This window comes from Solanum tuberosum, unplaced genomic scaffold (genome assembly GCF_000226075.1).
Source record: "Solanum tuberosum cultivar DM 1-3 516 R44 unplaced genomic scaffold, SolTub_3.0 scf00102, whole genome shotgun sequence".
Lineage (NCBI taxonomy): Eukaryota > Viridiplantae > Streptophyta > Magnoliopsida > Solanales > Solanaceae > Solanum > Solanum tuberosum.
This window is the reverse complement of record NW_006239028.1, coordinates 22,562-93,641: the sequence shown is the minus strand read 5'-3', so window position 1 is coordinate 93,641 and position 71,080 is coordinate 22,562. Positions and strand designations below refer to the sequence as shown.

At 31.9% G+C, this 71,080-nt stretch overlaps 8 protein-coding genes across 14 annotated transcripts in view; 4 read left to right on the top strand and 4 right to left on the bottom strand.

The window, feature by feature from the left end:
• Positions 1–2,243: 2,243 nt before the first annotated feature.
• LOC102587495 (dnaJ homolog subfamily B member 1) lies at positions 2,244–5,326 on the bottom strand. Its single transcript, XM_006348766.2, has 3 exons — positions 4,954–5,326; positions 4,072–4,499; positions 2,244–2,982 (listed from the first exon to the last, which is right to left on the bottom strand). Exons 1-3 carry the CDS (start codon positions 5,116–5,118, stop codon positions 2,547–2,549), a joined length of 1,029 nt encoding a protein of 342 aa, XP_006348828.1. The 5' UTR covers positions 5,119–5,326; the 3' UTR covers positions 2,244–2,546.
• Positions 5,327–13,040: 7,714 nt separating this feature from the next.
• Positions 13,041–17,157, bottom strand: LOC102587163 (transcription activator GLK1). Its single transcript, XM_006348765.2, has 6 exons — positions 16,316–17,157; positions 16,029–16,169; positions 15,151–15,531; positions 14,441–14,497; positions 13,921–14,070; positions 13,041–13,533 (listed from the first exon to the last, which is right to left on the bottom strand). The coding sequence occupies exons 1-6, from the start codon at positions 16,838–16,840 to the stop codon at positions 13,384–13,386; spliced, it is 1,404 nt and encodes a 467-aa protein (XP_006348827.1). The 5' UTR covers positions 16,841–17,157; the 3' UTR covers positions 13,041–13,383.
• A 21,392-nt stretch (positions 17,158–38,549) lies between these two features.
• Positions 38,550–40,450, top strand: LOC102586822 (TBC1 domain family member 5 homolog A-like). The gene is made up of 3 exons (XM_006348764.2): positions 38,550–39,231; positions 39,589–39,613; positions 39,725–40,450. Exons 1-3 carry the CDS (start codon positions 38,602–38,604, stop codon positions 40,246–40,248), a joined length of 1,179 nt encoding a protein of 392 aa, XP_006348826.1. The 5' UTR covers positions 38,550–38,601; the 3' UTR covers positions 40,249–40,450.
• A 990-nt stretch (positions 40,451–41,440) lies between these two features.
• On the top strand, positions 41,441–53,063 carry LOC102586490 (26S proteasome non-ATPase regulatory subunit 2 homolog A). Its single transcript, XM_006348763.2, has 26 exons — positions 41,441–41,547; positions 41,641–41,780; positions 41,955–42,055; positions 42,900–43,020; positions 43,096–43,155; positions 43,283–43,350; positions 44,170–44,212; positions 46,355–46,420; positions 46,577–46,615; positions 46,702–46,784; positions 48,207–48,321; positions 48,523–48,597; positions 48,843–49,001; positions 49,439–49,546; positions 49,637–49,741; positions 49,825–49,965; positions 50,049–50,153; positions 50,308–50,529; positions 50,716–50,829; positions 50,901–51,116; positions 51,312–51,371; positions 51,463–51,576; positions 51,664–51,749; positions 52,014–52,122; positions 52,233–52,411; positions 52,517–53,063. The coding sequence occupies exons 2-26, from the start codon at positions 41,655–41,657 to the stop codon at positions 52,590–52,592; spliced, it is 2,691 nt and encodes an 896-aa protein (XP_006348825.1). The 5' UTR covers positions 41,441–41,547; positions 41,641–41,654; the 3' UTR covers positions 52,593–53,063.
• Positions 53,064–54,112: 1,049 nt separating this feature from the next.
• On the top strand, positions 54,113–61,494 carry LOC102585720 (DDB1- and CUL4-associated factor 13). Of its 4 annotated transcripts, none has more exons than XM_006348762.2 (18): positions 54,113–54,277; positions 54,542–54,615; positions 54,711–54,800; positions 54,879–54,990; positions 55,255–55,282; positions 55,899–55,997; positions 56,102–56,171; positions 56,259–56,293; positions 56,414–56,488; positions 56,570–56,665; positions 57,440–57,503; positions 58,007–58,060; positions 58,953–59,038; positions 59,127–59,187; positions 59,258–59,322; positions 59,461–59,566; positions 60,549–60,637; positions 60,982–61,494. In XM_006348762.2, exons 2-18 carry the CDS (start codon positions 54,550–54,552, stop codon positions 61,142–61,144), a joined length of 1,359 nt encoding a protein of 452 aa, XP_006348824.1. In that variant the 5' UTR covers positions 54,113–54,277; positions 54,542–54,549; the 3' UTR covers positions 61,145–61,494. The 4 variants fall into 4 exon arrangements, with proteins under 4 accessions (XP_006348824.1, XP_006348822.1, XP_006348823.1 ...); XM_006348760.2 differs by having other exon boundaries at positions 54,536–54,615; XM_006348761.2 differs by having other exon boundaries at positions 54,511–54,615.
• A 497-nt stretch (positions 61,495–61,991) lies between these two features.
• Positions 61,992–64,809, top strand: LOC102585154 (protein NUCLEAR FUSION DEFECTIVE 6, chloroplastic/mitochondrial-like). 4 transcript variants are annotated; one of them, XR_367394.2, is made up of 4 exons: positions 61,994–62,293; positions 62,377–62,498; positions 63,756–63,813; positions 64,503–64,809. XR_367394.2 is itself a non-coding variant. In XM_006348759.2 (3 exons), exons 1-3 carry the CDS (start codon positions 62,154–62,156, stop codon positions 64,122–64,124), a joined length of 282 nt encoding a protein of 93 aa, XP_006348821.1. In that variant the 5' UTR covers positions 61,992–62,153; the 3' UTR covers positions 64,125–64,403. The 4 variants fall into 4 exon arrangements, 2 of the variants coding, with proteins under 2 accessions (XP_006348821.1, XP_015164851.1); XR_367393.2 differs by lacking the exon at positions 64,503–64,809 and adding an exon at positions 64,105–64,403; XM_006348759.2 differs by lacking the exons at positions 63,756–63,813; positions 64,503–64,809 and adding an exon at positions 64,105–64,403 and having other exon boundaries at positions 61,992–62,293.
• Positions 64,810–65,095: 286 nt separating this feature from the next.
• LOC102606428 (NAC domain-containing protein 78-like) lies at positions 65,096–65,779 on the bottom strand. The gene has a single exon (XM_006348907.1). It carries the CDS (start codon positions 65,777–65,779, stop codon positions 65,096–65,098), a length of 684 nt encoding a protein of 227 aa, XP_006348969.1.
• Positions 65,780–70,943: 5,164 nt separating this feature from the next.
• The window catches only part of LOC102606089 (NAC domain-containing protein 78-like), a 666-nt gene continuing 529 nt past the window's right edge, over positions 70,944–71,080 (bottom strand). The window contains exon 1 of the mRNA XM_006348906.1: positions 70,944–71,080. This exon is cut by the window's right edge and continues 529 nt beyond it. Coding sequence (XP_006348968.1) covers positions 70,944–71,080 — 137 coding nt within the window.

Below are 71,080 nucleotides of genomic sequence, written 5' to 3'. Positions count from 1 at the left end.
TTTAGAAGGGGTATCAATGTTATTCTACTGAACTTGGTAAATATTTAGTATCAACTGATGTGGTATTTTCAGAGACTACACCATTCTTTTATGCACCTCCAAATTCTACAAGTCAGGAGGAGGAAGATGAGTGGTTATCCTATCAGGTTACTCGTGTTGTAACCGAATAATCAGCTGATATTGTTCCTCTATCTCCTAGTTCTTTTATTAAGCATCAATCGACCATTGTGTCGTCACAACCTACTCAATCTGCACCAACAAGACCACCAATTGTTCAAGTTTACTCAAGGAGGCAAGAGATTAACGATACATACCCTACATCAACTCCATCATCAGATCCTTCTCCATTTGATCCTTCAGAAAATTTGGACCTTCCTATTGTTCTTCGGAAAGGTACACGCCAGTGCAAATCTGCATATTCCATAGCTAATTTTGTTTTTTATGATCACTTATCTCTTGCATCTAGTTGTTTGGTTGGCTCTCTAGACTCTGTGACTATCCCTAAAACAATAAAAAAAGCCTTGAATCATTCTGGATGGCATAATGCAATGCTTGAAGAGATACATGCTCTAGATGAAAATCATACTTTGGATTTGGTGAATTTACCCAAGGGAAAGAAAGCAGTAGGATGCAAATGGGTTTTTACCGTCAAAGTCAATCCTGATGGTTCTATTGCAAGACTTAAGGCTAGACTTGTGGCTAAAGGCTATGCTCAGACTTATGTGGTAGATTATTCTGACACTTTCTCCCCTATAGCTAAGCTCACCTCTGTTCGTTTGTTTATTTCCTTGTCTACTTCTCAACATTGGTCTTTACATCGACTAGATATCAAGAATGCTTTCCTTCATGGTGATCTGCATGAAGAGGTGTATATGGAGCAACCACCTAGGTTTGTTGCTCAGGGGGAGTATGGAAAAGTTTGTCATCTAAGAAAATTTCTATATGGTCTAAAGCAGGGTCCTCGTGCATGATTTGGAAAATTTAAAGATGTAGTTCAAGAATTTAGGTTAAAGAAGAGCAAGTGTGATCACTCAGTCTTTTACATACAATCAATGACTGGTATTATTCTTCTAGTTGTCTATGTTGATGATATTGTGATTACAGAAGATGATTGTACTAAAATTTCTTCTCTCAAGCAGTTTTTACATGTCAAGTTTCATACCAAAGATTTGAGACAGCTGAAATACTTCTTAGGTGTAGAAGTAGTCAGAAGCAAGAATGGGATTTTCTTATCTCAAAGAAAGTATGTACTTGACCTACTTGCAGAAACTTGTAAGTTGGGAGCGAAACCGTGTGGCACACCAATGGCTCCTAATGCATATCTTACTAAGGATAATGTTGAACCTTTTATGATCCAGAAAGATACAGAAGGTTGGTTGGGAAACTAAACTACCTTACTGTGACTCGTCCAGATATTGCCTATGCAGTCAGTATTGTTAGTCAATTTATGTCTATACCAACAGTCAAACATTGGGCTGCCTTGGAACAAATTCTATGTTATTTGAAAGGATCCCCTGGCCTTGGCATATTGTATAGCGATCACAGACATACTTGTGTTGAATGTTTTGCAGATGCAGATTGGGCAGAATCAAGAATTGATAAAAGATCGACTATTGGCTATTGTGTCTTTGTTGGTGAAAATCTAGTATCTTGGAGGAGTAAGAAATAAAATGTTGTATCTCGATCTAGTGCAGAGTTTGAATATAGAGCTATGGCTCAGTACACATGTGAAATACTATGGATACAACACCTTTTAGCTGAGGTTGGTTTGAATTCTTCTTTTCCAACAAAACTTTGGTGTGATAATCAGACTGCTCTATACATTGCCTCAAATACAGTGTATCATGAACGGACAAAACATATTGAGGTCGATTGTCACTTTGTCCGTAAGAAGATTGAAGAGAACGTGATTTATACTGGCTATGTGAAGATAGGAGAGCAATTAGGTGATATATTCACGAAGGGTTTGAATGAAACTCGGGTGGAATATCTTTATAACAAGTTGGGCATGATTAATATCTATGCTCCAACTTGAGGGGGATCAAGTTGGAGTGTTACAAAATGTACATAGCCATATCTACTCATAGCATAATTATAGGTAGAGATTTTTAGGGATCTTAGAGATATTTAGGAATATTTTCTGAATTTATTTCCTTAGATAGATTTATATGTACACCTACAAAGTAATGAAGGGTGGAACACTTGCGAATTCAATTTCATCTTAAAATAATTCACACATGCAGTTAACTTAAACCCAACCTCTCTATTTCTGAAAACATTCATAACAGACAATGCAAGAAAACACTAATGATTCAACAGCTGCGAGGCCTGTGAATTTTGAAGACTTATTCCAAAAAAAGAAGAGGTATTGCCTGTTGTTGAATGGATACATTGAACAATATCCATAAAAAACAAGAACAAAATTCTACTTTGCTAAGGAAGAGACTCGTCTACGAGCCTAAACCAACGCCCCACTCCATAGCTTCAAATGGTTTTACGAAAATATTTACACAGAACAAAACCAGCACCAAAGCTGTGCATAAAGCTCAAGAACCCAACAGCTCTTTGATACCAGATTTCTGAGCCATAGTGAGACGAGCAGGGAACTTGATGTCAAATTTGATCCTCAAATTCCCTTTCTTTGACGGGTCTTTTGGAAGCGGCATGCCTTCACCTTGGACGACATGTTCATAATTTGGTTGAATCACGTTGTTGATTGGAATTGTTAAGTTCCTTCCATCCAGAGTAGTGAGATGGACCGTAGTACCAGTTAACGCTTCAGCCAAAGAAATCTTTTGAGAGACAATCAAGTCATTTCCATCACGCGAGAATACCTTATGAGGTTTCTCATCTATTATGAAGACCAGATCAGCTGGTATAACACCTGGCTGCTCATTCCCTTTTTCTTGGAAGGTGATCTTTGTACCTTTCTTCCAACCAGGTTTAATTTCGATTGTCAGAATCTCTTGCACAATTCTCTTGCTGCACCCAACACAAGGAAACGGTATAAGTTCAGTAGACAAATAGATATCAAAAGCACAATGGGAGTAAATCTAGTAAAGGCACTGGCGAAACAACCACTTGAAATGAGGGCCTCAAATGGAATTCAGAGCGCAAATGATTAAATCGGAAATGCATCCTGATACGACAAATAACTAGTGCAAAGACACAGGAAATAAGTTAACTTAGCTTAATGACACTGACAAACAACAATGTGTATTCAGACTCTCAAGAAATAGACCTCAAAATTTTCCTTACAAAGATTTCATATTCACTTACAGCTTTCAATATAAATGAGTTTGAAGGACCCAACTCGACCTAAAATGCAATATCACTACAGCTAGGCTTAATAGATCATAGCTCAAACTGAAATCATACATGATAGTTCTCTTATTTCAACTAGACAAGATTTGACAGTCTAAATAGTCACAAAATGGCATAACACAAGGTTAGTAATTTATCAATAACTTCACGTTCTAAAAGAATAAATCACCGCAATTTGCAATTAACAAGGTAATAATTGACAGGTTTATCCTCGGCAGCCCAGCACACAAAGCCTCCTGCATCCATGCAGAGTCTGGAGAAGGGCCGCACCTCAAGGGTGTGATGCAGACAGCCTACCCAAATGCAAGCATTAGCGGCTGCCTATCCTAATCTTTCAAATTGCTCAAAAATTAATGACGTAAGAAAACTACTACCCCAACCACTCCATTATCCTCAATAATTCCCACACACTTGCTGAAGAAATTGAAAGGGCACCCAAGGGTGTGGACTAGTGGTCAATGAAGTGGTTGAGAGCCATGAGATCTCATGTTCAAATCCCAGTAATTCGAAATGATCATTCATCCAACAGTGCAACATTGCCGGCAGACAATTGAAGTTCCACATTTAATGAACAAGCAAGGCAAGACACTAACCAGACTGTATGAACACCAAGGCAAGACACTAACCAGACTGTATGAACACCCCCATTACTTGCCCAATCCAATTTCATACGTAGAAAATTGAAGTTCAACATCAAAAGTGATTAACCTTGACCAGTAAAACGAAGTGTAAGAACCTGATACTTACCCACTCGAATCGGCAATTTCTCTAGAAATTTTCATCTTTTTGGTGGTACCCTTGTAGAGATCCTCAAGATTACAAGGCAAGTTCTGTTGTACCGGAGCCTCTTTCCTTGGGACTGATGGATGCATGGGAACACCACCACCACCTCCTCCTTCAGCAAAGGATGCTGCGAATATATCATCAGTGAACATATTACCAAACCTTGAACCCCTACCCCCTCCAGGTCCATATGGAGTAGAAAAGCCGAAAAATTCAGCAAATATGTCATCAGCATTTCTACTGTTGAATCTGAACGAAGTAGGGCCATCCCCAGTAGAAAAGTAGGTTGAACCGGCACCGGGACCACCAGCTCCAGGCGGTGGCACCCCACCCTTCAGCCCTTCTTCACCATACTGGTCATACACAGCTTTTTTCTGGGAGTCGCTAAGCACCTAGTAAATTTAATGCAGAAAAACATTAGTCATCTATCAGTAATAATTGATAGTTACACAATTCAAACACATTGAATGTACACCAAGTTAAAAATCAATAAACCCTTAATTCGATTCAAACCTCAATAAAACTTCCAAATTATGAAAATTGGTTCGGATCTAAAAGAATGAGATCATTTGCTTGGTGAATTCAGAATTCAAACCAGTGATTGATTAAGAACAAAGCATTCCAACAATTAGTTTACCCTATACAAGTTCATTTCAACAAAAATACACAAATTAGGTTTCAAGAAAACACAAAACCCATCATTCTTTTTGCAAGATTATAAACACTAGACGTTTTAAAACCTCAATTTTATCAACATTTAGACAAAGATTTAGAACCCCATTAGACTATAAACGAAAAAAGATTGAAACTTTAAGCAAAACCCACAAGGAAAATTGGAAAACATACATCATAAGCTTCAGAGATCTGTTTGAACTTAGCTTCAGCTTCTTTTTTGTTTTGTGGGTTCTTATCAGGATGCCATTTCATGGCAAGTTTTCTATAAGCTTTCTTCAAATCATCATCTGTAGCGTTCTTATCAACACCCAATACTTTGTAATAATCAACCCCCATCTTCTCTTCTACTGCTTCGTTTCTCTTCCTTTTCTTCACTTTGAGAAATTTGGATTTTTCAAAAGAAGAAGAAAAATGGTTCTTGAAGATTGCTTCAGTATATGATTTTGTGGAGAAAAAAAGAAATTGAAAGAGAGAAGGAAAGTGCAGGAGAAGACCGGAAAATGCAAAACTAACAGAGTCGAGAAAACTGTAGAAGATTCCAGAAGCAGTTCATAATTAGAACTAGGGTTAGTGGACACTATTTTAGCCACGTCATTATAAGTTCAGGTTTTTCAAAATCGAATTCATATCGATAATTTTTATTAAAAAATGTTAGTATTAATTTATTGATAATGAATTATTGATTTATGTTTGTTATAACTTATAGGATATACTGTGTACTGTTAATAATTCTAAATGGGTAGCATCTAATTTAATGGAATTTGATTTTTAAACCTAAATTACTCGATGATTTTAGAAATATTTCATTAGATTTTGTTTGTCGCGTTGTTTGTAAGTGATTTTTAAGGGTTGGGGAAATCATGTGAATTTTTAATGGTTAATTCATAATTGATCAATTAATATTTTAATTATTCATTAAATATTTAACATATCTATAAACCTACAATCTTCAAAATCAAAATGAAAAGATTGTTAACCCTACTTTCATTTATTTTTAAAAAAATTGAGAAAGGATCAAGAATATTTTTAAACTATGCAAAATTGAATAAAAATACTTTCAGTTAATAGCTTGATCTAAAAATATTTTTATTGTCCATAGTTTGGTTCAAAAAATCACCCTTTCACTCATAATTTGATTTTAAAATATCTATTGTTATAGGTCAAAGATATCATTGTTCTAATAAATGTATTGTTTCTTTACTTTTAAACACATTTTATTCCTAATAAAAAAATAGCTAAATTTAAAAGACTACTCTCCAAAAGAATTTTAGTTTTAATTTTTTTAGAAAAAATAGAGCTATTTACAACACACAATTTTCAAAATAAACAATTATTAGAAAGTTTGATCGAACAATATTTATTAAACTCTCTTTTCTCTCTGCTCGAGGATCCAACTTCAGCCCTTGATTCGTCCTTCGGTTACTTGAGACTATGATCTATGGTGCGCGGTTAATAGGAAAATATCAAAAATTACAGCTCAATATGAGTAATATTTTGCACCACAATCATATTTTTCAATTATAACAACATAATTAATACCTAATAACAATATTTATAAAACCTTATTGATTGTTATATAATATTTATCTATTTCGTATAAAATACAGTATATGTTATCTTATATAAATGTGTATAACACATCTCTAACAACACAAAAGAAACTTTTATGTGATTTTCAGTTGCAAATCTTGTTTAAAATTAACTTAATTCTTCGTTTAATAATTTCAAATTTTGTCAACGATCTTCTTTAAGACTATTTCCAGTACGTATAAACAACATTTATTCCCAATTCAAATCGATAACGTCTATGAATATTGTTTATTTATAGAGATATTGACATTTATAAATTTTAAAAAAATAAACAAATAACCTAACTTCCTCTTATTGACTTTGTTGGATAATTTAAACTCAAAAAATTTACTTTTTATTGACAATAACAGATTTGCTACTCAAAATTCATTAACTGAGATTTAAATTTATTTTCTCTTGTTAAACTCTCAAATATTTAACCAACAAGTTAATGTTGCCAATTCGTATTTAAATTCCTTTTTTTTATTTAATAACGATAGTGCCTGAGCTGGCTTACACGTATCTTGACTAATAACTATCACCTTCCACTAACAACATGTATTAGGTAACTTTATCTACTAAGGTTAAACATATGAGAATAAATCACCTAGTGTTGATTTTTTTTCATGCCAACTTGCAACTAAATGAACAAATATGTGATGAAAGAAATGTACTTGGAAAAAATGAACTTAAAGAAGGACCTTAAATGTACCAGCAAAAATGCTTAAATGATCAGAAAACACTACTCCATTCGTCCAACAATAGTTGTCTACTATACTATTTTGGGATGTCCAACAATACTTGTGCACTCTATGAAACCAATGGATAATTTTACACTTAGTTCCTAATTAACCGATATCATTAATTATAGTTATTTCTCTATAACTGTTTTCAAGACATTGTATTTATTATATTCAAAGAGTGATATGATAAAATTAGCCTTCTATTTATAGTTTCTTAAGAAGTGTGCAAAGTCAATAGTAGACAACCATTGTTGGACACGGTAATAGTAAAGACCATTGAAACTTGGTTCAAATTTTTCGATATGCATATTTATGATTTGTTCCGATCAGGTAATATATTAGTTTGTTTTAAGCATATCAAGGACCTTTAAATCATTTTGAGAAGTGTGATTTGAGTTTTATTTAATCAAAAATAAAAAACTCGAGGTTGAAGACAAAATTCTTGTATTTCCTTGTATATCCATGTATATACCTATGAATATTAATTTTACTTTTGGGCCATGAAAGATAGCGGAAATTGGAAAATTCCTAAAAGATTCAATGGGCTTTGAATAGAAATGTTTCTGAGGCCCACAAAGCAACAGTCTATCTCATTTGGGCTTTTTCCTAGGCCCATTGGATCTTTCTGAGGATATGCTAGTGAGCAATATCGATATTGTTATTGTTAGTGCAAGAATTTACAGAAATCACATACTTTTAATGCAAAATTACAATATATCCCTTAAAAGTTTATAATTACATAAATCCCTCAAACGGATACAATAGTATAAGCGCTGATACATTAATCTGATGTGCGAGATACATTAATCGTTAAGTAAGATACATTACATTTTATACATGATACACTAATATGATGCGCAAGATGCACTAATCTGTACATGATACACTAATCTGATGTACATTTTATACATGATACATTAATCTGATGCGCGTGATACACTAATCTGATGCACGAAAATGAGGGATTTTGGAGATTTTGTAAAACTTATAGGGGATAATGGTAATAAGTAAACTAAAAGGTGAGATTTATGTAATTTTTCCTCATTTTAATGATAAAATAATTATGGACCCTTGTAGGATATCAAACTATCAAAAAGAAAAGAACCAAGCAGGTCCAAACAAATGAGGCACAATCATGTAATTGCGGCAACTACGATCTCACTCAAGAAAACTGAAACGGCTACAAGAAGTAAATTTTCAATCAAAGGACATGTAAAATGGCTATGTAACAACTGACCTCAATCAAATCTTGAGAAAAGATAAACAATCATCAAGGAATAAATACAGAGGTCAATCTCGCTCAAGAAAATAAAGCTAAAGATTACGAAAAGGAAGCTGAAGATTAGCCTTTGCTTTATTCTTGAAAAAGAAGTGTTCCCAATTACCTCTTTCCAAGGATCAATTCTCTTGGGTAGCTATCTCTTCACAAAAAGATGATTCAAGTCTTAAAAGCCTACAACCTATAAAAGGTCGAGGAATGCCAAGGAGACACTCATACATGGAGTCTGAATCTTCACACATTCTTTACTCTACTTTTAACTAGCATTGTATTACGTAGTTTTTACATTGTAAACAAAAAAAAAAAGAGGAGTGAAAAACATTGTTGGTAAGACTGTGTATCAAAAGAAAAAAAGAAAGAAAAGGATTGAGTGTATACATCGGAACTATACTCTATAGTTGTAGTCATCACAAAGATTCAAAAAGTTAGAAGAGAACACTCGTGCAATCGAAGGGGACTGGATGTAAGATCCACATTGGATCCCAAACAGTATAAACACATCACGTGTCAATCTTATTTTCCACACTTTCATGTTGAGTATTTATTTCTGAATCTAATAGTCAACCAGTAAATCTCACAGATCGACTATTCAAAGAAAGAAAAACGTAAAAAAAGAAGAAGCAATTCACCCCCTCTTGCACCTTCAGTTATTTTATATATTTTATTTAAAAGGAAAAATTACAGTTTAGTGTCTTTGTGTATTCTAATTTACAAAATATGTACGCAGTATATACGTTGTGCATACTTATATAAAAAACACACATATATTATACACATTTATACAAATACTATCTATACATATTTTGTGTACACTTTAACCATTTAGACATAAATTAATTAACCAAACTGTATATATTATTAATCAGACACATCCTAAAATTAGTGAATTCAATAAATCTATAACCTAAAAATCCAACTCCACCCCTTCATAGAGTAGATTTCTTTGACTTAGGCCGGAGGAAGCGGTCCTTATCGCTCGAAGTAAAAGTAAAGATCAAGACATTAAAAACGCGAGACGGGGTAGAGACCAGGCCAGACCCGCCAGCGCAGTAGTGATTACAGTGTTTGGGTCGGTGTTGGGTCATTTTCGAAGCTTTCAAACGTTGGACATATCAGTACTTCCAACAGTACTATAGGTGTGGTCACAACCTAAAAAAATATATAAAGGCATCCATTTTCACATTTGCATAACATTAATTGGTTCCAATGTCCTTACTATCAGGGTGGAGCTAAAAGTTCGAGTATAGATTGATATATTTGGTCGAACACAGTAATTGTTGTTTAAATAACATATTTATATTAAGAAGTTTATTAAATATATACATATATTAAATTTAGAACTCAGTTAATAATATTTGAAATCATCATTATAAAATTCAAAACCTATAAACGCGTCTGCTTACCATGTTTCAGAAATTAGGTCAAGTAATGGAAGTAATCATTTACTAGTACCAGTAGCGTCATGTCTTAAAAGTTGTTGAAAAATAATAATATAATATATACTTTTTTTTTCTTCTATATTTGAAAGAATGGTAATTAGACACAATGTTATTTAGATTTTAGACAGAGATAATATAACTGTTCATAAAATGATCATTGTTGTATTTTTTTTTTCTTGGTGATAAAATGCAATTATAAAATTTGATCGGCTTACTTACTATAATATATTTGCAATATATACAATTTACATGCACAAACAATAATTAAATAGAGAATTATAATAATTAACAAGAGATTAACCACGTACTGTGTTACTATTTTGGCTTAAAATTGTTTATCCCTCATCAAATTTTGAATTGAAAAATGGAAGTTTTCGAGGAGATTCTCTAGGACATTATATTTTATGGGATCAGTGGCATTTGCACCCTCTTGAAATGCCACACTACATAACATGAGATATCTAAAATGAAAAAAATCTTATTAAAATAATTAAATAAAAGTTAATATCTAATTTAAGAGATTATCGATAAATTTAAACTAATATCTGTTCATAGTGGTGACGTGCTAACAGAATCTTCATGTGGCCTACAAAAACTCCAAGGCCGGGCAGACAAGGTAACTGAACAGGAAAAAGATAATTATATATATATTATATATATTAATCATTTAAACTCAAAGTCATTTAATCATTTAAACTCAAATCAGTTTATTTAAAAATAATGTGTGCGTTACAATTTTTATATTTTAAAATATGAATTGGTGGCTTCTTTTGACCCACGCCAACATATTCTTTTTCATCCATCCCTATATATTTATTTGTATTTTTTTTACTTTTTTGTTTTTTTGTGTGATTTCAAATGATTGCATCCACAAGTATATCTAATTACTATAAATTAAAATTATTTATTGATGTAGATAGACTCGAGAATTCTTCGAGAAACATGGCACTCTATGCTCATCATCATATATAAATAATTTTCCAACCAAATATGCCCTTAGTATCCACTCCACAGTAGTTACCATGTTTTCTTTTCAAATGTCAATTTAATTAATTTTCAGAGCTAAATTAGATTATACTAATTCAATATTTCGAAATTAATATTTAGATATTCAGAAAAATTATAAAATAAATTACTATTAGTTGCAATATTTTATCATATTAATAAAATGGACAAATTCATGGTAAATATTAGTCAAAACTCAAATAAGTTGATTTTCAAAAAACGAAACGTTATAGTAATTATTTAAATAGAAAGAGAGTGATAAGTCAAATAATCCTATTTTGCCATAGTATGAGATAATGTATATATATATTGGTTTTTTATTTGGTGTTTGGAGTTCATAATGAAATCTTGCCTAAGTTTAAATCGTTGTAGAGCTCACTCAAGATGACACTCCCAACAATTCTTTTGTATATCTAAAACTTGAACCTAAGACCTCCGAATAAAAATAAAGCAGTTCCACCTTTATATATATGACTTTATAATTTATTACTGAATAATGTCAGTTTTTTTATGAACCGTGGAATAGTACATTTAGAATTTTGTTGGTTGAATAATCGTCAATAATCTCTGCCACGTTTGTTATATATTTCTCCCTCTGTCATAATTTACGTGACTTACTTTCATTTTTAGTCAGTTTCAAAAAAAATGACACATTTTTATATTAAGTAACAATTTAACTATAAAATATCTATTTTACCCTTACTGAAATGACTTACAGCCACACAAATTTCTATCATTCATTTTTAATCACAAATTTTAAAAGTCTTCCTTTCTTTTTTAAACTCCGTACCGAGTCAAAATACCTCACATAAAATGGGACGGAGGGAGTATGAATTATTGATTGAGATGACAACATGGTGATGATAACGCAGTCCTTTTTGTCTTTTTGTTTTTGTAATCTTTTGGATTTTGATAGAAAGATTTTATCTCACCTAATTAATAATAATAACAATATGACACATATCTAGTTTTATGATTCATATACAGATTTCTATGTTTATTCCTTTCTTGGCATTTTGGCAAAAATGTATATATATTTCTATCATAATTTTTTTTTTTCCAAATAAAGTTGAAAGATAGTAAAGCACAATCCAATTCTCTGATTTAATTTGTTTGGTTCGATACAAAATATATGGATCAAAATAATTAATTTTCCTTGTGAATTTGAATATAGACTTTTATTATCTTTTTAGATAAATCTATACAAAGGGTACTAGGTCATAATAGTTATTAATAATTCAAATATTTAAAAATAATTATGATCAAAGAAAATATATTTTAATTATCCAAATAATAACTAAAGCAAACTAATTGACACGTATAAATGTGTCAATTTTAATTATATTCCCTCTCCAATAATACTTGTTCATTATTGACTTTGCACATTTCTTAAGAAACTATAAATATAAAGGTAATTTTACTATATTATCCTTTGAATATAATAAATATAATATCTTGAAAAACGTAGTAGGAAAATGATTGTAATTAATTATGAGGATAAATTAGGATCAAAGTGTATAATTATCTGTTGATTTCATAAAGTCGACAAGTATTATTGTTGTACGAAAGGAATAATTAACTGGAGGGCCATCATCTTAGAACTATAATTTCTATGAAATCTCTTGCTTATATTATTAATAATAAAATCAAAATACTTTGCTGTGAGAGGGAAAAAACAAAAATACTATGGTGGTCATATGCAGTTCTTGTTTTTTCTAAGGCTCCTTTTTATTTTCTATGCAACTATAATCATAATCATTAATAGTTCCATGTGAATGAGAATGACTCTAAAAGTTGGTTAATTAAGGGTTTAATAATTTGAAGGACTTTATGAACTCAAATTAGTTACTCCATATTCGTATTCATGCATGGAAACTTAAACATATCAACTAATTGTGTGTTCTTTTAACTTTTTTTTCTTGAATAATTATTCGTAAGATTGATGGAGAACTTTTTTTTTTCACCAAGCTAAATCTTTCGTTCATTGTATGCTTGCCTCTTTCATGAGGTTGATTTCTCGTATGATCACTCAATTAATAGTTATTATATATCTCTGGAAGTTGTCATTTTCTTGATTCTAATTTTCTTTAACAAAGAAAAGAAAGTTACTATTAATTGAGTGACATAGCTATCAGATCGATCGTAGTATTCAATAACATACCAAAAGTCAAGATAAAGTAAGGAATTAATTAAAGAAGAGAATCTTGGAGATGACAAGTTTAATTACAAGAAGCTCTTGCTATTATTATCAAGATATTTCTCAAACCGGTGATAACATCATCACAAAAACCCCCAACGGTTAAGTTAAAACATGTTCTTGTACATAGCAAAACAAGAACAAATTAATTAAAAGTTTTCTTATATATATATTTGAGGTAAAAAAAAAAACTGCATTAATTTAGACGATGATGTTGATGATGATATACGATCCACATCGAATTGATCATCTTCATGCATCTAAATAAGTGCAGGAAATGTCGTCGAATTGAAGGGCTACTTAGTTACGTACCCTAAGTGAACCCCAAAAAATCCACCCGCGTTTTGCTAGCTGCCTCATTAAAAACGACTATGCACAAGTTGGTGGTATTTTAGGTACCCCTTGACGTTGTAATTCACCGAGCACGCTATCGACGGCCGGAGGTTTGAGTCCGAGGGGAAGTGGTAGCCATGGCTTTGATAAAACATCTCCAATGGCTGCATCTATGCTCTCCTTTGACTGTCCATAAATAAGTTTGTCAATAAAACTTGAACAAATATTGAAGAAAAAACTAAATTGAACATGAGCACTAATAATACAATGACACCTAGTTCAACAATGACCTAAATGGGAAAATAAAGATCTTGAGTGTATATATATTTATACACGGTAAAGATTTAAGTAATATACACTGACAAGTAATGCAAACAATTTTCATACTATAAATATGTTGAACAAGTAGACACACATAGTGTGATATACACTTAAACTGATTTTGTAGGACGTGTGCCTACTTGTGCACATCCAAAATTAGAGGACATAAATGTATGCTGAAGTCTGAAGCTGAATTAAAGAGCATATTTATATATTACGTTAAAAAATAAAATTATTGAGAGAGGGGCATACAGGATGAAAGTCGCACGGAGGTTTAGGTAGAGATTGTGCTGGAGGAGTAGCGGTACTTCGAACTCCAATATTAGAGTGGTCTACTTTGTACATGCCATGCGACGATACGGGTGGTATGCCCGGTACGGGATGATGAACAGCCGGATATCTCTGCACCATAATTATTTTGTTCAGACTATATAAAGCCAAAAAAAACTTGTAAAAAATATATATGCCAAAAAAACACCACATGGTCTCTATTTACATAATTCCAAAAGTAATCAGTAAAACATATATTAAAAACTTCAAAATTTCATTATTTTTTTCACGTTTCAACTAAATTTATATATGATCAAACACTAGTTTCAGATTCGAACCTTAAGATTATAAAAATTCCTAATAGGAAGCAATTTTCTATTTTAATAAGTCTTGTACATTACTTTGAATTAGCTGAGGTCCCAAACTGAGTACCGTATACCGAGTGGAAAATAAAAAACGAAATTCGAAAGAGCAATGATTAATTGATTGAACATATAGTTACCGTTGGTGCTATGGGTGCTGGAAAGTAAGGAGTTCCTGGTGTAAGAGAATTTTGTACCTGCACAATAATACAAAAGGAGAATTTATAATTTAATCATACATACAATCAAACACAATTATTAATTTTCTGTATACTGTCTAAACGTTTTTTATGCCAAACTCGTTGCAACTAAAAATACTATTTTCACTATGGCTTGTTCAAGTTATTTGTTTAAATTATTTCCAAGTTATATTGGCTAGATTTAAACAATTCACATCGTTGTAGTTCAATATCTTAGTTGATTATTGAATGTCATATATGGAGCTCCAAATATACGTTATCGAGATGGGATGGTTGTTGAAGTGTGCGACTATCTCATCTAAAAACTTAAACTCTTAGAGAGAGGAAATGTGTCTGCTCTGATACCATGTTGAAGCATGGGACCATCTCATCTAAAAGTTTAAGTTATTGGAGGAAGCATACTTTTATTAATAATATTCTCAACAATGGCTTCCTATAGCATTCTCTCTCTCCGAGCTACGTAAATAAAAGGGAGCTAGATCTATCTAGTACTCATATCTTTTAGATGTGATGCTCACACAATTCAAAAACACTCCAAAACCAAAGTAGACAAAAGTCTTAGATTCGAGTCTCCTACCAGTCATTACTAAAAGAATATAATCAAGTTAGAAAACGTGTCAAGAATATTATTAAATAAAAAAAAAACTCACCCGTTGATGGTGTGGATGCCAAAAAGAAGGATCTGAAGGAGGTGAAGGATGAAGATGAGGAGGAGGAGCCCATGCTGGTGATGGATGTTGTAGAGACGGCGAAGGTGCTAGATGTTTAGGCCATATGTGCATATATGATTGGTCGACAGATGGATGACCCCATACATGTAAGGGTCTAAAATGATGAGGCATAGGAGGTGCCATAGGGGGCGGAAGAGGAGGAGGTGGAAAGCCAATTGTTGGTGCAGGCCACGGATTCATCTCTCTCTTTCCTCCGCCCCCTCCAACCGCGGGTGCACCTCCATAGAGTTGCCTCCGGTGGCTCCAGCTTGCCGCCTCCGCTTCTCTTGCAAGCAAATGTTTCCTATGGGACCGATATTTCTGCACATTTTTCATCAATTCTTTGTTAACACCAAATCTAAGTCAAGGCAAATAAAAAATTAGTTACTATTTCATATGTTTGACATGTTTTATTCAGATCTAAAGATAATTTAGACTACTGATAATTCAAAAAAATTTGAATAAAACGCGTTAAATTTAGAATTCAGATATGCTCTTTTTGGTGCCCTAAAATGTTTCTCCTTTTAAGTAAAGTAAAGAAACTTTCCAATTTTGAAATCATCAGATCTGTTTTTCTTTTTTTTAAAACTATATAATATACCATTTGGGGTAGAGAGAACAAGGCAAAAAAACTAACAAATTCTAGTAGTACTACTTTTTCAGTTTTCATCATTGTCTAATATTATATTCTTTTTCCCAAATGCAATAGAACAACTATAAGGACCATTTCATTTGGCATCATTACTAAACCAAATCTACAGAATCATATAGTAAAAAAATCGAAAATTGATAAAAAAGTAAGAATATATTTTTCATACTTGAAGATGACTGGCAATATTATGACGAGTGAGACAATCAATTCCCATAATCTCCAAAATTCTTGATGGGACTGCCTTATCTACACCTAGTTGCTCTACTGCTTGTACAAATCTTCTGTGCAATTCTGGCGTCCAGTCCACCTTCACACAATTCAATAAAAAAATATTTAATTTCGTCGATTTGATACTTAGTTAATTCATCTAAGTCATTGTAACATTAGTCATCCACGATTCTCGTGATTTAACTGATAGAACGAACTGATAATGTAAAAATTATTTATACTGACCTTCACTTTCCTCTTGCCTGGAAGATTATTATTCTTGGATGACTTTTTACCTTTATCACTTTCTTTTGGGGTAATTATATTCTGATTCACTTGTAGTGTAGATTCTTCACTTTTTTGAGTACTAACAATTTCTTCTCCTTGATTTAAGCTCGTTGTTAAACCCGAACCTACATCTGATGCTGAAAACGAGCCTGTTTTTTCGATTTCTTCTTTTCTTTCTACATTTTTTATAGCAGTAGTAATAAAAGTATTATTACTACTGCTATAATTGTTCACATCTGATTCATCACCACTGCTTACTGAAAATTCTGCGAGAATTTCAGTATCCATTTCCAAATCGGGAAGTATATCTCCATCATTGATCCCAACAAAAAGGTCATCAAAATCAATGCTATCGAGTAAATTCTCCCCCATGAAATCGGGGAAATCATCTCCTCCACCTCCACCTCCACCTCCTCCTATCCCGAAACCTTCCATCTCATTACCTCTTGCCGTTGTGTTACTAAAAGGTGACACAGCTAGCATTATAAAAAAAAATATGTGTATCGAACTTTTGCCTTGTGAAATTAGCTTTGCATGCCCTAAATCGGAGCACAAAAAGAGGTAAGAGGAAAGAATTATTATAAAAACGCGAAGCTAGGGAAATGGTTGAATTTTTTGTTAGTGGAATAGAGAGTAATATACCCAAAATGGTTTTTTTTATATATATTTGATTTAGAGAAATGTCATTTTATTTCCTTTTTGTTGTTGTTGTAAGTGGGGGGAGCGTGGAGAGTGAGAGATTTATTCTACACCACAATTTGTGTAAAGAGTTTGTAATTTTCTTTTTGTTTTGTCTTATACTTTGTTTATAGAAAGAGAAAATAAAAATAAAAATATATAGTATTAAAGGGGTTTGTGGATGGTCTTTTTTTGAACATACGAAAAAAAAATCTATTTTGAAAAGTGCTCGTGAGCTGTTTTAATAGCTAGATTTCTTTTAGTATTAAATTGAGAGAGGCCTAAAGGGATATGAAAGGTTGCAAGTTGAAATCAGACATGGTAGGGTTATGCTGGAAGTGGATTTATATGTATTATGAGCTTATCTATATCTGTTGTTATAGTTGAAAAAGAAAAGGATATTGTCATTTATTTGATTATTTTGTATACTCAACATGTGTTTGCTTTAATTAGATTTTAACATTATTCTAACCTATAGTCTCTCTCTGATTATTTCAATTATCGTGTTTACTTAAAATAATTGATATGCAATAATTGTTATGATAGAATATTAAGAGATATAATTAATGATGACTGTAGTTTTTATCTTTACATTAAAAAAATGATCTTTAGCGATAATTAATTAATGATAAAAGTTTATTTACTGCTAGATATGAATTTTTAGTGGCAATTTAGCATTTTTTTGTAAATATTTCTAATGTGTATAACAACATTGAATCCAACAACAATTAACTAATGTCGATAAAAACTTTAGCATACTTTGTTAATATGTATATTTATTGTTGCTAAAAGTATTTTTTGTTGTAATGAGAAAGATCAATGCAGTAAAAATAATAATATATATTTAATTGAGATTAATACTTCTTTCCATTCATATTAAGTGAATTGTTGAGATTTGACACACTCCCTAAAAAAAATGTCCAATGACATAAATTAAAATGCCTTTTGAGTTGTCTTTGAGAGTGAAATTATAAAAGGTCCTAAACTATGATGAATAGTAAAAGTAGTCATGACATGTATGAATACACACAATTCTCAATATAGCCAAATGAGAAAAGACATAAAATCACCATTGAAGTTATTTCAAAATTTCAAAAAGATATCTAAATTATGTGGGTGTTCTATTACTCCACAAAAATAGTAAATATCATTGTAAAGAGACCATTTTGACCCATTTTCTCACCAACCCAAGAATTTTAATAGGAGAGTGATGCACACCCCCGTTTTAATAAATTAATTTAAATATTAATAAAATGCAGACCAAAAATTAAAATACTGGCACATCTTTGCCCGTAAAGGACGCTTTCACTGCTTTCAACTTATGGGTTTCTTCAGAACCTTTTCAATTGATGATTTCAATTTCTTGGGAGGTGATTTGCCTCCGGATGCTAAAGCAAGCTTTCGCTTTTTGGATTCGTCCATTTTTTCCGCTATTGTTATGAAGAGTTGAGCTTCTTTAATTTTTGGGGGTTGGGATTTTGCTAGGATTTAATTTGTGGCATTTTTTCATAATGAAATAATGTTCCAGACTCAATCATCTCATGGAACGAAATTCTAAAAAAATAAATAGAAGCTTTTAAAAATGAGAAAAACATAATTTTTTTTTGCTTTGACCACTAAACTTGGGACCCCTGAATTTGCACTAAAAAGTAAGTTTTCATGTTTGCTTCGCATCACACACAACATCAAATCATTCTCGTCATTACAAATATGATTCAAGATTTGTATTTGACATTATAGGAATGTTTTTCCTCAAAATCTAATCACAAAAGATAACTTGATTTCTCAATTTTTAAAGAAATTAAATCTTGACGACTGAAAATTAATAAGAAGATAGAAAGTTTGGTTGATTTCATTCAAGAGAGAAGATGATTTTTTATTTTTTTTTGAGTTTAAACCTTCAACCATGGATCTTTTTGAAAGAATTGGGGAAGATGAAGTATTTAAAAAAGATGTAATTAAATAATAGAGAATGAATTGACACGTGGAGCCTTTTTATTCGTTTTTGGACAAAAAAAATCACATCCACGCGCATCATCTGAAGTGTTTACAACGATATTTAATACTTTTGTGGGGTAATAAGACGTCCACATAGTTGAAATGTTTTTTAAAATTCGAGACAACTTCAGGTATCACTTTATGTTTTTTCTCTAGCCAAATTAATGTTTACTCAACATGCACAAATTGAGGAGACTGTTTGTGGCTTCTCGTTTGTCACTATGAAGCAGAGTTTACACAATATCGATATCAGTGACAAAGTCTTTAATTAAATAAATTATATTATACATTTTGTTAGAAAGAAGATTTCAAGAGTTATTTATTAAATTTTAAATTTAAGCTAATAAACTTATATTAACATAAATATATTATTTGAACATAAATCATTAAATTCTATCCAAAACATAATATAAATTTTTAGCACCACCCCTAAAATTCAGTCTTTTTAATGATGTTGTCTTGATGTCAAAAAATGGTAATATACTAATATATGCTAGGGTTATTCATCGGTTGATTTTGAAATTCGCTTTCTTAAAATGTTATGTCAAAATTAAACCTAATTAAACTTAGTATGATTGAGATTTTTCTTTGCAATTTTGATTTTTTAATTACAGCTTGAGATTTTTCCCAATTTATCTGACATTTTTTTAATTGTATTTAAAAAAAATAAGGTTTTGCAAATAGTTATAAACTTATACAACTTAAAACTTGATTCTTTGTTGATTGTCAATATGATAATTCAAAAGAATAACAAGAGCTTCAAACTCAAAGGGATCTTAAGTACCTTATATCTCATGTTGAAACATTCCAATTATGTTTGTCAATATTACTATTTAGAAGTTAATTAAGTGATAAATGATTAATTAGCTAAATTGTGTTTCCATCTTGAGTCGTTTGATCATGAGAACTATTTATTTTTCTGAAGAATAATTTTTTTATTTTATTTCAAAATCAGTGTTTGATCATTAAATAACTTGAACTTGGATTCCAAATAGAAAATTGGTCCAACTTTGTTTTCCAATCCTGGTTTCATAAATTTCAAAATACTCATGATTACAGTTTTATTTACAACTCCAACTTTATAAATTCTAAATAAAGTGAAAAATATTTAAACTCTACGGCTAAACGCCTACTAAAATTGGAATATCATCAACTTGCCAAATAGATGTAGTGAGATATGTTGACCTACCCATTCTAAAAAAAAAAATGGTTATATCATAAAGTTTCTGGCATTTAAGATGGCCATAAGCCATAATAACTGAACAGTCTCAATCAATTTTACGATATAACACTGGATAATAATTATAGCATCATTTTCTATTGAGTCATTTTCTTTTGCAGTCATATCCTTTTCTCCTTTTTTAAATTTTTTTTCACCCTTTCTATATAAGCACCAGCAAATTAAATTTTCTGAAGTGTGGAAATACTTTTTGATGTGGGTGGCGATGAAATTCGATTATAAAATCTCTATCTGATATCATGTTGAAGTGTGTGATGTGACGGAATTAGAATTTTTATTAAGGGGTGTCAAAATATAAAGTAAAAATATATAAGTGTTATCATTGGGGAATGAACACACAACCTCAAGCAATTTTTACAACCCCATAACCACTACATTAAACCTTCAAGGGGTGTGGCTAGACCCCTTGCCCTAGGATAGCTCCGCCCCTGAGTGTGTGATCATCTCATCTCTGTCTGCTCTACTATCATGTTGAAGTGTATGATCATCTCATCTAAAAGTTTAAGTTATCAGAGAAAATACATTTTTATTATTTAATAATATTCTCAACAATTATAACTTTTTGTTAGAATAAGACTTATACAACTGATGACAGTATAACAAAAAAAAATTAATTAGATCATGTTATAATTGATTAAGATTGCGTTGATGGTATAAACGTTATTTATAAATTATGAAAAAAATCTGTGATTCTATTATATAGTTTTTTGATAGATGTTGTAATAGTGGTCCTGCCAATTCAAGACCTCACGCCAGTTGTTTTTTCCACCGTTTGAACGAATACACTGCCCATCAATTTTGACTTCTTTATTACAGTCTCTGTTTGTGGTCTGGTAACATGTGTTTGAGATGATAAAATTAGTTCATAAAAATATGAATTGACTATTTTTTAAGTTTAGTGAATTAATTTTTGATAATCAAGGTGAGTTTGTTCAACGAAATGATGAACTGGCCAATATCAGCGGTACCAACTACCAAGTACCATCCTGCTTTCTATGGGACATTATTTATTATATTTAGTTTCTGCTAGTTTATCAAGATATATATACATGATGATTTTTTCCGAAGTTAATGAGTGCACGAGCACCCCTATCTATATACGTGGGTCTGCCGTTGTTTGGTGGAATACATTTTTTCAACTATTGTATAACTAGTGTTTGCATTAGTTATACACTTTATTTGGTATTGAGATATCATATATGTATAACTAATAAATGAAAATTTATGGTATTAGTAATGCAAGGTTTTTAATGCACGCATTAGCATATGATTAAAGACACAATTGTTCATCAAGACCTTTTCCACATTCTTTTCACTATATTTATGGAGGATATTTTTGTCGATAAATTTTTAAAACAACACGTAATATATGTTATTTTTAATATGCTGAATCAAACACTACAAAAGAAATAATTTTAGCACAACTAATCCAAGTATAATCAAACTAGTCATCGATAATATTGGATGAATTCCTAATGAAAAGGACATTATTATTGCTTAAGAATTCAAACAAAATTAAAGATGTGTTTTGGGATAGTGAAATAGTTCAATTTTGTATTATCATCCACACTGTGACCTTAATCTTATCTTATCATCTCTAACGATTTTTTCTTATTTTAAAAAAAACTAAACTTCACGATCGAGAAATGTCAAAATGTCAAATTAGGGGGTTCCATCGTAAAAGAAAAAATATTTATTTGTATTTACTTGAGAAAAATTGACAAGAAAGGTCCATTTATATTTGCAAATAGGTTTGAGATGGTACCCTTAGATGTCCCTATGAGCAATTTTTATCTTTAAATATGCGAAAAATGAATATTTTTTGTCACATAAATAATAAAAAATAATAAAAATTGACAAGTAATTTTTTTTTAGAGAAATAAAAATATTTTATTGATAAATAGTGCGGATACGATTTTGTTCCTTTCTTGATTCTTCTTTATAAATTTCTTTATAATTCGAAGGCCATTAATAATGTTTTTCAAACTAGGATAATTTGAATTTAATCTCCATGAAAGGATATTTGACGAGTAATCACATTTGGAGGTGTAGCTTTTTGCAGTTTCATCTAATTTTGGTGTATTTCTGGTCTTTAATAGCTTTTTTTAAGGTTGTGATTTTGTTGTTTTTGTTGTGAGGCGGGGATTAAAGATGCTCACTTATAACAATTTTGAGGGATCAAAACTTCTCATAGAAATAGTTGAAGGACCATTCTGATCTTTTTCCGAACATAAGGGACCAGTTAATTTGTTATTCTTTTTGTATTTATATCAAGCAAATGAAGGTAAAATATCTCTCACAAATAAACTATTTCATTAAACTACAGATTAAATACTTTTTTCCTTTCAAAATAAGTGTCATCTTAGCAAAAATCACATCTATTAAAAGAACAATAAATATAATATATAGTTTACAAAATTACATCAGTTTAATAAATATTTTTTGAAAATTGAACATTATTAAAAAGATAGAGTATAAGAGTATATAAAGTTGAACAGACATACTAATTTTTTACTTGAATTTCTAAATCGATACTTATTTTGAACAAATTCTTTTTTTGCTAAGATACTTATTTTGGATGAAAGGAATATATGTTTTAATTTTGATTTTGTAAGTTATAAACAAATGAAATGGTTATCCAATTGCATTCTTTCTTTGTAAACTTTTAGCAGGGCCGTCTCGATTATAAGATCACTAAAGCAATGGATTGATACCCTAAATTAATTATATATATATACTGAAAAGAATTTTCTTGGTAGAAAACATAATAGTAACTATTTATTTTATTTAATTGGGAGGTCGTTGTAATAATTAAGAAATGAAATCGTGTTTAGCTAATTGTAGCATCCTTTCTTACATTACTATCAATTTTGATGACTTATTTATATCTTGATGATTATCATGAACTCACCATACTATTCTTATAACTATCGTTTTTATTTCCCTTCCTATTTTTATTCTCTTATTTTGAATATTCTAAATTTCACTAAACAGTCAAAACTTTTGCATTGTGCAAAATCTATTGTTGGGTGCTTATAAAAATATCAAATTTATTTTTGGTGCTCTTTTTTCAAGCACTTCAACACATAAGTACTATTTAAATCTCATTATATTTCAACTTATCAAATCCAACACAACTATTTCAGTGTCATATAAACTTCTTAAATTTTTTAGCCAGGTTTTACTATTACTATAGCTTTATATTATATTTATTTTATTATTTATATTCGTACGTTATAAGGTCTGTGTATATCCTACCTTCTCGTCCTTGGAATTTCAATTCTAGGATTATATTGAATATTTTATAATTATTCAATTTATATATGACAATTTAAAAAATAATTTTTTTTTATGATGTTTGACTTTAGGTCCCAAACTTTTTAAAACTGTAACATTATAGAACTAGATGGTTGTTGCAATTATGTCTAACGACAGGCAATAAAAGAAAAAAGAAAAAAGAGAAATTTATACAATGGACAAATGTACTGAATAAGAAGAGAAGAACATTACACTTTTTATTTATTTTTAATATGATATTTAATATTTCTATCGAGTATCGATTAAATTGAAATTTACACATTACTTGACCTATATCAGAACAACACTATCGATATAAAAATATATATTTCTTGACCTATATCCAGAACAACAGTATCGATATAAAAAAATATATTTCTCAAAAATTTGAACCCGAGACTTCAAAATTACGAATAATTTTTTTTTGATTAATCATGTTAATGAAAAATATTTTACTACTAACAAACAAGAAGTGATTATTTTGAACCACAGAATAAGATATATATTTTTTATAGGAGAAGTTTTCCATCCACTCGAGTTAGATTATCTGGAGAGTTTTTTGTCTGATACTTTAACCGACATAAACATTATTATATTATTTATTTATATGTTTGTATCAAGAAGTTGAATAAATGAGTAATATTCCTAATTTTTTTGTCTACCGTATGTATTTTCCTTTTCAGAAATCTTCTCCAAATCAAAATTTCAATATCAATGATTAATAATGAAATGAAGAAAAAAAATATAACAAATTTTGCGCTGCTAATTTTGAAGTTGTCTGTGTAATCAAATTAAATTTAAAATAGAATAAAAATAACAAGGAAAAATAGCTAAAATAATGCTTAAACTATGACTAGATTTATAGTAACACATGCTTTATACTTTATGAGGGACTTAGTAGCTCTAATAATATTTTATAAAACATTTTTTTGATATTTATGTAACGTGGCACAAATCAAATATCGATTATGAAAGGATATAGTTATTTACGAAATTTAATTTCAGAAGATTCAACTTTTTTTTTCCAATGAAAAAATTGAAGGGTAAAGAAAAGGGTTTTCGTATATTTTTTATTCGAAGAGTATAAATGATTGATAATAGATCAAATTTCTTTTAATCTATATGTACAAATGAAATAGCAAATCTTTAATTTGTTACTCAACTTATTCGATAAATATATATAAAAAAAATACTCTTAAAAATATTCAAAAATCATATACAGAACCTCTGTAAAGTATAAATATGTTACTGTAAATTCGATCATATTATAGATTTCATTCTAATCATTTTTTATTAATAATATAATGGGATGTAGATATTGGATTTAAAATATAAAACGCTTATTTATAATTGAGTCATATCATTATATATAGTGTTTAGTGTAATTAATATTTTTTTAATCAAAGGGTGTCTAACCGTATTTTAACTTGTACAATCACATCTACAATGTGATCTTCTTAAAGAGATTCTTGTTTAGGAGAAAATTTTATTATTTTGACACTTTCATCCTTTTTTTTAATATTATATTAAGTAGATTGTTAATCTTCGCTTTTATAAAAATACAAGTCATCAACATTTAGGGGTAAAATGTTTCTTAACAAAAGTAACTCTGTATTAAGAGGTAAAGCGCTTCCTAACAAAGTTGACTCTATATTTAGGAGTAAAACACTCCCTAACAAAGATATCTTCATACTCAGGAGACTCGAATCTTAAACCTCTCATTAAGAATAAAGAAATACTTACCACTCTATCACAACCATTGTTGCTCCCTCCATCTACTTTTATTTGTTTATTAAAGATATTTATTTTACTCTCTTCATCCATATTTTACTTGTCTATTTTTATTAAAAATACATATTTATTTTTACTTTTCTAATTTACCAAATGAAAACAAAATTTATCACCTACTTTTCCTAATTTACCTTTATAATTAATTGTAGTAATTTTCAATGTACTTTCAAAGATAATGAATTTATTCAACGGGTAATATAGTAACAAACTTATTATTTTATTAATTCTCCATTTATTTATTTATTTTAGTTATCGTATTTAAAAATTACGTAAAAAATACTATAAATTGAAAAGAAGTATTTTATTTCTTTATTTTTAAAGACGTGTCAAGTCAAAATGGACAGAGGAGAAGTAACTTTCATGAGCCAAATTTATTTTTAAAGATGTGTCAAGTCAAACATGAACAACTAAACATGGACGGAGGAGGATTAACTTTCATCAGCCAAATTTATTTTTAAAGACGTGTCAAGTCAAACATGAACAACTAAACATGGACGGAGGAGGAGTGACTTTCATGAGCCAAATTTATTTTTAAAGATGTGTCAAGTCAAACATGAACGACTAAACATGGACGGATCGGAGGAGGAGTAACTTTCATCAACCAAATTTATTTTTAAAGATGTGCCAAGTCAAACATGAACAACTAAACATGGACGGAGGAGGAGTAACTTTCATCAGCAAATTTATTTTTAAAGATGTTTCAAGTTAAGTATGAACAACTAAAAACACGGACACGGTGAGTAACTTTCATGGGCCAAATTTATTTTTAGAAAAAATTATCCAAGTAAATGGTGGGGATCCTTAAGAAAAGGGGACCATATAATAGGAGAAAACTCTAAAGGCAAGCAGCAACTGAGTTTTGTTAGTACTTCTAAAATAAGACATACATGTCTTTGTTATTGGTCATGTTAGAAAATGAAATGCATTTAACAACAAAAATGGGACCTATTTAACAACAATTATTGCTCTTCTTATATCTTGTTTATTTGTCTAGGATTCCACAGTTCATTTGGGTCATATTTACAAGAGGTCCCCCTCTTTTTCTTTTCTTTTTTCCTTATGAAAAAATCCAAAAATGCTAGACTTGACCCACCTAACTATTTAATAATTCAAACGTACGATAATTTAATTGTTTTAAATCTTAATCATTTCCCAATTGGAGATTCAACATGTAACATCTTGTTAGTTTAGTTTATTTCCTTTTTGGTGAATAACTGATATTGTTGCCTACCTTTTGGAAACTCCAAAAAAGTGTATGCTGATTTGTGTCTTGAATTCTGGTAGATTTGAATCACGATTCGATCAAAATATATATGAGAATTGTATTGCGTTAAGTTTGTACTACTAAGTTAGCACCAAAAAAGTGTATGTTGATTTGTGTCTTGAATACCGGTGGATTCGAATTACAATTCGATCAAAATATATATGAAAATTTGTATTGCGTTAAGTTTGTACTGCTAAGTTAGCACCAAAAAAGTGTGTTGATTTGTGTCTTGAATTCTGGTGAATTCGAATTACGATTCGAACAAAATAAATATGAGAGTTTGTATTGCGTGTACTGCTAAGTTAGCACCAAAAAAATGTATGTTTATTTGTGTTTTGAAATCTGGTGGATTCGAATAACGATTCCATCTGCATAATTTATATGAGAATTTGTATTGAGTTAAGTTTGTATGGCTAAGTTAGCACCAGAGGTGCGATAGGATTTTTGTCAAGGGGATTCAATTTTTTTAGAAAACAGACATGTGAAGAGTTGAAAACATTAGAAATTATGGCTAGTAAGAATTGAACCTACAAATACGGTAGCAAAAGAGCTATTTAGTAGTAATATATTTTCTTTTTACCGATATATTTATTGTTGCAAAAATATTTAGCAGTAATTGTGTTAATGTCATTACATTCAAAGTCGCTAAAGTCTTTAACGACATTTATATAGAGTGTTGTTTATAAATACATATATTAATTATTGCAGCTAAATATAATATAATGATAATTATATTATCGCCGCTAAATAATTGAAAGGAATTCATAATGTTTTGGAATATTTCTTGGTATATTTTACTATTCCTTTACTGTTGTGGTTTCTATGGTCCAAAATGTTTGACGATCCAATAAACATCATGGAGGGAATTTTAATATCTAGATTGAAGACATTGTTGTCGCATTTTACGTACTTATTAATTAAGGGATGGTTTCGTTATTAGTGAATTATTTATGTATTAAAATAAATATAACTAGCAATATGTTTGGTAGCATTTTAATTTCTATGGATTAAATTTAGCATATTGAATATAGTGATTGGTTATCTGTTTATAATGCTACATAACTAATAAATTTTGTATAAGTTGATTATGAGTCAATTTATATACTATTTTATTCACATTAAGAAATAGAATGACTTATTTTTGTATGGTTAATATTTGGAATAAGGGTCTGAAAAATGTCCTAACTTTGGTCGGATTTGTTGTTGCGATACTAAACTTTCATGAGGATCTATTACCTCCCTAGACTATTTAATATCGTGTTTTAAATATATATATTTGCCCACGTGGACATAAAAATTAATGCAAAATTAGAAATAGTAATGTGTCCACGTGGACACATATATACCTTTAAAATATACTATTAAATAGTCCAGGGGGTAAAAAATACGGTATTAAATATTCTAGGGAGGTAATAGGTCCTTATGAAAGTTTAGTATCGCAACAACAAATCCGACCAAAGTTGGGGTATTTTTCAGACCCTTATCCCTTAATATTTGGATAACTCTAATCAACCAAACGACTTCTTAAGATGCTAAACTTTTAAGTTGATACCAAAATGATCATTACTCCCTCAATCTCAAATCATATATATCGTGATTTCTAAAAAATAGTTATCTCTAATTATTTATCATTTTAAAGACTCAAGACAAACCTAATTACTTTTTTTTTTTTCATTTTCTTGTTAGTTATAATTGTTCTGAAAAACTACAAACATTTTAATAGAATTTTTTTTAAGTTTAAGCGTAACTTTTATATAGTAATTGTTTTTATCCAAGTTGAGAGAAGATGAATCATGTTACATCAGCGTTAAATGGTTGAAACATCATATTTACTCGGTATAAAAAATCATCTATCAAAATGACATTTATTTTGAAACGAAAAAAATAATATAACGAAAAAAGAGCAACATATAAACATAGTACATGGATTTAGTTTCGACTAACCAAAGTGGGACATATATTCTTTGGTTAACAAACCGAACTCATGATATTTACAATACCTTTAGACATAAATAATTTGAAGTTAATAGAAATTATTGAATCCGTCGTAGATTCGCCTCTTGAGAAGGAAAGCACAATATTAATAGTCTCGTGAAGATCATCTATAGGCACAGTAACTAACACTGGGCTCTATTAATAATATTGTTGGTGTATATATGAATGGGGTCCTTGTGTTGATGGGAGAGTACAATCTTCATTTAAACTGCTGGCCACTAGTTTAAGTCATATTTCTTTTATAGTACCAAAAATGAAAGATATGTATGAGTGTGTCAAACACAAAGCATTTACTATTTGTTTGATTTCTCAACTCTCAAGGCTTGTCTCTGTTTGACACCCCCCACCCCCACCCCCCAAAGAGGTTGATGCTTCATTTTCACATTAAGTTTTGATTTTTCTTGCAACCTATATATTGAAGAGACTATTAATCAATATTATGGAGTGGGGAGTGGGATGGGGGGGGTTTTTTTAAAAAAAAGGGGGGGGGGGGGGGGGGGGGGACTCTTTGTTTGAATGGTTGTTACACATTGTAACAATCCAATCTCCTAGTGATATTGTCTATTTTGGGTCTAGGTTTGCATGACTTTAAAACGCGTCACGAATTTGTAAGGCCTGCCTATTTGTATACCCTACATCTCTCATATGTTTTGCCGATTTGAGACTTCTTATCTTAAGTTGGGGTGTCACATACATCCCCTCTATGGACTCAATGTCCTCGCTGAGGTTTGCCCCAATTGCATGGGATTTACCTAGACTCAACATTGAGGTTTGTCCCGCCTAACTGGAATTTGCCTAAACTCAGTTGAACTCTGACTCACATCGACAAGCCCTACACATGAATGACTCTGATTGTAACGGCCCAACTTGCTAGTGAATAGTGATATTTGTCCACTTTGGTCCTAGTCCCGCACAACTTTAAAACGTGTCACTAGTTGGTAAGACATGCTTACTTGTATACCCAATATCTCTCTTATGTTTTGTCAATGTGGAATTTTTTTATTTTAAACTGGGGTATCACACAAATATAATGTATCATATCGTATTATATTATATTGTAGTGTATTGTATTGTACTATTGTATTACATTTATTTGATGAACACAATGTTCGGATAGATTGTATCATTTTCTGTCGTTACATAGTGCCACATAACCAATTTGAAGGACCTACTAATGAGAAATGTACGGTACGAGGTACGTAGAGCTATTATGAAAAAAATAGGATAAATGATTAAATAAGATTATTAGATATTAATAAGCGAAGTGAAAACAAGAAGAAATAATAGCTAGTGTAATAATGATGCGATCATATCAAATTAGTCATAATATTAAATGAAACTTTTCATCATTACGTAAAGATAGAAATTAATGAAATGATACAATAAAATTAAAAGATCACTTATGAAACTTATTTTCGAGATTCTTTGAATTTACTTTTGTTGGTTTTGCCTACATGTGTTCTCTTGAGTCTTGATTGGCTCCACTTCAAAAGAGAGTATAATTCACGTACATTGACTGATTTTAAACTTTAAAGTGTGAAATATGTGTTTAATAACTACTATGAATAGTGTTTGAGCGTGTATGTATATATATAACTTATATATAAATACTTTCAAAATAATATTTTTTACTTGTATATAAAAAAAAAGGCAAGAAACTCATTTTTTTTCTTTGTACCGAACACATACACCCAATATTTACAAACTTACAATACCCAAAAGTAGGGGAAGTTGACATTGTAAACACAATAATGATCTTAAGAAGACCTGTTACAGAAGATGTTGTTGTGCAATTATTTTTCAATGGGGGTCCTTTGTGTTTAATTTCTTTGAGGTGATATTAAGTATATTTTCAATTTTATAAATTAAGTAATTGAAAGATATATATAATCAGATCAACACAAAGTATTCATTTGTTTGATGCTATTCACATCAGGATTACATTTAAATTTTAAATTTATGAGTTCAATCTTTGAGGGGTCGTTTGGATATTCAACATGATAAACAAAGCTATTCTATGGATAGGAATAAGAGAATATCCAATGGGATTATATTAGTTATCTCGTTATACATTTTATTTCAGGACTAATATTCTTTATCCGACCCCTAAGATTCTTAATTAACATTTGAATTCATTTTTCGCGTCAATCCGATATCGATATTCTACATCCTCTCTGATATATAATTGATATATTCACATCTTTTTCACCTTTTTAAGGTTTGTCTTTACTCCATGAACCAACACGAGACTTGATGTTTCATTTTCACTTCCAAATTTGATTTTGTAGAAATTATTGATGAGACTAATAATTCACTCTCTAAAATCTCTATTTTTTTTCTTCTTCTTTTTTTCATTAATTTTCAATGGGGACCGGTCATAAATCATGATGGTACGTTTATCAAGTAAAAAATTATTTGAACTGGTCTTTATATTAATTTATGGAGTACTAATTAAGTTATTATAAGTAAGTCATAAATTAAAATGAAAATATGTAGTGTTAATTAGTTGCTTTGTGATAAGAATTAATATGGAGATATATTTATGTAAACACTCGATGCAGGTATGTTTTCTATTCATAAATTTCTCTCATTTTTTCCCCTCAAATAACGACAATCAATGTCGTGCTTATTTATTTAGTTATAAATAATTTTTGCATTTTTCTTTTTTCAAAACATCAATTCTTGTATTGAGACAGTAGTATGAGATAAGGATACTTTCGATTTTCCACAAATCTTTTGTGATTCTTAACAATATTTTGATTTTAATTTTCCATAATTTTATGAAATTGAAACGAAGAATATAATTGCATGATAGAAGGGCCAATATATGATAAGTCCTTTTCTTTTATTGATTTAAATGGCTACCATTCACTAATTAACAAGTGTCAAGAATATGCTTTGTGGTTTTTCTTCTGTTTTTTATGCTCTTTTTTTTTTTTTCACTTTATTGTTTGGCAATTTAAAAAAAAATAGTAGTAGTAATTTTGCTACCCTTCCAAATTATTCAAGTTTTGTCAGTTTAATATTTAAATTATGGATATTGTTGTTACCTTTCTGAACTATTATATTTTCTATTTAAAATCTTTTGCACTGTCAAGTGGCATGAAGAATGGTCTCACTCTCTTTATAGTGTGTGAAAATTTAAAAATAGACCATTATAACATCCATGTAACTAGAAATGTTTAAATTGTAGACTTTTAGCAACTAAGCTATCCAAACCTAGTTTCATTTTTTGAAGAATGTTATTAAATATGTGTTACTTTTCACTTTGAATAAGGTTAGATGTGTGATAGGATGTTGGCGCAATAGTTTGAGTATATATTCGATATTTTGGGACAAGTTATGAATGAATTTCTATGATTTTTTTCCTTTTATATATATAGTAAGAATGTTCATGTATAAGATGTGTATAGCCTTATGTAATGTATGTATACGAGTTAAGAAAAGTAAACAGTGAATTCAACGGACTATTTACGTACAATTCGCCTAGTTTTAGCTCCTTGATAGCATGCTATGGTTTTTTTAAAGGCCTAGAACACAATCGAATAACTGGCCCAAAGGCCAAAGTTGAATTAAATTTGTTGGGCCAATCAAGGCCCCAATTAGGAAATATGGACTATCCAAAAAGGCCCAGTATGTTTAGTGAAAGATAATAGGGTAAATCACATAAATATGCAATAATAAGAAAATATTTACCATCTATAGGCAATATAATATTTCTAATTTGATATAGCAATTATTTGGAATTAAAAAATTGTACAGTGAAAGCCTCTCTATCTCGCTTCTTTCCCTCTTTCTCTGCCATTTTTTCTCTTCCGTCTCTTCTTCTTTTTCTTTGAAATTTTCATTTAAAGAAATATCTTCAAATCAGTTTTTGCCCATATATCGCAATTTCACCCAAAAATACGATAAGAATCATGTGCTCAAGCAGGAATTTCAAATCTCTAAAATCACAGCATCAAGAGTTCACCATTGATGGTCATTATAAAACTTCAAAATTTTGAATTCATTATTTAAATTTTATGAATTTGTGATTAGTTTAAATAGGTTGTTCCTACAAATAATTAAAAATATCATTTGGAGTTTATTTCTCAATTTTTAACAGGGTTTGGTTAAGTTTAGAATTGATTTTAGGAGAAATATTAGATTGAAGCTCGAAAAATATGAAGTTTACGGAACTGTATCTCAATTGTATTAAAGTTGTATTATATATGTTTCATAACTGTATTAAAATTGAATTAAATCATGAATAATACATTTATAATACATATTGCAAATTTCACTTCCTTTTTAGTGATACTAACTAAAACAATTTAGGTAACACAGTTGTAATACATTACAATATAGACACAATACATTTGTAATACATATTGCAAACTACGCTCTTTTTCTTAGTAAATCAAAATAATTTATAAGACACATGTAATACATGTTTTATTCATGAATTATACAGTTTTAATACATATTGCACACTTCACTCCTTTCTTAGTGATACCAACAATAATAATTTAGGTAACACATTAATAATACATTTTTAAGACATGCACAATACATTTTTAATACATATTGCAACCGTTACTCATTTTTTTAGTGACACAAATCAAAATAATTTACAAGACACATATAATATAAGTTTTATCGTGAACAACAATACATTTATAATTTGCAAACTTCACTCTCTTCTTATTGATACCAACCAAATAATTTAGGTAACATACTTATAATACATTTATAATTCATATTACAAACATCATTCATGTTCTTAGTGATACAATCAAAATAATTTATAAGACACATATAATACATGTTTTATTCATGAATAATACAAGTTGAATTCAGTCTATAGATAATTCTCTCGACTTTCGTTAGTAACATTTTTCATTAATTCTTAATTCTCTCTTCTAATTCAACTTTAATATTTGTGTAATACACTTTTAATACAAGTTTAATTCATTTTGCAGTTTATTGGTTGATTTGTTACGATTGGATTACTTGTTTAATTCATTATTGATACAAATTTTATTCAGTTTACTGATCATAGAATGTTCTTTCGTTTGCTACATTTTGTATTCATGTTTAATTCTCTTTTAATTTAACTTTAACATGTGTAATACATATTTAATTCAAGTTTAATTCATTTTGCAGTTTATTGGTTGATTTGTTACGATTGGATTACTTGTTTAATTCATTATTGATACAAATTTTATTCAGTTTACTGATCATAGAATGTTCTTTCGTTTGCTACATTTTGTATTCATGTTTAATTCTTTTTTAATTCAACTTTAATATGTGTAATACATATTTAATTCAAGTTTAATGCATTTTGCAGTTTATTATGTCTCTTTATTTGTTACAAAGATGACATCATATCTTCAAATCTAACTTTCTCATGCAAATTCACCTTTAGATATGAGGAAGTATGGGGCACAAATATGACATCATATCTTCATTTATTCAAACTTTCATAGTTTCAAACATTCATATCTTCATATATTCAAATATTCATATCTTCAAATCTTCATATATACAAATATTCAAATCTTCAAATTTTCATCAGGTATGAATACAATTATTTATATAACCTTCATTAGAATGAAAATAGTCGACAACGCCAAAGCAACAAATAAAAACTAATCGACTTCTTCTATAAACTAAGCAGCCCCAATTCTTCGATTTCTGAAAATTTCCCTAACTTTTCTATAGATCTTTTGCCTTTGATAAAAACCTAACTTTTTTTTATAATATTGAAAATTCATAGATAGAGGAGGTACAGGGAGAAAAAGAAAGAAAAAAAAGCATAGAGAGAGAGGGGGGTGCAGAGAGGCTGCAGGGCCAGGGAGGAAAAGAAAAAAATAGTGAGAGATAGAAAAAAACCGGAGAAAGAGCGCAAGAGAAAATAATAGATCTAATAAAATAAGTATACATAATATTATTATATATTGCTATAAATGGTAATAATTAAAAAATATGTTTAAAAATAGTAATTATTAATTAAAAGGGACTTATTCAAGTAATTAATCCAAGATAATAGAAGAATATTTGATTGCGAGTTCAACTACGTAGTTTGGGTTCATGACTTTGTATTTGTCTTAAAAATTATTTTGAATATATGTAAATTATTAATTTAAAATTAAGTAACTTAAACATAGTAGAATTCATAATCCATAATTTTCAAATTGTGGCTCCGTCTGAAACACCTATATACCCTTGCCCTCACCAACCCCATAGCCACCATCTCCCGACCCCCACACCTTATCATTCAATCTCACTCCTATAGTGTTTGCTTAAATTATATACTATAAATTTTTTATCTTGCATATGTATTAAAAAAATATTAATTATTTTTTGGTGAAATATTTTTCCTTCGTACAACACAAAAGGCATGTTCAAGGAAACCGCAAAAACACACCAAATGGATAAACTGAATTATATTAATTAGCAGTTTGATTTAACTTGATTTGGTATTGAAACTCCACCCTACCCCACCCCTTGAGAGTTGAGTATAATTAATTTATTTTGGTTTTAATTAAAACAAGTCATAATTGAAACCAAATCAATCAACACTATGTTTATATAAATTCTTTTTTTTTTAAATGTATATTTTATACTTCGTAATATATATTATAATGTAATTTGAAAGTACTTAGAAGGCTTTGTCATAATTCATGTGTCGTAACATGTTATTTTAAGTTTGAACTTACAATTTTTGATGGTATAAATTACAATAAGTCTTTGTAAGATTATATCTCATAAATATCTAGTAACTTAAATAAAACCCAAATCAAATCATGTTGATTTTTCTTATCTTTCATTAATAATTTTTTTTTATGAATTTTCATCTTCTTCAAAAACACCGTGTAATAATTATATTTTACTATAATTAAAGGAATTTCAAAGCATTGGTTACATATTTTATATTGTGAAGACTTTACTGAAAGAAAAAATGAACCGAATCAAAAATTAAAATCTTATTAATTTAATTTAATTTGATTTATAAATTTAAAAGAGACGAAATAGCACATTTAATTTGGTAAATAAAAAATCGAACCAAACTACCATACACACCCCCTTAATAAACACAATGTGTCTTACAAATTACAGAAAAATGTTTTTTGTTTTAACTTCGATATCACGCTGAAGACATGATTTATTTATTTATTTATTTATTTATTATTTAAAAAGAGAGTAAAAAGGAGGAATCCATTAAAAATAAAATGTCCTGCTTAAAAGCTAGGTACTCAATATATTTCCGTAATTCTGAAGCCGTTGGCCGATTCACTAAAAATTAATAAATCTATTTATTATCGAGATATATGAATTGATTTCTCATATGAGCATTCAATTAATAGTTATTATTTTAATTATTTTTTTATTCAAGAAAACTGAAATCAAGAAAAAAATATAACTTTTTAAGTGACAATTTGAGATATCATCTCGAGATATAAGTTTCCTTTTCCTCTTTATTTTAGCTTATATGCAGCATATATTATGCTATTCTTTTTCTTTCTTTTCAAAAGATGGTATAAATAAATTTAAAGAAAATGAAATCTTATGTATATTATTCTCATGCCAATTTTGTGATTATGATACATGCAGCACAAGGTCCTCTAGGTATATCAGCATAATTATCGGCTAGTTAAACTGCTTATATTCAGCCTGATTGTTGAAAGTCATTCAAATAAGAAATTGACAATTGTTAGCTTTATTTTTCTTTTTAAATAAGGGAGAAGGCATAAGTACCCCTAGACTATGATCGAAATCCCAGAAATACACCTTAATTAAACTAAGGTTCTTTTACCCCTGAACTCATTTTATATATAATTTTGTGCACATTTTGGCCTAAGTGGCACACTCCGTGACTCCATACAATTGAGGCGCGTGGGAGATACTTGAATGCCACATAAGCCAAAAAGATGTATAGAATTACAAAAAAAAATGAGTTCAATGAGGTAATAGGATCTTAGTTTAATTAAAGTGTGTGTCCCTGAGTCCTGAGATATGAGTCATAATCTAAGGGGTACTTGTACCTTTTCCTTTTAAATAAAGTCTTATGTTAGTATTGAAAAGAAAAAAAAGTTAATAATAAGGTATTGAATATGTTTGATGATGTATAGTGTTTTGGAGAAAACCATGTGAAATTAATCTAAAGTGGGCTGACATTATCACACCACAATATTAAGAATATTTTTGAATTGTTTTAAGCCAAGTATGGCTGGTTTATGAAAATGAAATGAAACCATAAAACATGTGAAAGTGGTCCATGTAATTACATTAAATCCAGGGATGTGATTATCAATCCTTGTCGCCAAAACCCAATAAAAGTTTTTTTTTCCGCTCGGTATTCAGTATCCGCATAGTGACTATCCATTCTGAATTCGCTCCCCATTTGGAGGAAAGAATTTTTTATGAAGAATTTTTCATACACAAGACTCGAACGCAAGATCTCAATTTAACAAAAGTACTTTCATTTGGCCTCAAAAAAATGAAAAATACTAATGTATATTTCTAACGGAAAACATAAAAAATTAGTTTACCCTTTTTTGCCTTACCATTATGTTCTTAGAAAGCTGCTACTTAGGAGCAAATTACGATTTCAGTATATTAATAAAAGCCGAAAAATATATGGTACGCGCTAAAGATAAAATATATTACGCAGGATAAATGTTTTGCATTCAAACTTTAAGTGCAAATAAGTTTTATTATCAAGTAGAGGATTGTGATTCGAAATTAACCAAGTTTAGAGAGAAGTGGGAAAAAAGTTGGAAATATATCCGAACTTTGACTGAAATTGCTATAACAATGTCGAACTTTGGAAATGACCTTTTACCCTTGCACTATTTAATAATGTATTTTAAAGGTATATATGTGCCCACGTGGACACATAAATATTGCATTATTATAAATAGTAATGTGTCCACGTGGGCACATAAATACCTTTAAAATACATTATTAAATATTGCAAGGGTAAAAAATCCTCCATAAAATTTGGTATCGTAACAACAATTTTGACCAAAATTGAAATATTTTTCAACCCTTTTTCCTTTTTCCGAGAAAAGTAGATCTTTACGTATACCAAAACAAAAGAACTACAAAATTTATCGTTAGTCTATATCATTAAATAATCCATCAGCGACAAATTTATCCATAAGTAATTCTTTTAATATATTTTTAGTGATATGAAAAGAAAGTCATTCTGAAAATGAGAATTTCAACAAATTTGAAACTCAAATTGCCAAAAAGAAAAAGAGTGAAGTTTTTGACTAAAGTGATCCACCTAACTCAACTGCTAAATTAGTTATAAATGGGCCCCTACCCCTCCCTTTTCTTTATTTCATATTACCCTACATTTTGAGAACATTAATCTGACTTTAAGTATCTAGAAAGCAAGAAAGAAAAATAAATAAATACCCCATCCGTCCTATATTAGTCGATAATTAAAAATAGTTATTTCATATTAGTTGTCCACCTTACTAAATCAATAAAGTATTATTTAAATTTTTTCTATATTACCCTTGCAATTTTTTTTAAAAAAAAGTATTCACATTTGTTTGTAAGATTTTCAAAGAAGTTTTTTAAGGAGTGAATTAGTAAACTTATCTTCTTATTTATAATTTCTTAAGTAATGTACAAAATAAAAAGTGATGAGACATATTAATAATAGAAAGCCACAAGACAAATAAACACACTATCTTTTGACTATGGACCAAATCATGTTTTTTTATTTTCTGCCTATAATTAAGGAGCCTTCTTGGTTAGACATTCTTAATGGAATAGCACATGCAGCATGCACCAAAAGCCATAATTTCACCTACCCCACAAATCACACAAATTTTTCCCCACAATTCCTCAATCTACGCACATCATCACGGAAAGCTAAATTAAACCAAAATATTGCACTTTTAACTACTTTATATAAACTCTCCATAAGAACGAAGAAACCAATACACCTCAATATTCTACTTTAAAACTTTTTTTTCCACTATGGGGCATTTCATCAAGCAAGTGGTGTGCATTTTGTTCTTGGTGATTTCTACTCCATTTGTGCAAATTGAAGCTAGAAATAGCAAGTTTATGATCATTCCTACATCTCCTTCACCTGCTCCTACTCCGATTTCTAATGAAATTAGTTTTCCCCCTTTTTCATCGTTAAGTCCAACTTCGTCACCAACACCAGCACCAGCACCAACACCGGACTTTAATGATTTTGGATTTCCTCCGTTGTCGTCTTTAAGTCCAACACCATCACCATCACCAGGAGGGGATGATCAAGATCCTGGCTTGCCAACACCGGCGGGGGCACCGGAGGAAGGTGACATTGAAGCACCAGCACCACTTTTGAGTGACACTCCTTATGGACTTTATGGTCCTCATTCTCAGAAAGTTCCTTCTACTACTCTCACGAATTTTGATCATGATGTAGAAACTCAAACTCCTGCCAAGGAATTCCAAGGTGCCCGTTTCAACACGGACGAGTCCTACAACAACAACAATAACAATGGATACTCTGATAATTACAACTACGATAATGGCTACTCTGAGAACAACAATGGCTATTCCCAAAATTACAACAACAACAACAATGCTGTTTTCTCGGAGAATTACAACAACAACATCAACCACAACAACAATGACTTCTTCGAGAAAAACAACAACAACAACAATGATGTTTTCTCGGAGAATTACAACAACAACAACAACAATGATTTCTCCGAGAAAAACAACAACAACAACAATGATGATGTTTTCTCGGAGAATTACAACAACAACATCAACCACAACAACAATGACTTCTCTGAGAATTACAACACTAACAACAATAATGTTTTCTCCGAGAATTACAACAACAACAACAACAATGAAGATGTTTTCGCGGAGAAATACAACAACAACAAAGACTACTATGAGAATTACAACACCAACAACGACAATAGCTACTTCAAGAATTACAACAACAACATCAACCACAACAACAATGATTTCTCCGAGAAATACAATAACAACAACAACAACAACAATGATTTCTCCGAGAAATATAACAACAACAACAACAATGTTTTCTCCGAGAATTACAACAACAACAACAACAATGGTTTCTCCGAGAAATACAACAACAACAAAGACTACTATGAGAATTACAACAACAACAACGACAATAGCTACTTCAAGAATTACAACAACAACAACAACAATGGGTTCTCCGAGAATTACAACAACAACAATGGTTTCTCTGAGCATTACAACAACAATGACTTCTCTGAGAATTACAACACTAACAACAATAATGTTTTCTCCGAGAATCACAACAACAACGGTTTCTCCAATAGTTACAACAACAACAACAACAATGGATACTCCGAGAATATGTCAGAGAGGCAAGGATTAAGCGACACAAGATTCTTGAACAATGGCAAGTACTACTATGACATCAAGAATGAGAATCCCAACAACAACAACAACGATCATGCTAGCAGCTACAATAACAATGCCAATATGATGGAAAGGCAAGGATTGAGTGACACGAGATTTTCGGACAATGGCAACTACTTTTATGGTAAAAATGGTGAGAAAATGACCATGGAAGAGTTCAAAAGACAACAGGACACTGAGGATCAGTATGAACTTCCTTGAAGATAAAAAAATTATCAATTGGTTCAGAACACAAGGACAAAAGCAGGGGATATTCAAATAGATTTTACATTGAATTTAAAGTTATTTTGAGTGAGTGTTTGTGTATTAGTTCTACTTGTGTCTGCAAACACCTTTTTTTTTTTTTATAGTTCTACAAATCAGACCAAGGGAACTTTGTGTTGTTTAACACTTTTGAATTTTTTAAACTTTTTATAATGACATTAAAGCTTCATGCCTGATTATAAACTTGTACTGAAGTAGTAATGTTTTTGTACCTTCAGTTTTTTCTTTTCTTTTTTGGCAACAAGGACACCATAGTCGCCTATAACACACAAGAGATGTAAACTGCATTAGGCAAGTTCATGAGTTCGATTGAGAAACAGATGGAGGAGGTGGCTTTATTTTATTTGAGTAGATTAACTTAGTAATCCAAGATATAGACTCCTATAAACTTGTCTGATTAAAAACAATTCATATGTACGCGAATTTCATGTGGTTTGTAGCCAATAAACTATTTTTTTCAAGTTTGAATTTCAAAATTTACATAAAGATTTCCAAAATTGTATTAGAGGAAAAAAAGTCTGAGAAAGGAAAAAATAAAAGAGAAAAGATTACATGAGCATCTTACTTTTGCTCTAGAGGTGAGTTTTTTCAATTCATACAATCATTTCATTTCCCTCCTTTACCACTCCCTCAGGAAGGAAAAGAAAAAGAAAAGAACTTTGCATAGGCATATGATTAAAGTTTTTGATCAGTTGGCTACATATATATACTACTCCAATAAATATTGATTTTTTTAAAAAAAATGCTAATCTTTGCAATATAAACAGCTAATTTTAAGATTGAGAATTTTGGCCATACATTCTGTACTTCAAAATTGAAGTTGAATTTCAGAATTTTCAAGAATTTGAAAAACAACAAAAAGTATTTTCACTCCGAATTACTCAAAAAAAAACAAAAAAAAAACTTCAATTTGTATTCGTGGTCAAATAAAATTTCAAATATCAGCGCCCACTTGATCTAAGATGGGTTGTTAAAGTGGCAAGCCCACTCTCTACTTACCAGATCCAGTAGCAAGCCCACACTAAACAAGTAGTACCATTTTGGGCTTAAAAGAGTCTATGACCATAAATGGGCCGTTAAAGTTGGGCAAGCCCACAAATCTTCTTGTCCCTTTTGTCTCTGCAAATATATAAAAAAAAGTGCTACAACAAAAACCAAACAAGTACAACTTTTGCTTGGTGAAGACGAAAACCTTTGTTCTTCTCTCGTCAGTGTTCAACATCAGTGCTATTTTCCGTATGTTCACTTTGTATTTGAATTGATGAAATCAAGCTATTGCACAATCAATTTCAATAAATTTGTACTTACTACTTCTATTTTCTCTGCTAGGGTTTTAGCTGATAATGTCGAAGACTCCGGATCCAAACGGTACAGATGCTAGCGGCAGCAAGTCTACAAAAGAAGAGGCAACAATTAAGGTTCCGTCTAAAGACCCAAAGAAGAAGGATGATAAGAAGGATGAAGATCTCGTAAGTGAACTTGAATAAAAATCGAATTTTGAATGTTTTAGTTTTGGAATTTTTAGTTGTTGTTACTAATTTTGAGGGATACTGTGCTAAGAGAGTTATCACGGAATCAAAATTTAAAATTTGATTGATTAGATTGTGTTTTCGTTGTATGATTTATGATTTTGCTGGGATTAGTCGGAGGAGGATTTGGCGTTGAAGCAGCAATTGGAACTGTATGTGGAGAGGGCTCAAGATGCTGATCCAGGACTACAAAAGGTTGCACTTGAGAGTATGAGGTATTTCTCTTTCACCCTTTCTTTTTGTGTTTTTTCGGGTATGTGGATGTTGAGGATTCATCAAACGAAGTTGACCTAGTTTGGGATTAAGGGGTTGTTGTTGAGGTGAGCTGAAATTGGACAATGGTTACAGCTATAGATAGTGTAAAGGCTCTTGCTTTTGTTAAGCTCCACTTGGGAGATTAAATATGTTTTTGGGGCTTTGATATTCTAGCTCCTTCGCATGCTGTGTTGTTTTGAGGGAAATCCGGGTACACACAAGGAGGGGAGCTGCCTGGTAGAAGTTGTCTTTAGTGCTTTAAGGTGCCTTATTTCATTATAGGTAAATAGCTGCTTGAAGATGGTTCCACATTCCCCTTTTTCTCTTCTCTGTGCGTATATGCTAAGTACACCTGTAGTAGAAGAAACGTTCTTGAATATAAATGTAATAGTTGCAGTTTTATTGTTAGCGGACATGTTCTTTGGTAACTCTTTCAGAAAGAACTGTGACCCCCTTTGACAGTTCTAAATCTATCAGTTAGACATGGCAAGTTAGACATGACAACTGATGGAAAATGTTTGTAAGCATTTGTAAAAGATAGCCTTTTGGAGAATTAGCAAGCACTACATGCATATGAAGCATGTACATTATAATGTTGCATCCTCGAAATATCTGTGGAAGATTAAACTATAGCTTTTTTTTTTTTCTAGACCGTGTCTATAAGCTCCTATCTTCAGTTTGTATGTGAAATCAGGCACCGGCTTAAATCTTCAATCCTTTAACTTTTTAGGTTCTGTCCTTTACATAGGCAAGGACTCATTTTCTTTTTGGCTCTTATGCTTATTCATCTTTCCTTTGTTATAGACAGGAAATTCGTACATCAACAAGCTCGATGACCTCAGTTCCAAAACCATTAAAGTTCTTGCGTCCCCACTATGGGACACTGAAGGGATATTATGAAAAAATGCCAGACTCAGATTTGAAGGTATGGAATTGGCATTGCACTTAACTGCTGTCGAAGTTGAATAAATTTCACTTACGCAATTTCAACTGCATGCAGAAACTTATGGCAGATATACTTTCTGTTTTGGCTCTGACAATGTCTGCTGAAGGAGAAAGGGTATGTCTTGTTTTTGGTGTATTTTAATAACTGTGCATGTGTAATATGCCATTACTCGTGCTTTTGTGAACATTAACAACTTCTTCATCTATTTTATGGCTATTATCAATTCTATTGGTTCTTACAGGAGAGCTTGAAGTATAGACTGGTGGGCTCCCAAGGTGAAATTGGTTCCTGGGGACATGAATACGTTAGGTAAGTTTGATAGGCAGCTCTCTGTTCTTCCCATTTATATGATTATTCCTTTAGTAAGAACATATTAATATTATTTACGATTATTTAAAACTTATTTTGGAATAGCTTACCAAGATATGACTTCAGAAAATATGCATCTTCTCTGGGAAGTATAGCTCTTTCACGAGCTCATATTTGTATTTATATTATTTCCCAGTCTTGACGGACATCAATGGTGCAAATGAGTGTGTGCATAAAATCTCTGGCATGTGCTGTTTTGTGAAACATAGTACCTAGCGCAGCTGCGTGTTAAGTTGATCTAGGATAAGGAAATAAACTCTATATTTGCATGAGTGATGGTTCATTTTTAGGGGAAAGGAATATATAGCAGTAGTGAAGTGTATCTATGTCCTTGTCCCAAGTGTTGGGGTTGAGCTGTAGGAGTAACGACATGGAGATTCCAAGCTCGAATCCCAGCTACAACATCCAGTGTGAGCCCATCTACTTTAGCTTTAGTGACGGCCTGGCAGAATTAACTTGCACCTGTGTCTATGGGATTTAGTATGCTGTTTGATGGATCTGTCATGTTGGACGCTGACTGACCCAAAATCACCGTTGGCGTCATCCAGAGATGTTTATCTATATTGTTGTGTGATGTTAATGCTGGTTTCCAGTGTAATGCATGAGATGACTTTCTGATTGTGTTCCATTTCAATATTAAGATACTAGCTCTAAACAGTATACACATTACTTTGTGTGTGAATTCATGTGTTTCATTTCTCAATTCTTGCCCAGTCCATTTTGGCACCTCAAGTATTGGCTAACCGATTATTTCTACAGGAACTTAGCTGGAGAAATTTCACAAGAGTATGTAAAACGACAGGTTTGTTTTCCTTTATCTCTTAAGTTGTGTAAGGTTTCAGAAGAATATTACTATGTGTTTTTTATACAGTTTGTGCTGTTCATGCTTTGTTTAGAGTTCTGGTTACTTGATGCATCAGCAATTCAGGCTAACTTTACTGCTATGTTCATATGTACCTTCTATCATTTTTATACAAGTCATTGATTCTCTGCATATTACTACTACAGTAGTTCCACGAGGCCCGGGCCTGGGCCCAAACTCAAGGTATAAAAGTAATAAATTTAATTAAAGAAGTATAATTTATATCATATTTTTTTACTTTATAATTAATATATAATCTAATGGCTCGCTGGACAGTTGATAAGTCTTCATAATTATTTAAGTTCTTAATCATATAATTGGATATTTTAATTAAAATTACTATTTATGAGGAAAAAAGTTTGGCGGGAGAATTAAAAAAAACAGAACACAAGTGATTAGATATTTTATAAAATAACATGATTTAAATACGTAAATAAGTACAATTCAATGAAGATCATAAATCGAAGAGTATTGGCATTTTTATGAATTTGTGAGCAAGCAACTTAAGTATTAATTATCTACAGAAATAAATTTAATTTGATATTTATTAAGTTCTAATTTCATTCGTAATTTCTTCCAGCAGGAGTTTCTGCAAAAAAAATTTCCATCTTATAGAATAATTTAATACAACAAAAAAATTTCAATAACTTCAAGTTTATATTACAATAGTTTTGACCTCAATTTAGAGGCTTTATAAAAATTAACTTATTAATAGTCTTATAAGAATATTAATAAATTATAATTGAAGTACATTAATAAGGATTCCATTTGATCCATTTTACTTCTTTTTTTACTTTTTATAAACCCTTGAAGAATACCCCATCCATTCCATTATAATTATTGTTTTTTTTTCATGTCTATTAAAAAGCAATATATATACAACGTATTACTAAATTACCATATTCATTAGATGCTTTTTGAGAATCAAAACAATTTTTAAGAGAACTATAAGGGTATAATTGAAACTAATTGTACATTTTAATTTGGTACTAACAATTGTTTTGAGATATTTTTTTGAGGGAAGGGACTATTAATGTAAGAGAGAGTATTAACTAAAAGGTAATAATTAATATAATAATTGGTAAGAAGAGATTCATATAGTTACACCAATAACAAAGGCCCAAGTGAGAATGATCTTAAGAAAAAAGTGAGGGGAAAAATGGGAATATGTTACACCAAATCGGTTGTTACATAAAATGAGACTTTTCATGTTATGTAATGGTGAATTTAATGATATGGTACAATATGATTTTAGTAACAACCAAATCAAACATCTTATTTAAACTAACAATATAATATAATAGGTAACAACCATCCAAACAAGTTGTAGACTAAGGGTAGAAATATTGTAGTACTAGAATTTATTGAAATTCTTTGTCCTGTTGGATGATTCTAGAAGAAAAATAAAAGTTTTGCTGAAACTCTTGCTCCATGAAATTAAAACTCAATAAATATTGGAAGAAACTTATTTTATTTCTAACTAAGAAATTGTCTACTCAGAAATTCATAGAACTCGCAATGTTTTTTATTAATGATCTTTGTCCACTTGTAATCATTTAAATATTTTAAATCATGTTGTTTTATAGATTACTAAACGTCGTGTGTCCCTTTGATAATTTCAAACTCTCTACCCAAGTTTACTTTCTTATAAATAGTTTTTCTATTGGTACTTATCCAATCATGTGTTAAAAACTTTGATAGTTATGAATACTAATCACCAAATCATGTTTAATGTGATACCAAATGATATGTTATGAAGTAAAATTAATTATTATAATTATTGTTTTTATATTTGAGTTTGAGTCCGGGCTTAGCACAAACCTGATGGAACTAGTAGGTTTATATGTACAAATTTGCTGCTTGAAGGCTGTAACGTTTACCTGTTCTTTTTAAAAGGTTGTAACATTTACCTGTTCTTTTTTATTTTGAATAAGTAGCAGCAAACTACTTCAAGCCTTTTTCGACCTTTATCTTGTGAATGTTATGCATACCTTTTTACATCTGCGTCATGCAATAACTTCTAAAATTAGGTTTTTAATCAGCTTTTGTGTTTCTATTCTTACGATGCATTAACAATGTCAGAGTGAAGAAGCCTCAATTGATGATCTAATGGAGCTTGTGCAACAAATTGTTGCTTTTCACATGAAGGTATCATTCTTCAGATTTAATTTTAGTTGAGTTGCAGGATAGAACTATAAAAGTTTACTTCCTTTTTTCCTGTATTGATGCGGAAACATATCACTTTCATCTCCTTTTGTTTTCAAAGATACCAAATTTTGACTGATACCTTGTTCTGCAATGCAGCATAATGCTGAACCTGAGGCTGTCGATCTTTTAATGGAGGTATTTTTCTCTCTCCGTGTCTTTACATAACCTATGCACTGTTTCCATGAGTGGTGCTGATGAGGCATCTGTTTGAATTATTTCAGGTTGAAGATCTTGATCTCTTAGTCGAGCACGTTGATAATACAAATTACAAAAGGACATGCTCCTATCTCACCAGTTCAGCAAAGTGAGTTTGCTCAGGACACAATTTTGGAAGTTCTTTGTCAGAATATTTGAATCTTGCGAATTTTCTCTTGGGAAATTAAGATTTGCTGGAGTTTTATGTAGTTTTGATGCTCTTAGTTAGTCTCATCATCCTCAATTTTTGTTATGATAACCATGGTGCACTGTCCAACTTGCACGCACCTCGATTAATTCCATTGGGTACCTGATACCTCCCCCACCAGTGCAGGTGCCAGGTAGTCACAAACGTTCACTGGGAATTTAACCTGGGGGGTCATGGTTTTGAACCCACTTCATTGACTACTAGGCTACACCCTTATGTGCTATTCTCATGCGTCCTCTATTATCTGTAGTTTACCACCAACCTATAAGTTGTGTGTTCATTTGATAATGGAACTACTGTAAAAATTGGAGTTGATCTATTGCATTACAGTAAGAAAGCCATGCCAAAGGAAAGCTGACCAGGATTACCAAATCACTCTAGTGCTATGAACATTTACATACATAGTTTTATTTGTGGCTATGTCGAGTTGGATTGTAGATTCGAAGTTATTAACTAAAATTGATGCATTGCTTAGAAAGAGACCTTTCTACAAATCCATTGTATCAAGCTTCGAGATTTGGTGGATAATGCGCGACTCTCTTGCCTTCTCTACTTAATGAAGACCAGACAACTTGATTCATTAGCTGGGATTCGAACTCGTGATGTGTCTATATGACATTGCCTGCTGTATTGTGCTGTTATGATTCAAGGCCCTCGAGGCATTGCCTAGAAGTTCTTTTGTTGTACTGTACTATTTATGCTTACTTTTAAGACGAGGGCCTACCACTTCCTGAACATTTATTTTCTAAAGATAGTTGGTTCACGTGATGCCTTGGAAGTTTTCATCAAGGACAGACTAAATTCAGAATTGGGAATGATATAGGTAGAGTCTGACGCAAGGTAATAATAGTCGTTTGGATCTTCCTACAAGAAATAAGCGAAGGCATGTTGGTACTGAGATCCTTACTCATTACCCCTTGCAAACCTATCTTTGGGAGTGGATAACTTTGTAGAAGTGAAGTCTGAATTACTGGTTTGTTCTGGTTAGTAGTTCAAATTTTCAGTCTCACTTGAGTAACAAGGTTCTTAGGAAGCCCTTCTTTCCGATTTTCAGCTTGCTTTAGATGTGTCAATTCCTCTCTGGTGGAAGCCAAGAAGTAAAAAAACCCCGTGACTTCTTTTTAAGATATAAAAAGATACTATGTTACTTATCAACCCCCCCCACACACACACACACACACACCCACATTTGCTTTTTGTTATTCCATCATTTCTTTTGTTTTTTTCTGCTGGCGATTACCTCTGGTCTTAAATATTATCTAATGTCTACATTGGATTCTCCATGACTTCTGCATTAGAACTCATGATTTTTTTGTCTAACAGATACCTTCCTGGACCTGACGACATGTTGGTTCTTGATATTGCATATACCATCTATATGAAATTTGAGGAGTATCCCAGTGCACTTGTGACTGCACTATACCTGGATAACACACAGGTCTGCATTTTTTATTACTACCATTCTCCCCCCACTCTTTCTTTAAAAGAAACATCGTTTGTTAGAGCGTAGGGATGTTTGCTTAAGTGTAATGGATCTGTTCTCTTGAAAGTTAAGAGTCTAGTTGATCTGTAGATTTTATATTTGAAATTAGGGTATAATTTGATTTTGTTTTGGTTTGGTTTATATAATTGTTTGCAGTATGTAAAGCAAGTGTTTACATCGTGTGATGATCTTCTGCGGAAGAAGCAGTTCTGTTACATTCTTGCTCGCCATGTAAGTTCTCTATTATTTTATTCTATTTGTCATTTTCTGGCTCACAATGTCTCTGTGTGGATTTCCTTTTATGGATTCTCTTTCTTCTCAATGTCCTCTCTTCCCTTTACTTCCAAATAATTCTCTCCTGACCCCGCATTCCCTGCCCCAGAGAGTTATTAGTGCTGGATTTATAGCTTGCGACATAGATCAGTTTTGTCTTCGATGGTTCATCTCAGATTGCTGATTAATGTCTGGATATGCAGGGTCAGACATTTGAGCTTGATGAAGAGATGTGTGCAGAAGATGAAGAAAGAGAAGGATTACAGGAGATTATTAACAACACTAAATTAAGTGAAGGCTATCTTACACTTGCTCGTGATATTGAGGTCATGGAAGCAAAAACCCCTGACGACATATACAAGGTTTGCATTTATAAATTTATCCTTCCCTTGTCACGTTTGATTTGCATCTACTGTTGCGTAGGTTCTCTATTTCTTAATTTAAATACATGAACCTAACAGTCCCTGGGTGGTGAATGCTCTTGACCCTGTGTTGATCTTCTTTTGGTGAATGCTCTTCACCTTGCAACGTTTTGCCAACATTTAATGTGTGAAGTGCAGACCAACCTTTTAATCCGCCCCCCGCCCCCAGAATGAAAAGAATAATAATGGATGAGCTAAACAAAATATCTTGTTTTATTTTCTTCATCTAAAGAATAGTATCTTGTTTAATTTCTTAATATCCTTGGTGAAGAAGAGCTTGTTTGGCAAATTATGTTTATTACATATCCTAACTCTGTTCAAACAGAAAGCATTCGTAACCAAAAAATTGTGCTAATTCCCTTGGTTTAATTTATCAGCCACATTTGCTTGATGGCCGGGCTAGTGCGGGGGCAAGTGTAGATTCAGCACGACAAAATTTGGCCTCTACATTTGTAAATGCCTTTGTCAATGCTGGCTTTGGTCAGGTATATAATGCGCTCTGTTTGTTTAGGTTACTATATATATATATATATATCGGTCTGAATATTTCTATTCACTTTATATTTCGGCTCCAGGATAAGTTGATGACAGTACCATCAGAGGCGTCAAGTGGTGGTGCCTCAACAAGCTGGCTTTTCAAAAATAAAGAACATGGAAAAGCTAGCGCTGCTGCTAGTCTGGTGCGTTGTTTATAGCCGGGCGTCACTGTTCGTTTTTCATTAGCTATCATGAGGTTAACGATTGTTCCTGCCTAAACATTTAGGGTATGATCCTGCTTTGGGATGTTGATTCTGGTCTTGCACAAATTGACAAGTATTTCCATAGTACTGATACCCACGTCATTGCTGGTGCACTATTGGGAGTTGGGATTGTGAACTGTGGTATCAAGAACGAATGTGACCCTGTGAGTTCCTTGATGTTGTGTTCTACTCTATTTCTTCTGCAAAACTTGATAGCCCTAGATCTTAATATAATTCTTTTGAGCAGGCATTGGCACTTCTAGCTGAGTACATAGACAAAGAGGACCCTTCAATTAGAATCGGTGCTATAATGGGCCTTGGTCTTGCTTATGCTGGTTCTCAGAATGAGCAGGTAGAGTTCCTTGTTGTCTTTTAATTGTGTGGACATGAAACTTACTAATCTCTTTTGTAGTTAGCAATAGGTTTACCATGTAAAAACTTTATTTTCGTTGCAACGGAAGGTTCTAGAGATTTACAACTATTTAATTGACTTCACTGATTTTCAGATCCGTAGTAAATTGACCCCAATACTTGGAGATAGCAAGGCGTCCCTTGATGTGCTTGCCTTTACTGCTATATCATTGGGATTGGTATATGTTGGTTCATGCAACGAAGAGATTGCTCAGGCCATCATATTCGCATTGATGGAACGAAGTGAGTCAGAATTGGGAGAGCCCTTTGCCCGTCTGTTGCCTCTTGGTCTTGGTCTCCTGTATCTTGGAAAGCAGGTAAACCAATTTTTTTTGTGCTGTAGCTGTCATTAACTTTGGGAGGATAAATATAATTAACTTCCAGTTCTTGGAATCCCAATAGCCTGGACATTTGCGGATCAATGTTCATGCAGTTAACTTTGAGATTTTGCGGATCTTTTTTCTTGCAATAATGATTTTGGATCCATCTGCTATTTTCTATAGGAAAGTGTTGAGGCTACAGCCGAGGTCTCGAAGACCTTCAATGAAAAGATTAGAAAGCATTGCGATATGACCCTGCTTTCTTGTGCCTATGCTGGAACAGGCAATGTGCTCAAGGTAGTACAAGACTTGTGCTTTTAAGTGGTTTCATGAGGGTAACACAATAACTGAAAGTTTCAATGTCTCAGGTCCAACATTTTCTTGGTCAATGTGCCCAACATTTTGAGAAGGGTGAAACCTTCCAGGGACCGGCCGTCCTGGGTATTGCAATGGTGGCAATGGCTGAAGAACTTGGACTCGAAATGGCCATACGTTCACTAGAACACCTTTTGCAGTATGGAGAGCAAAATATCAGAAGAGCAGTTCCTTTGGCTCTTGCCCTTCTCTGCATTTCAAACCCAAAAGTATAGTGAAAAATAACTTTTATCATTGACCTCTCCTTCATTTGTCCTTTTTCTGTTGCTTCTTTAGAGTTGAGTTACTTAAAAGTATTCTTGTTAGGTCTTTCACTCATAAGCAGTAGATGCCCAGGTTTTTTCCTCTTCTTTTTTTTGGGGTCATGTGCAAGCATAACTTTTGCTCCTTGGTGGTCCGTACAGGTCAATGTGATGGACACTCTGAGCAGGCTTAGTCATGATTCAGACTCCGAAGTAGCTATGGTATGTTTGAAGAACGGCAGAAAGTAGATATTTGTGTTACTATTAAAAAGAATTCTCAAATCTGAACTGCTTATCTAAATGCTGTATGTAGGCTGCTATCATTTCTTTGGGATTGATAGGTGCAGGAACAAACAATGCCAGAATAGCTGGCATGCTGCGTAATCTGTCCAGTTACTACTACAAAGAAGCCAACCTTCTGTTCTGTGTAAGAACTAATTTTCCTAGTTCTCTTATGGGAACTCTGTAATATTAAGTTCACGGTCTGATCTGATCGTTGGAATCGCTTCTGCAGGTGCGGATCGCCCAGGGTCTTGTTCATTTGGGAAAGGGATTGTTAACTCTCTCACCATATCATTCTGAACACTTTCTGTTATCTCCGTAAGCCCTCTCTTCTACAACTTGCATATAGTTCAATGGAGACAAGTTCTCTTCTTGATGTGTAACAGTGAACATTGGTGCATTAAACTTTGAACTGTTACTCTAGTTTGTTATATCCCAATTCTGTTGCAGTCTGTAGTAGATTTATTCTTTAGAGGCTGATTAACTATAATATAAAATACTGCTATTCAGAGCTTAATGAGCTAGTAGCTCTCTTTGATCCTATACAGAGTTCCATAGTTGACCACCTTTGAACCTTTTCAGGACTGCATTGGCTGGACTGGTTACTCTGCTGCATGCATGTCTTGATATGAAGGCCATTATCTTGGGGAAATATCACTATATTCTTTATTTCCTAACTTTAGCTATGCAGGTTTGCTGTCCATTGAACAAAGCATTTCTCTTTTTTCCTTTTTTTTGGTCCATTTCTGGCTTTCCTGCTATCAGCTCCTAATTTTATGTCCTTTTTCTCTTGCTTCACAGCCAAGGATGCTGCTGACTGTGGATGAAAATTTGAAACCCTTGTCGGTTCCTGTCCGTGTTGGCCAAGCTGTTGATGTTGTAGGTCAGGCAGGTCGGCCCAAGACCATTACTGGTTTCCAGACCCATTCTACCCCGGTTCTCCTTGCTGCCGGCGATCGAGCTGAGCTCGCAACCGAGAAGTATACTTACGCTTTGCGATTTGATATTTATTCTGAAGACATTTTAAAAAAAAGAAGTTGTCGTTCATGTAGCTTGTCTTACTCACATTTGTTGTCAATGCTCAGGTACATTCCTCTCTCGCCCATTCTTGAAGGCTTTGTTATCTTGAAGGAGAATCCCGACTACAGAGATGATCAATAGTGATCTCAATGAGGTATATGAATGGACGAGTCAGAAGAAGTTTTAGATGGCTTACGATATTTGTTCAAGGAAGAATGGCTGGAGTTATTGATAAGGCTGTTTAATTTGCTGAACGTTGCTCTTTGCGATGAGATCCATTTACTAACATGGTGGCTATCAGGGCCATCTTTGCTTAGAAGTGTCGGAAAGTTTCGTAGTCTGTTTTTCATCGGCACTGTCTTTCATGATGTGTTCTTTACTTTTGCCCCATTGATGTGCTCTGTATAAAACTCCAGATAGTTATTTATTTCAGAAGTTGAAACCGAAATCGTTGTTACAGTTTTCTGTTCACGTTCACGGGATCTGTTTTATTTCAGGCATAGTTTAATGATACTGCTTTATGCTTTGCGAGAGCTGAGTTATGTAAAAGATGAAAATGACAATATTTTTACTATCATATTAGTTTCTGCCTATGATGAAGTATTGCTCTCAGTTTTGGGCCTGTTGTTCTCCCTCTCTCTTTTTGTCCGCCATATTAAAAATAGAAATGGTATGTCAAGTCGAACATGTGAGAAGAGAGTACTATTTAACTGGAGAAAAAACATGATGTTTTGTTTGATAATGTCAACATATTTAACCCAACTTTATAGCTCTCTGTGATTGTGGTTTTTAAGATAACATATTTGAAAACTAAATGAAAGGTGCTCATTTGGTTAAATGATTAGTTATTCAAGTAGTGTAATATATGAATTGATAATGTAGAGATTAATAATGCACCAGTTATAAAGCAGAGATTAGTAAAACATTTGAGTTCTAATGAGGGATCACATCATGCATTTTGTTTACTTTTGATGTATGAAATTGTTTGATCATTTTAGATCGTTTAAACAACTAATCTTGAAAATGTTTTTTCAAAACAAAAACAAAAACGGTGGGAAGCATTGGGGGTAATCAAATTTGAAGAGCATTTTTCAGCAACAATTATTGTAAGTGTTTTTTAAGTGTATTTTTTCAAAAATAACTTTTGCTTCTCCTAAAAGTTTGATCAAATATCTCAATTTTGAAAAAGAAAAGTTTTTCTTTCCTTCCAATTTGATTGTTTAATTGATTGGACATGAATTTTAAGAAAGTAAATATCTTTTTTTTTTGAATTTTGTCATCTTAAATTAAATATTTATGAATATACTAAAAATATCATTTAATTTTGTAGTCTTAAATATGCTAGGTAGAATATTAGGATTAAGAAATTGCCGAAAAAGAAAAAAAGTTTTAAAAGGATTATTCACAAATTATTTGTCAAATTCCTTCGTTAATATTATTGACCCATATAATTTTTTAACAAATGAATACTACTTCATAGTTTTTTTTATATTCATAGATAGAAATAAAAAACCGAGAGTAACTCAAATAATAAGTCATAATATACATAGTTTAGGAATAATATATGTTAGGAAATTGTAATTCTTTTCTAGATGTTATTAGTATTAGGATTAATAATATAGAGAAATAATATTTAAAAGGATTGTTAAAAAGGAAAAAAATTCACTTATAGAAAAGGTCATCTCAACCCTAAACCCTCAACGGCTTGCCGAAGTTACACCTTGCTTCAAATTTCCCTTGCCGGAGTTCTTCTTCGTCTAAGTCTGTTGAAGAACCACCACTCTCCCGCCGGCGCTAGTTTCTTACACTTTCATCCATCATCACCGGTAAGCTCCGACGCTAAATGCCATTTATTTAACCATTTTATTAAGTATTGCGGTGTTGTTGCTTGATTTTTTTGTTCAAGGAATTCACCAAATTCGTTTGAATTATCAAAATAATCTGTTTCAGTTTTAAATTTATTCAATTTTACGTATTAGATATCAATTAATCTAACTGCGTAATGAAATCAGTTTATTTAAATTGAGGTTGATTATTGTGTTTATGGTTAGTATACTAGTTAATCAATTCTGCTTACTCTGAAATTGAAGATATCAATATGAGGTTGAAAGTTATATCTCGGTCTACGGATGATTTTACTCGTGAACGCAGTCAGGACCTTCAGGTTTGGCCACTCTTACTTGTGTTGGGGAAATGTGCTTTCACACTATGTCCTTGTTTTGAAAATATTAACTCGCATAATGATCTATGCTTGATTAGAGAGTTTTTCGGAACTTCGATCCCAGTCTTCGACATCAAGAGAAGGCAGTGGAATATGTTCGTGCTCTGAATGCAGTAAAACTAGACAAGGTTATTCCTGTTTCGTTATTTAATTTATATTGTTTTATTTTGTTTGAGTTTGTCAATTTAAGTTTTTTTTTTGTAAAGATATTTGCAAGGCCATTCGTTGGAGCAATGGATGGGCACATTGATGCTGTCTCTTGCATGGCAAAGAATCCTAATCACTTGAAAGGAATATTTTCTGGCTCCATGGACGGTGGTACGTTTTTTTCGAAGTCTATTTTGTTTATAGGCTTTTTACCTAGCTTCAAATATTGTTACATTTTGATGGTACATTTAGTTAAAAAAATATTCAACATTTAAAGTATAAAAGATATTACAAATTAAAGATTCTCTGTCTCAAAAAATAATAATTAAAACTTTAACCTTGACAAGTAATGCATCCAGGTTTTGCTGGCTGAGAATATTAAAATTATATCTATTAATTACTCTGGACTTCTGAAAATCTTTTGTATTCTTGCAGATGTTCGCCTATGGGATTTAGCTACCAGGTAGATATGCAATGCAATTGTTTTAGTTATTACTTGGTTTGGCATTTTATTATGATAAGTGTGATCTTGTATAACCTTTTATGCAGTTTTCTAGGGTAAGAATCTCTTAGACCAATAGCATCGTTTTCAGTTAAAAAGCATTTGGAACTCAAAAAATATGTTTTAATTACATTACCATTAAGTATGCATGTGATATACTTGAAATTCTGATCTTGAGACCTGAGGTTAATTATTTTGGAGTACTTCTACTAATTCACAGTGCACTAGGGATTTTTATTTCCATGTTACTGCTTGCATATGACACAAGCTGTATGGGACATCTTTATCTCCAATTTTGTCACGTATTGGACTTCTTTTAGATGTTTCATTCTAGTTGTATAAGGGGTTGAAATGTGAAAACTCTCTCGTTTGGCATTAGATCAATACTTGAACTTGTATGCAGTTTTTCATCTGTAACCAGCAAATAGAAGCATGTTAGTCATTTTTAAAAGGCTATGTTTTTTCAATTCCCATTACTTGTTGAACAGCTCGTGTGTGTTCTTTTGATTTTTTTTTATCTCAGTCATGTACCTTATAATGAATGTGTGCCCAATTTTTCTTTTGTGCAAAACCATAGGCGGACAGTACGTCAGTTTCCTGGTCACCAAGGTGCAGTACGTGGTTTGACAGTGTCCACGGATGGCCGTATTCTTGTATCATGTGGAACTGATTGCACGTAAGGCTTCAAGGGAACTATTGCATGCATGGATACACAATTAATATTGAAAAATATTCCTGTACTATATCTGACCCACTGTGCTTTTGGCTACTTTGCTATAGTGTTAGGCTCTGGAAAGTTCCTGTTGCTACTCTAATTGAGTCTGATGATGTATCTGATAACTCATCCCAGGTAAATGCATTTCAAGCTTTCTGTTCTTTTCCATGCATGAACCTGGTGTGCCAGATTGTCTAACAAACTGAATTCTTTTATTCTCAGCCATTGGCTGTTCATGTTTGGAAGAATGCATTCTGGTATGTTATTTGGCATCATTGTGCTTGCAAGATGATCAACTTAAGGATATCATAATAACTTTATTTGTTTTTCTCTAGCTTCATAACTTCAAACTGCAATTGATGTTGTCCATTTCTCAGGGGTGTTGACCACCAATGGGATGGTGATCTTTTTGCCACAGCTGGTGCTCAAGTTGACATTTGGAACCATAACAGGTTTGGTCACCCATTTGCTGTATCTTTTTTGCTGCCAGGTATGTGCAGTTTTTAACACATTTTAATCATCTTGTGAACCAGGTCTCAGCCGGTTAATAGTTTTGAATGGGGGAAAGACACAGTTACATCTGTTCGGTTTAATCCAGGGGAACCTAATCTTTTGGCTACATCAGCAAGGTTTTCATTCCTTAAGACTCTAGAGCCTTCTTTTTCCTTATTTTTTTTTTGGAGAAGGATTGAAGGCCTTCTTATAAGTTTCCTGTCCAGATGCATAACTGACTCTTTTGTTTTAAGTTAGTGCAAATTACTTTTTACTCAAGGTAATCAATTCATAGTTGCTCCTTATCAAAAAAATCAATCCGTCGTTGTTAGTTCATATTTTCATATGTGATGCTCCTTTTCTTTAAGACGATTAAGGCTTAGCTGGTTTCTGTGATCTTTTCTTTTTCTTCTGATACTTGCGTGGGTATCTGCATTTTCCAATCATGTAGTATACATGTTTAAATATACCCTCATTTGTATATAACCTTTGTCAAGTTAAATATCTCTTAGCCTTTTGAAAATTCACTATTATGTGCATCTGGGTTGCTAATGTCTTGGACAAACATTTACGCAGCAGTTGCGGCTTCTTTGAGTGTCAAATCAAACTTAAAAATATTAATTAGTGAAAATACACGAAATCTTCCCAATTTTTATGGAAAAATCAATAAAATATTGCACCTGTAAAGTTGTTTTGAAGAATAATTTTGCTTCAAACACTTGATTAGTTCGTGCTTTTTGCTCTTTTGATAGTACTCGTGAATGGTCTTTTAGAATAGCAGATGCCATGCATGTTATTGTAATTCAGTAGCGGCTCAGTTACTACATTAGAATTGATGCTTGCAAATTCCCAAGTGTAATCCGATTTTTACCCTGCAGCTACTGATATGTGGTATTTGATCTTTCTTGCAGTGATCGAAGCATAAGCATCTATGATTTACGGCTTTCTACACCAGCTAGAAAGGTTATTATGGCGGTAAGCAGCACGATTGTCTCTGTGAAAATTACTGCTAATGGTTGCATGGTCTTGTTTTGGTTAAATGCTGGCCCATAAGCTACTTATTTTTATAATGTGTGAGTTTTGTGGCCTTCCATTTCTTTTAGGCTTTGAACATCTTTTGAGTGATTGACTTGTTCTTAGGTTCAGTGGTCATGTTAAAAGAACCGCTGGGACCTCTCTTGAGTAATTCAGCTGATGTTACAAAGAAGCCCATGTTACAAATCAATAAGCAAACTAACAAGTTTGCACTTACCTCGTCCCTTATCACTGCAAGTGCTGGTGACCTTGCCATTTTTCTTGTTTTTCTCATTTTAGGACAATTGTACTGACAACATCTTTTATAGAGAAAAGCTAAAAAATCTCCTATATTAGGGATGGGAAGAGGGAAGCCTTAGTATCTTTGATAACAACTTTTGATATTTATCTGCTTTGTATTCTTTCAAAAAAGTTCATTTCTGAGTTAATATCTCTTTTTGCAGACAAAAACTAATTCTATAGCATGGAATCCGATGGAGCCAATGAATTTTACTGCCGTGAGTGCAACATGAGAACTTTGTTCTCCTTTCCTGTATCTTGTGTTCTCTCATAATTCTAGTCATGATATTTTTGCTTTCAGTTCCTTTATCACCCTTCCTGATTCCTGCTACCAAGAAATGGTTTTGTTATGATATTATGTTGTTACCTGTAACCTGAATGTAGATTATAGGTGGCAGGTCACATCCCACTTAAATGTGATTTTGATTTTTTGTTCTGTTTTTGGGTAAGGTACTATGAGATCTGATTCATGGGTGGGTGGGGGGATTAGGCTCCTTTTGTGAAAAAATTTTATCCTGATTTTTCTTTGTCCAAAATCTGTAACCTATACCTTTATAATATTCAGAAATTTTGGTCAAAGGTAACTAAAAGAAATTAGAGAGTCCTTCTACGTCTCTAGTGAATTCTGTGAGAACTTGAAGAATAAATCTTAAATTGAAATGTATATATCCAAATTTTGATGATGGTTTAAACTTTAACATGGAGTAAGGTGGATAATAGTAGCCTGCTTACAGTCCTTTTCCGATTGCTAAAACAGTTTTGATTGTTATAATTTGAATGTAGAATTTAATCATCTTAAATATGGATGGAAACTTGCAAACTTAGATAGGACCAAAAGGTGACTGGTTCCTTGGAAGGTCTTTTCTTAGTGAGACTTGCCTAGTTATGCTTCTAACACCACCCCAACATTATTGCTAGAAGTTTGTGAAGCTCAAGTAGAGTAGTGTAGCTCTATCATGGACTCACTGCCCTTGTGTAAAATGTTGCTATGCTAGAGTGTCACATGGTGTTGATTTTTTTAATCGTTAGTGGTTGTTTTCACTTTCCAGCATGAATTTATATGTTAGGTGCTTTCTTTGCTATTACTCCTCACATGTCTCGTTGGTATAGGCTAATGATGATGGCAGATGCTACAGTTATGATGTTAGAAAGTTAAATGAAGCCAAATGTGTGCATATAGATCATACCTCTTCAGTGTAAGGCATCAACTCTTTCATTTACTGCAGTTCATGTGTTGTATTCGACAAGCAGAGTTTGTTGCTAATATTAGGGGTTTATTTGCAGGATGGATATAGATTATTCACCAACCGGTCGAGAATTTGTTACTGGATCTTATGATAGATCTGTAAGTTCCTGTCAAGTTTATTTGTTCACCTAGTGTCTCAGCACTTTGACTGAATTACCATCCTTTGTAGGTGAGAATTTTCAAATATAATGGTGGCCACAGCAGGGAAATTTATCACGCTAAGAGGATGCAGAGGTTTCACTCCATATCTTGATGAAGACACATCTTTTCTGTTTATTTTAGTTATCCCCAACAATAATTTACAGTCTTGGCTGCTTATAGTACTTGCACTATCAAGTGAATGTGTTTTCCTGACATCTGTCATCAACTCAGGGTATTCTGTGTCAAGTTCAGTTGCGATGCAAGTTATATTATCTCAGGAAGTGATGATACCAACCTACGTCTATGGAAAGCAAAAGCATCTGAGCAAATGGGAGTTGTATGTACCTACACTACTTGATTCTTTTGGTTTATATCCTATTTACTGGGAACTTGTATTCATGTTTCCTTTCTTTTTTTAGATGCATTATGGGTTTGAATCTTTCTGATTTTCCTTAACATATCTATCCCTTGTTCCTCTTTAATTGTGAATTTGGTTTCAACACGTCGTTAAGATTATAAAAAGATGATGATCAAGAGGTTGTAAGTTTTTATACCCCATCCATTTTAGTTTCTTGGGATGCTTAGCATGGTGAGATTTCGGGTTTTAGTTATTGGAAACAAAGGAAAGATTTACATTTCTTCAGTAGAACTCTTAGACATGAGATTCCAAACTTGAAAAAACTTTCTAGTTTTTCATTGAAATAGTTACACAAGTTAAAGAGTGTGATGAGTATTAAAAAGGAAAAGAAGGGAAAGAGAGAGAGTTGTTAGTGCATAGATGAAAAGGAAATTCTTAGAACAGCCAAACGTGAAGGTAGGTAAATCCCTGTCAGATAAACAAAATGTTTGGAAAGGAACGGGGAGAAAGATATAACTTATGAAATGATTAACATTTGATTGTGCAGGAACTGTTGTGCAAAAGAACAAAAAAAATACGATTGTCTTAAATCTTTTCTTGCAAGAATGACTTTTTGATATGTTGTGTTGCCTTATATTGAGTTCTTTAGGTATTGTTTTCTGATCATCCCAAAAAAATTTCTTGAATGTTTGGTTTGCGACGATATTTAGAACAACTAACAATTGTCTCCACCTTCTTCACTTTGAAGCTTCTTTATGTGCATCACAATACTATTGCCTTCAATAATGAACAAAATAATCTGTTCCTAACTTTTTCTGGAGGGCAAATGTTGTACTGTTGTTTTGGAAGAAAATGGGAAAGAAAGCTATTTAATGTTAGCTTCCTTGATTGTTCTGTAATTCTGTTTCTGTTTTTCTTCACATCCATCTGAATTTTAAATCTGAAAATTATGTTCTTGCAGGTTTTGCCAAGAGAGCGGAAAAGACATGAATATTTGGAGGCTGTCAAGAATCGTTACAAGCATCTTCCTGAAGTCAGGCGCATTGACAGGTAACAGTTCATCTATGTCTAAGATTCTTGTCTTAGGTCCTTAGGCCATTGGTACCAAATCGTAGTTGACCATCTTCGTTAACTGGCCTGTAAGATCATGTCATGTCCATCCAGTGCAAAAAGTTTGTTCCAATGTGACCTATATTATGCTAACTCAAGCCTGAACAAAACCTCTGCATGGTTAAGGACTTAAAGCTAAAGTGAGAAGTTCAGAAGATGATGATTACCATTGTTAATTCTGTGTGCATATATTTGTTACTTTGCATTCCTGTTGAATATCTCAAAAGATTCCCAGTGAGCCCAAAAGAGATTAATCTTCACTCTCCCTTATTGTGATTTTACAGACACAGACACTTGCCAAAACCAATCTACAAGGCAAGTAGACAAATACGCGAGATGACAGAATCTGCGAGGCGGAAAGAGGAGAGGAGGAAAGCTCACAGTGCCCCTGGAAGCATTAAGAATAAGCAACTGCGAACAAAAAGAATTGTCCGAGAAGTTGAATGAAAAGTGTGGCTGTCTTGATCTGCTGATGCATGTTAGCCAGGCCAATTTGAACCGTTTAGAAAGTTATTACCTATTTTCACAGTTGTTAGCAGGCCTATAAGATAGTAATTTTATTTTATCAGAGGGAAGAATTGAAGTTCCATCATTTCATGTCGTTATCGAGATATAGTGGTGGTTACTTATGTTAAAATTATGTTGCTGCTTACTGCTAAAAATTTTGCCCTGCTCTTTCAAATAGTGATAAAAAAAAAATGCAGATTCTATCATTAAGAAAAACATGTTAACAGACTCTGGTTAAACTTTACATGAATGCATTTGCCAACTAGATTGGTGAGCTAAATTGTGAATAAGTTATTTGGAAACGCTTGCTAAACAGCTGAAAAGTTTGTTCATTTTCGCTTTCATTATATGGTTTGTAAATCATACTTGGATGATAATCTCGAAGTTAGATTTGGTAGTTCAAACTTCAGAGATATTAAAAATTTTGAGATGGTCAAGTTAAATAAAAATACCTAAAATTTGCTTACTTTCAAATTGTTCGAATCGGGGGCTTTAGTGAGCCTTGTATCATTAGACATAACAGAATTTTTAAGAACTCCTAACTCGTGATTCTAAATTGATAACACGGTTAAATAAGTGGGTGTTTAACTATCTTTTATTATGAAATTTGAAAATTAATTTTTATTTTCAAAGTGAAATGATATTTGAAAATTGATTAATAAAATTGAGATTGTTTTTTTACATTTTTTATGAGTAATTTAGAGTGAAAAAGTGAATTTTTTGCCAGGCGAAATACCTCTCTGTATAAGAATATAAGAATTTATAAACTTTGGCTATACCTTACATAGGATCCTGAAATTGGCTATTTTTGCACTCCTCCAAAGTAAGCCGACTCGAAGGGGCAGCCAAGCCAAGCATTCCCCTAGGGTTTAGCCCAAAACCCTGTAATTTCATTTCAACAGTAAATCTTTTTTCCATTAGCATACATCCTGAACGATTCTCTTTTCCCATGGCCATCGCCGCCGCTAGATCCATTTTCCGGTCATCGTCCCTGCGCAATGCCGCATCAAGGATTGCATCGGAGGCTAAAGCAGCTCGATCTCCCTTGCGCACGCCTTCTAAAAGTCCTCTTTCTCATCGCATCTTCAGGTACTCTTTTTTTTTTTTACTAGTAGTTTCTAGAATATTCAGTTTCATAATATGTGATAGAACAATTTTTGCAATTCAAAAAGGTGTCCTTCTGAAATGAGCGCTTGTTTGGAGTCGCTGCAACCATACCACACCGTCACTGCTTCGGCTTTGATGACTTCTATGCTTACTGACTCTCTCCGTAGTTACAGTTGGCTCTCAGAAGGTAATTTTTCACTCTGTTATTCTCTCATTGCGCTATGTTATTGATTAGTTTGATTTCTGTTGGTATTTAGTTAATTAATCAGAACTGATAATTTTATTGTTAAGCGAGTCAGCTATAAAATGTATTCTGCCTCATTAGTATGTTCATGCAAATGTTTGAGAATTGTGCAAAAGTAGTTATTATCTGATGCAGATTGGAGTAATCAATCAATTAAGTATTAACTATTGTTTAATTCCAAAGTCTGTTTTATGGATCTATTGTTTTGTTCCGCTCGATTTGTAGAATCAATATTCAGTGATTCATTGTAGTCAGACTGTTATTTTTTCTTTGATAATCGAGAAATTTCTGAGGACACTATTGAAACACTATGGGCAATGGCCCCTGTTCCTGTACTTTTCACTTAAAAACCATCCTTTTGTCTGTATCATTGATGTGTGCGCATCATGTGATTTTCTTTTACTTAAAACCAAATCCCTGGAGGCCAACTATTATTATGTTAGTTGTCTTACCACAGTTCTCTTTATTTGGGTTTAGATCTGCCATGCTTTGCGAGACTTACATATCAAGAGTCACTAAGGACATAAAATGTATGTAGAAATTCGAAATGGCATCTTTTCCCCTCTCACGGGGAACAAAGATGTTGTCAGCTTTGCTGTGATTGCATGTGATCAATTTTTACAACAAGTGGTTCTGAAAGGATCAAATTTATCTGTACTTCTGGGGTTCACGCTTTTTATCTTTAGTTCTCTCTATTTGCTCTTTTAATTTTGTCATTGCTGGGGGAGTGAGTGGTGTTAATTTGGAAGCAGGTGTATTAGAATATATAAGCTGTAACTCGCCTGTGAGTATCAATCTAGTAATTAGCTGAAGATGTTCATATAACTGTTTTTAGTCTAAGAGGAGTTGTAGCTCTCTTCTTCATTGAAACGTCCTGTACTGGCTGAATTTTCCATGATTTCAAGGTGCTTGAAACTATTAACTAGGTGACTAGCACCTCTGCTGACAACAACCTTCAATCTTGCCGATGATTCGATTTCAACTAGACTTGAAATCATTCTTTTCCACCTGAACGAATAAGCCAATATAAGTTGAGTGACCTATCGCGTAATACATCATTGCAAATACTTTCTCCTATTGATGTCTAGCTCCCTTTTCCTTTCTTTTCCTATAAACCATAACCATTTGGCAAGATTTTGTGGTTTCTGTGTATCCATCTTTTATATTTCTCTGACCGACGAGTTTTCGTTTTTGATATAGGTATCTAGCAAGACCTATAGGACCCTCATTTGATGTCCTTTCCTCATTTACTACTTTGGTAAGTCAATCAAGTATTTCTCTTTAGTGTGTCTTGGACATATCCGAAGTTTAACATGGACCTTCTAATTTATAGTTTTGAATAAATATTTTCCTACTGAGCATGATATATGGAGCCTCCTTTGAAATACCCTTGAAACAATTTCATTCCATAGTTTAGTTATGTCAAAGGCAGAGTAATTGTCAATAGTCTCTTGCATTCTCTTCATTTTTAGTGTTCCCCATCACGTACTTTCCGGTTCCTATTTGTCACTTTGATTAAGTGTTGGATGCTTCATTCTTCCTGTTGTAGGCGTTGACAAGACTAGATGAAGAAGGAGAAGCTTAGAGGACTGAATTGGATTCATTTATGTTTGGAAGCTTTCAATTTAAAAATTGTTACTTTGCATAAAATTTTGTTGACTACTTTTGCTGGATCAGAAATAATGTATGCTGGTTGTTAGGGGTGTATAATGACAGGATATCTGTAGATTTTGCTGATGAATCTTGCAATGAGATGTTTATTTCATTTTCTTTGTGCATCTCTGGCGCATTTTCATGTACGTCTCTTGCAAAAGTTGTCATTAGATTTAATAATATGGACAAGCAGAATCATGTTCTTCTTTGTTTGGTCACTAAAGTAGTGTCAGGATGTCTTTCTAGACACACCTGGTAGAATTGGTGCTTACGATTTTATCTTTATTCGATCAGCCCAAAATGAAGACGTGTGATGATTTTTGGAGAGCTGGAGCAATAATGTACTTTCTCACACTGGTGCGCTAAGTAAAGAGGGTTATAATGAGCTGCTCCTTTATTTTTGAACTTGGTAATGCTAGATTGCAAGTTAGTGTTACCATTTGCTTACTTCTGACTTGTGTGCCTGTCTCTTTATTTGTTATTGACGGTTTACCTTTCTGTTTGTAACTTTTTCTATTCATTGATGTTTCTTTTTTATGGCAACACTAACTTCTTGTTAATCAACCAGCTTGAGATAATGAAACATGATCGGTTACCTGTCCTCAGGGTGATGAAGCTATGCTTTCATGAGTATTTAGCGATGAACTTAGTCGTGTAAAATAAACCTACATACACTTTATATTTTACTTTTTAGTTAACGGTTTAAGAAAGTAAAATTTGATTTAATAGATGTTGGAAGACAAGAAACAGTCAAAATATTTGTATGAAGTTGATTGCATAGACAACAAAAAGGAAATAAAGGTACGATATATATTATATTACAATTAAGGTAAGAAAAATTGAGAGTATATTAATTGATAAATTCTGTATTACAATGTCTATATTTTCTATATAATATTAGCTGATGGATGTCCTTCTAAGCATTCTACATTAGGATCACCATCGTCTTCCTTGTCCAAAATAGCAAGTACTTCATCCCCAACATCGTCTTCCTCTACATTAATGTCATTTTCTAATTGCAAAGATGAATCAATAAGTTTTTCAATGTCATTCATATTCTCATCGCTAACTCCATTTTTGTTACCATCATTGGGTTTTCTCTTCTTCTTTATCTTACAAATTACATAACCCTTATTCTTAATTTCTCTAGCATCCAAATAACCATCATACAAAGAGTATTCCGTCATTAGCCACTCGCCATTAGCATTCTTGTTATCACTTTTGCTGTAGGTGTACTTTAAACTTTTCACGTACCCCATGAGTCTACCTTTATTGTCAAAAACCTCTTTTCCCTTTCCTTGTGGCTTCCACGTACCCTTCCCCACAGTTCGCGAAACTCTTTTCCATTTCGGATTTTGTTTCTTTTGGGGAGTTATAAAGTAACGTGTGTAGCTGTTAGTGCCTTCAAAAATCTGCCATGGTTCGTTGTCCGCATAAAGATTAACAACCTCCATATATTGATTTTGGTTGGGTAGTGGTTCATCTCTCGTAAACCCTACTAAATACTTCACGACTTCTATATTCTTAGGTGAAAAAATATAGCCCAACCGACTTCCTTTACCTCGAGCCATTATTTTAGTGATTGATGAATTTAAGAAACAATAATATTAATCACTGCTAGTTAGTTAGTAAGAAAAAATGATAATTATTTAAACAAAAAGAGAAAACTGGTCCGAGAGAATAATGGGAATATGATATGATAATTATTAAAACAAAAAGAGAGAACTGTTAGAGAATAAGGGGAATATGATTTGATAATTATTTATACAAAAAGAAAGAAGTGATATGAGAGAATTAGAGGAATATGATTTGATTATTATTTATACACAGAGAGAACGATCCCTGAGAGAATAGGAATGACGTTTTTTGGTAACTTTTTGTTTTATCTTACCTTTCGAAGGCTGGAATACTTTTTTTATTTACCTAATTTCTCCTAATCAAGTAGTTAATCACTTATTTAGAAGCTTTGGAAGCTTCTTTTTTTGAATTACTTGTTTAAGCTTTGGTAGCTTTTTTGTTTTTTGAATTAGTAATTACTCCTTATCACAAAGTTAATCACTGATTTAGAAGTTTCGGAAGTCTTTTTTTTTTTTTTTTTTTAAACCCTCTTAATTTGATGCCATGCCACCTGATGTATTAAGATTCTTTTAAAAAAATTCCAATTTTGCTGTTAAACTAAACTTTGATAAAATTAAACTTTGAAATTTTTTCATAATTCAAAGTAAATAATTATTCAGAGTGCAAGAAAATTATTGAAATGCTAAACTATTTTACCTCTACTTTTAAACAATTATGTATATTGCCACTTTTAATATTTTATAGCATATTTGATACCACTAAGTGTGTATATCTAATGAAAAAATTGAAGATTTACGTATTATTGGAAATTTACACATGTATTTGACACAATTTGTTATATCATGTATCCAAGTCTTGTCATATGTATATGGTCTTCTATCATGTATCTTAATATTATCATATATTTTTTGTATTATTACAATGTAGCTAACTGTTTTCATATTTATCTGAGATACATGTTTTTGGATATAACGTATGAAATTGATTGTAAATATTTTTGGGTCATTAATGAAAGTGATACTGTTAATCGAAAAAAGATATTCATTGATTCATTGTAGTTGACTGTTATTTTTCCTTTGATCGATCGTGTAATACATCATTGCATATAGGTACTAGCAAGACTTATAGTACCCTCATTTACTACTTTGGTAAGTCAATCAAGTATTTTTGCTTCTTGTTCACAAGGAATGAACAACTTTCATATTGTAGTACTTAACGAATGAAGAATCAGGGATGGTTAGTCAACATTCTTGTCGAAAAATTATATTACGTGTATAGATCAAAATTGAATTGTAAGGATTAAATACGTAAACTTGAACACTCTTGATACACATAAGAGCTATAACCTAGAGGGGATTCATTTATGTTTGGAAGCTTTTAATTTAGAAATTGTTACTAACATAAAATATTGCTGACTAATTTTGCTGGATCATAAATATTGTATGATGGTTGTTAGGAGTGTATAATGACAGAATATATGTAGTTTTTTGCTGATGAATCTTGCAATGAGATGTTTATTTCACATTCATTAATGTTTCTTATGATAAGTTGAGCTATATGGTAACACTAACTTCTTGTTAATCAACCAGTTTGCAATAATAAAACATGAATGAAGCTACGCTTTCATTCACACTAGTCATTGACGAGGAGGATTTAGTCATGATGAACTTAGATAGTCGTGTAAAATAAACATATATACACTTTATATTTTATTTTTGGTTAACGGTTTAAGAAAGTAAAATTTGATTTAATAAATGTTGGAAGACAAGAAACAGTCAAAATATTTATATGAAGTTGATTGCATAGACAAAACAAAAAGAAAATAAAGGTACGATATATACTATAACGTCATCAGTTTCCCATGATCAATTATTAGCTAATTACAAGAAACGTATGAAACTTGAGAGAATTACTAATTGATAAATTCTATAATACAAAGTCTATATCGTCAAGATCGACATCTTATGGATGTCCCTCTAAGCATTCTACATTATGATCACCATCGTGTAAGCTAACGTCAACGTATGGTGAGACTCTAGTTTGTTTACCTTTCTTCAAGAGAATAACGCAAACAAGGCATATTCACATTCAACATTACAGTACACTGGCTAGGAAAAGGAACTAAAAAAAACGTAATGTATACCGTTTAGGACATTTGTCAAACAAAGCTATGTGGATTGTCCTCCTCAATATGCTTTCAAGTCATGAGTTGGTTCAGTGGGATGAGAATATGGATGACGTTGAAAAACTTATCAATTCGGTTTTGCAAAGATATCGTACTTGCTAATAAGTGTATATGGTACAACTTAAATCGTCCTTACTAATTTGTTTTGTTGGAGTTGCCTTCATAGGTGTTTGATGAGTTTTGTTTAACCACCACAAAGTTGTGGTGAGAAGGATATATATATAGCCTCTTTGCCTTTAATTAAAGGATAGTTAAAGATTTCTAGTTTAAGCTAATTGGATATGAGAAAAAATCTAATAAAATGTATATATACACACCGCTGAATTCAAATTAATCGGCTTTTTTAATATAAGCATCGAATAATAAATAAGAAACCACAAGAGAAAAGAGTAGGGAAATAGATAACTGCATTACAAATTGGATATTTATTTTGAATGCATAGAATGACAGGTCTCTAAATTGGGATAGAAGGAATGTGTATTTAATAAGGCTGGTTAAAATATTCATCTTAGAATAAGTCCTACATTTTTGAATTTTTCTTGGAGAACATAAAAGAAAGTTATAAAAATATGATCTCCATTAAGGAGAATTTATTACATAGTTAAGTTTATCTTGAAACTCTTTAATAAATAATTTCCTTCAACTTTTTTTTTATAAAAAATATTGACACTTTTTGATAAGTAATTTTCTTAAACTTTAAGAAGGGTCTTTTATATGTTGATAACTAAACAAATAAATTAAATAACAACATTTTTACTGCTCGAAAAAAGGAAAATTTAAACGTTCAAAAACATCCACAACACTCAACTTTTCATTGAGTCCAACTACAAAGTCATTTCTTTAAGTAGATTCTTATATCAAAACTTAATTGGTAAAGAAACTTTCAACTCAACTTTGTGCTAGGAGATGTTTGTGACCATAATTCATATCCAAATTCATTCCAACACTAAAAAATTTACCTTAACACCTAAGAACAATTTATTTGTCACACCTGATACTACCTTACACACAAATGAAGAATGATTCAGGCCTTAGCTTAGAAATTTTCAAAATGCTACAATATATAGTTAGAAGTTAGATCTTTTTGTGTGAACTAAACTAGATGGGAGTTTCAACAAGAGCAATTAGAAAGCAGGGATTGGGAGAGTCCTTATCTGATATATTTATTGATACTAACATATTCCACCTCGTTTTCCCAAATATAAGTAATCTCATTTTTGTCTTGAATAAATTCCCTATCATGATAAAAACGAGTTATAATAATGTTGTCCATAAGATTCTTTGAAACAAGCCCCAAAATTTCCTGACACGTTATGAATAATAAGAACAAAAAAAACCCTAACTTTTTCTGGATATTAACCACACACCATCACAATAATATAATAGTAAAAAGAGTAACTTTCACATATAGCAAACATAAAAATCATATTTGTATGCTATAACTATAGTTTGCATAATTGCGCTCTATAGCAAACATAAATATGTATATTTCGCTATACATATACAAAAGAAAGTAGTTGTATAATTTGTTTCTGTTTTAGTATACATATACAAAAGATCAATTGTATAATTTGTGTTTGTATAAAGCGAGAAAGAGAGAAAGACAAAAGAAAACTAGGCAGGGGAAGATCGTATTTGTATAATCATAAGTGTATAGGACGAAGATATATGCATTTGTATTTGTATAAAGTGAGAGAGGCGAGTGAAATCTGGGAGAGGGGAGAGAGGGAAACAAAAATATATGTATATATACAATTTTCTCTCGCTTTATACAAACACAAACGCATTTTATACATTTGTGTTTGTATAAAAGCGAGAGAGGCAAGGGAGACTGCCAGCGAGAACGAGAGTGGCGAGCGAGATTCACCAGGAGAGAGGCGAAATAGCAACAGTTTGCTATGGGGTACAAAACTATGTTTATAGCATTTAATTTGAATTAATAGTATGCTATTATATACTATTTTCCCTAGTAAAAATGCACTATATATCACATTACAACAATTAATTAAAATGAAATAGAAATTAGGGAATGAACTTACCTCACTAGGTTAAACTCCAAAATTGTGATTAATGAACTCTAAAGTCGTTTGCAATCTTCGATGATACTTTCAACAAAACACTCAAAATCACTTCAAAATCTGAAAATTTTAGTTGTAACTTGCATAAATGTCACTGAAAATAAGACCAATTTCTAGGATTTTTTCGTTTAGAACCACTGCACTTTGAGTCAGAAGTGTTTTGCTGGGAAAATGAAGAGGCTTTAGGTTTTTCGGTTTGGGAAATGCACATGTGGCGCTAATGTAAGAATGTGTTTAAGAATTGATTGGTTTCACTTTCCACGTGAGGAAGGTAGATTTCACGTTTTTTGCCAATCAATAAAAATATTTGCTAAAGTTTTTTGCCATGTCAGCCAATAGTGTTTAAAAGGTACAAATTTTGGGTGTTTCAAAGAATTAATAGGCAGATGGTGCGTAGTTGAGGTACCTAAGAGAAAAAACCCAACAAGTTTAGAAGCCAGTTTATGCGTTATGATTACTAGAAATGTGATTTTGTGCTAACTATTATAACGACAACAATATTTTCTTATCGGAAATGACTTTAGTTCTCTCTATTAATTAATTTTTAATTTGTCATTGCTGGGGACCGGAGTGAGTGGTAAGGTGTTAATTAATTTGGAAGCAGGTGTATTATATTAGACTATAACTTGTTAATCAACTTGAAATCATTCAGATGTTCATATGACTGATTTTAGTTCACGAGGAGTTGTAGCTCCATCTCTTCTTGTCGATGATTTGATTTATTACGTTGGAATAAAAGAATCAGTCAAAAAAATTGTATCTACTTGATTGCATAGAGAAAACAAAAGAAAATAAAGGTACGATGTATATTATATTACAAGAAATGTAAGAAAAAAATGAGATCATACTAATTGATAAATTCTATAATACAAGTCAATATTTTCAATATCAATATCAGCTTATGGATGTCCATTCTACATTAGGATCACCATCGTCTTCCTTGTCCAAAATAGCAAGTACTTCATCCCCAACGTCGTCTTCCTCTACATTAATGTCGTCGTTTAATTGCAAAGATGAATCAATAAGTTTTT

Bases quoted from the DNA above. Each gene is read 5' to 3' on its own strand.
- LOC102587163 (XM_006348765.2), bottom strand. From the start codon at position 16,840: ATGCTAGCTGTGTCACCTTTTAGTAACACAACGGCAAGAGGTAATGAG. The intron at 16,170-16,315 runs GTCAGTATAAAT...AATTGTGTGAAG, and splicing joins CAGGCAAGAGGAAAGTGAAG to GTGGACTGGACGCCAGAATT. The intron at 14,071-14,440 runs GTAACTATATGT...ATTATGGTGCAG, and splicing joins CAGCACCCATAGCACCAACG to AGATATCCGGCTGTTCATCA.
- LOC102586822 (XM_006348764.2), top strand. From the start codon at position 38,602: ATGGGGCATTTCATCAAGCAAGTGGTGTGCATTTTGTTCTTGGTGATT. The intron at 39,232-39,588 runs ATCAACCACAAC...ATCAACCACAAC, and splicing joins CGGAGAATTACAACAACAAC to AACAATGATTTCTCCGAGAA. The intron at 39,614-39,724 runs ATAACAACAACA...TCTCCGAGAAAT, and splicing joins TGATTTCTCCGAGAAATACA to ACAACAACAACAAAGACTAC.
- LOC102586490 (XM_006348763.2), top strand. From the start codon at position 41,655: ATGTCGAAGACTCCGGATCCAAACGGTACAGATGCTAGCGGCAGCAAG. The intron at 42,056-42,899 runs GTATTTCTCTTT...CCTTTGTTATAG, and splicing joins GTTGCACTTGAGAGTATGAG to ACAGGAAATTCGTACATCAA. The intron at 43,021-43,095 runs GTATGGAATTGG...AACTGCATGCAG, and splicing joins TGCCAGACTCAGATTTGAAG to AAACTTATGGCAGATATACT.
- LOC102585720 (XM_006348762.2), top strand. From the start codon at position 54,550: ATGAGGTTGAAAGTTATATCTCGGTCTACGGATGATTTTACTCGTGAA. The intron at 56,172-56,258 runs GTAAATGCATTT...TTTTATTCTCAG, and splicing joins TATCTGATAACTCATCCCAG to CCATTGGCTGTTCATGTTTG. The intron at 58,061-58,952 runs GTGAGTGCAACA...TCGTTGGTATAG, and splicing joins AGCCAATGAATTTTACTGCC to GCTAATGATGATGGCAGATG.
- LOC102585154 (XM_015309365.1), top strand. From the start codon at position 62,154: ATGGCCATCGCCGCCGCTAGATCCATTTTCCGGTCATCGTCCCTGCGC. The intron at 62,294-62,376 runs GTACTCTTTTTT...CAATTCAAAAAG, and splicing joins CTTTCTCATCGCATCTTCAG to GTGTCCTTCTGAAATGAGCG. The intron at 62,499-64,502 runs GTAATTTTTCAC...TTATTCGATCAG, and splicing joins TTACAGTTGGCTCTCAGAAG to CCCAAAATGAAGACGTGTGA.
- LOC102587495 (XM_006348766.2), bottom strand. From the start codon at position 5,118: ATGGGGGTTGATTATTACAAAGTATTGGGTGTTGATAAGAACGCTACA. The intron at 4,500-4,953 runs GTATGTTTTCCA...TAAATTTACTAG, and splicing joins AGATCTCTGAAGCTTATGAT to GTGCTTAGCGACTCCCAGAA. The intron at 2,983-4,071 runs GTAAGTATCAGG...TGTTGGGTGCAG, and splicing joins GAAATTGCCGATTCGAGTGG to CAAGAGAATTGTGCAAGAGA.
- LOC102606428 (XM_006348907.1), bottom strand. From the start codon at position 65,779: ATGGCTCGAGGTAAAGGAAGTCGGTTGGGCTATATTTTTTCACCTAAG.